The sequence below is a fragment of the Schistocerca cancellata genome, chromosome 9, assembly GCF_023864275.1.
Source record: "Schistocerca cancellata isolate TAMUIC-IGC-003103 chromosome 9, iqSchCanc2.1, whole genome shotgun sequence".
In the NCBI taxonomy this organism is placed as follows: domain Eukaryota; kingdom Metazoa; phylum Arthropoda; class Insecta; order Orthoptera; family Acrididae; genus Schistocerca; species Schistocerca cancellata.
Window position 1 is genome coordinate 139563487 of NC_064634.1, and position 72089 is coordinate 139635575.

The following is a 72089-nucleotide window of genomic DNA, read 5'->3' on the forward strand; positions in this document are numbered from 1 at the left end:
GGCCACTCGTTTCGCAAGCGTTGCCTGTCCGTTAGTGGCAGCAGCGACGGTTATCGATATGTAGTAACTGTTGCCCTATTTTTGGGGCGACGTCGTGTTTTTCTGGGTCCTGTGAATGGGCCAGTTCGGTTAGGGACTCAGGAGGAACCAGGTCCGTACAGTACGAGAACTCGCCGTGACTGCTGGTTGCACGCATGGACTGCTGGATGGAAGGGCTGTGGTCACCAGGGTGCACGACCTCGTCGTAAACCGGATCCAGCAAGCTTTAAGATGAGTGCGTTTAAATCCAAGTAGAGCAGAGTCAGTCACCCGTGTGGGCTCTGTAGTACGTATGTCATGATGTGACAGATTATCATCATGCCGTCATGTGGAGTTTAGTGGATCTGCGTATCGATTAGTAATTGAAGATCCCACTGTGTTAAAAGCACTTGGCTCAGTGATTAGACGGTGTGGTAACTCAACTGTGAATTAATAAAGCAGTGAAGAGAATTGTTTCATTCTGCCAACCGTCGTCAGAGTTGTCACAGTAAGTTCAGTATGCGTTTGTGTGCCTAATGAATTTGATGTCACTCATTTGGTACTTGGCTTTGGCTCGCTTTGTGATTGTTTCCGCAATGACGTGTGGTTGCTGATTTTTGGTTGGTTACATTTCGGTTCTGCCTCGCATGCAAATCGAGTGGGTTTTTAGTTACTGCTAGTTTGACTGGTGTTCTGTACCATGACTTATTTGTTCAGATTTTCGGGTTTGTGGAATCGGACTGAAATCTGGTAGTGGTTCCTCTCTCGCTCCAGCGCTCTAAACACAGTATTCTGGGGATTTAGTGCAGACCGCCGGTTCCGGCTTTGGGGTATTGTTCCATCTTTGCATTTGGTTTATCGGACGTCAGGTTGCTTCAGCAAGATTATCATTAGTCATTCGTTACTCTGCCACTAGTCTGAGTTACCATCTTGTGAAGTGAATGCAACTCTTGGATACCTATCTCATCGCTTGCGAAAGTGTTTGTTGCCAGATTTTCTCAGAGGTCGATTCCTGGAGTACCGTCTGTGATTGGTCCCTTGTTTCATTATTGTATTATTTATTACCATACTTTGTAATGCCTACATTAAAGGTTATGTATGTGTAGTTAATATTTCCGGCCGCCTTATGGAATAAATCTAGCACTATATGGGATGTGTTACAAGGTTACCATCATCTTTTTTCACCCGTTTGGTGGTCAGTTGCTTGTTTCTTTTAATTGACCTTTGCTTTTATTTGCTGTTTTACAGCAGGTTTCTGAATTTTTTATGTAATTGCCGTTCCTGGCGTGTAAGGCATTCAGCCGTGATTGTGGTCATTTGCTTAAAAAAATAATTCGATATTTGTATTTTAGCAGCAAGCCTTAAAACGTTATTTACTGCCATTCCTGGCGCCTGATACCTTTTCCTGCGTCTGTGGCCACTTACTTTTTAATATTTCAATACCTGTAAGTTGAAATTGCAGCGAGTTCTTAAACATTCATAATTTATTGCCATATTTGGCGTGTAAGGCCTTCAGCCGTGATCACAGTGGCTTGTTTTTTTAAGCATTATCTGTATCTGTATTTTATGGTGATTTGCTAAATTGTAACGCACTGAAAACACTATTATTAATAACGTGTGGTACTTTTATAGTTATTGTTTCTGGAATTACTGTTTTAAAAATAAATATGTGTAACTGTAAAAGGCAAGCAACAGTAACTGATTACAGCCCCGTCCACAATCGTAAACGAATGCTGACTTCCTTTGACTATCAATTTCACTATGTTTATATTATGTGATGTATGTTTTCAGACACAATTAAATAAAATAAAACTGAGGCACATACGTTGCTGGGGTAGTTATTATTTTATTTACCTATTTCACACGCATTATTACATCGTAATATTACATGCGTATCTGGAATGATCATCAGTGCCGGTGAACGGTTGAGAACTTTGTACAAATTTATCAGTTCAAGAGAAGAGTTCTTCTGGTTATCTCAAATAAATGTGAAATAATGACATTTCTTTCTTATTATCAAGACGATAGTACCCCAGTATGGCAGTGAAATAGTCAGCCTCAGGTACAAGCAAAATATTTCCAGTCAACAAGTGTCACTTCTGCCGGGACAAAGGGTGCCAAAGTGAGTGGTAATTATGTACCAGGCGGGCGCCAGCTCGGAGTGCAGGACGAGTAAGTACTTTATCCAAACAGTACCGTGACGTATCCTTTAGTGTAACTCTGTGGAGGCGCCAGTACAGCCTAGAGGTAAAGGTGTAGGTCAGATTTATGACAGACCACGGAAGTAGCCCGCAGAATTCTTCCGACAACGCATGTTTTTAACGTGATAACTGCGTTCACACACTTCTGGGTCCTACAGCGAAGGGCACGTGCCAGACGGGAGCAGCCCCTGAAAATTTAGTCTCGTTTGGAAACTTTCTTTTTGGTCATTACAGCGGGAACATGCCTAATCGTTCTCAACAGCAGTCGGAGTATCACAGAGACACTAAAGAGAAGTATAACTGTAACTAGAATAATGGCACCAACAACATCTAGTAAGAGCAGCTGGAACCACGAGAGATCAAGAGCCCCTGAACGCATATGTTGAGCTCCTTTGTGCCTTATGACGTATTCTATCCAGTAAACTGCTTTTTCCAGAGGAGTCCTTGGACTGTCATGGAACAGCCGAGATCTGTACTGCACTGCTTCTCGATAACTGGAATCAGTACAGACATATTATTACCAAATCCAGAAAATTAATTCCATATGTTCAATACTAAAACTAGGGAACACTTTATTACATTACAGATCGAACAAAGGAAATTTAAAAGGGACAAATGCTGTTCGTACCTGGAAGTTTCCAGTACTTCACTGACTGCCCAAGTAATTGACTCCAGAGATATGTTTGCAAATGTGATTTTAATTCCAAATCCAAGTTCCTCAGCTCTGTTCATATTGTGGAATTGGTCTGCGAAGACAGGGAATCCTATGACCGGTATTGCATGGTATATTGCCTCTTGAATACTCATGAGACCGCCGTGAGTCATAAATAAACGAACATTCTTATGAGCTGTAACAAAGTTGAGGAAAATTAGTCGCCGGCTCAAACTAAAGTCAATGGCATGTAATATAAAAATTTCAGACCCCCGCTAGGCTTATTTATATGATGATTTTTTAAAATAATTTATCGTTGGCATTTGACACACACACACACACACACACACACACACACACACACACACACACACACACACACAGATCAACAAAAAATCTGCAAAGATGTGAAGGAGTCGTCTTCATGATTAGGAGTAAAATACAAAAATAGACCAGTTTGCAGTAAGAGGGCAACTTAATACCTGAAATGTTCGAATATGTGTGAAACCTTATGGGACTTAAGTGCTAAACTGCTAAGGTCATCAGTCCCTAAGCTTAAACACTACTTAACCTAAATTACCCCAAGGACAAACACACACACCCACGCCCGAGGGAGGACTCGAACCTCCGCCGGGACCAGCCGCACAGTCCATGACTGCAGCGCCTGAGACCGCTCGGCTGATACCGCGCGGCACTTAATACCTGACACAGATATAATATTCTCAAGATGTTGCGAAGTTGGCAGCTCAAGAAATAAAATAGAATAACGTTCAAAAGGAGAAACACGAGTTTTCAAGTTGAAAGGCGTCTCCTATTGAAGACTTCCATCTCATGTATTTGTACAGGACTTGCTAAGCACTTGTATGACTCAAAGACCGTCTAAGCAATATTTCTTTGACCTTTATCGATTTCCGCCGTGAATCCTATGTAGTAAAGATCACACACCACGCACCAGTACTCTGGAAGAGAACGGACAAGTGTAGTGTGGATAGAGTCTTTAGTATATTAGCTGCATCTTCTAAAAGTGCTGCTAATAAAACGCAATCTTTGTTTCGCATTCCCACGAGATTTTACATATGATGCTTCCAGTTTGGTTCCCTAGGTATTTAACTTTGTTGATTTATTGTGTAATCAAAATCTGACGCAAGGTTTTTAGTATTCATGTAGTCGACCGTACACTTTTTAATGTTTAGTATCATTCGCCACTTTTCGTACAGTATAGATGTCTTGTGGAAATCATTTTGTAAATGGTACTACTCCATTAATGACTTTGGCAGACGGTAAACTACATCATCATCTGTAAACAATCGAGGAAGGCTGCTCGGATTGTCTTCTATATTGTTTTTGTGGAATATAAACAGCAGAGGGTCTATAACAATTCGCTGGGCAACGCCAGCTACCAGTTTTGTTTCACTCAATGACTTTCTGTCAGTTACTACGAACTATGACTTTTATGACAAGAAATCGTGAATCCAGTAGTATAATTGCGATGATACTCTACTTGATTACAAGTCGCTTGTGAAAACGGTCTTGATAGCCTTCTTGAAATCTATAAATATGGAATCAATCTGAGATATCTTGTCGATAGCTCTCAGTTCTTTGTGTGAACAAAAAGCCTATTGTATTTCACAAGAACGATATTTTCTGAATCCGTGATGATGTGTCAAAAGATCGCATTCTTCGAGGTATTTCATGTGTTCTAACGGACCTATAATTCAGTGGATTACTCCTATTTCCAGTGTATTGGCTTGACCTGTGCGACTTTCCATTGTTTCCTACTGAAAACTGACGTGAAAAATTTGCGTCTATAATTCAGCGGATTACTTCTATTTCATTTCCTGAGTATTGGTGTGACCTGGGCAACTCTCCCGTCCTTAGATACAGATCTAAGTCGAGTGGGTAGTTGTATAGGATTGCTAATATGAAGCTGTTGCATCAGCGTACCTTGAAAGGAACCGGGTCTGGACCGGGAGACTTGCCTCTGTTCAATGAATTATGTTGTTTTCTACACCGCGAGTATCTACTTATAATGATGAAGCACAGATTAAGTGCAACATGGCAGTAAAACCTCTAAAAGTTTTAGACCAATTAACAAAAAAAATTTTCGTTAGTCTAATAAGCATTCAGACGGCTACAGGATACGTTTTTTAAATATATACAATGTATAAATATATAAATAAATGGGAAATGTTACTAACAAATGTTATGAAAAGTTATTGACCGACACGCTTCAGATTATTACATGACATAGGCTATATGCTTTTTTAAACAAAAATGTACAGATTTCCTGTTAAAACATACTACAAGGGAAATGCTGACCTAAGGAGGGATGCGAAAATGTGCGATTTAATTTTCTTTCTCGCAGTCCGGTTAACTACTATAGTAGGACTATCTCTAGAAAATTTGTTTTTCCCATATATATTCTTTCTCCTTGAACATAATTGTTAACAAAAATTTTATGCATAACAGTATGCTGCTTTGTTTCCTTCCTCACAGTCGGTTTTAACGGAAAACGGAAAAAGAAAGTTGCATTTACGGTTTATCAGTTTGTGATTACGAGACTACGGAATCTGCATCGTCCGAAACTTTCTAATCCTACTCGTTCGCAGATTGAAACCATATGAAATACTGTCTCTGGAGCTACTAACCTCAGAAATCCAGCAGCTAGAGATGTCTCTCTCATACTCCATATGCCAATGAGCCCAGACGATTTATAAAATCATTTTAAGCGACTACAGTTCCCAATCAAAGTTTCTCTTTCAGTATCAATGAACATAGCAGAAGGTGAGAGAGGGGAGGGAGACGATGTAGAGAGACGGGGGGAGGAGGGGGAGGAAATTGAATAGAGAGAGGAAAGGAGGAAATGGTCAGGGAGGCGGACGAGACGGAGATGAAGAGACAGAAGGGGTCGAAAAGATGGAGAGAGAGGGTAGGAGGAGATGGAGAATGTAAAGGGAAAGGAGGAGATGGGTGGAAAGAGGGAGAGGAGAAGGAGGAGATGGACAGAGGGAGCGGGAGAAGAAGATTAGCACGTATATCCTATTACAATACATATTTAGCAAATGCGGAGTGTTGCTGCAATTCGTGGGTAATGTTCTGCGCACATATACACTCTAAGAAAAAAAAAGTCGCGCAAAGAAGGAATTATCCGAATGGGACCGAAATCAGTAGATGTGATAAACATGAACAGACAAACAAATGATTACAATTTCAGAAAAATTGGATGATACATTCAAGAGAAAAGGCTTCACAAACTGAGCTAGGCAACGGCGCGTTCTTCCACCTCTGGCCGTTGTGGAAGTAGTTACTCAACTTGGCACTGACTGAGCGTTGTTGGTTGTCATCTGGGGAGATATCGTGCCAAATTCTGAACAACTGTCGGGTAAGATGGCCAAAATCTTGAGCTGGTTGGACGGCCCCGTCCATAATATTCCAAATGTGCCCAATTGGGGAGAGAGTGGGTGACTTTCCTGGCTAAGGTAGTGTTTGATAAGCACGAAGAAAAGCAGTAGTAACTCTCGCCGTGTGCGGGCGGGCGTTAGATTGCAGAAATGTAGGCCCAGAATGGCCTGCTATGAGGGCAACAAAACGAGGCGTAGAATATCGTCGACGTACCAGGGCCCTCCAACCAGCAACTGGATCTTTGACGATCTAACGCGCCAGTTGGACAGAATTTCGTACAATATCCCTCACGAGGACATCAAATCAACGCTGTCAATCAATGCCAAGTCGAATAACCACTTTGATAAGGGCCAGAGGTGGACCAATGCGTTTTTGACTTTTTCCATTTGTGAAGCTCTTCCTGTTGAGTAAATCATGGATTTTTTTTCTGAAATTGTAATCATTGGTTTGCTGAAAATGTACATCATATCTACCGATTTCCGGACCATTCGGTTAGCTCCTTCGTGGTGCTTCGTTTTCTCTTTTTTATCTTTTTTTGGAATACTTCAATCCGAGCTGCGTGGAACGGAAGAAGAAGAAAACACCACCATGCATCCCTACTGCTGCAGGGTCAAATGTGTTGCGGTGTAGCCACTACACGCAAGTTATGTGAGCTTTTCATCCATAGAAAAGAAATAGCACCTGCTATGAATCAGAAATCACTGCTTCAAGCACAAACAGACAGATCACAGCAACCAAAAATCTAACACAGCACTCAAAATTGTCTATTGAAGTGCTGCTGCAGACAACGTTCTTCGTTCACCGAGGCAGTGAACCGAAAGAAAACACTTATTGTCAGTATGGCTAAATCAGAACTATTGGCCCCAGTGAGAAAAAAGTTTCCCATCTTGTGATACATGATCATCTCAGGATAAAGAAATACATTAACCAGATCGCCTTCGAACTGCGAGCTAACATCCCAACGATGTTCGGGCTCACATGCGGTTCCCTTTCGTCTAAAAGTCTTGGCTCAAACTCGTCTAGGGGTTGAACTGCACGTGTCGCACTACACGCCCTAAATTAGACACTTGTGACGATTTGGTTAAATTGTCTGGCTGATGGCAAGTTTGCGAAATACAAAGTTAACATATAATAACAGTAATAATAATATCGGGAACTAAATCAACGACCCGTAAATGATGTAAGTCACACAGTTGCGATTTGGTTAGAATAATGCTTATTCAGAAAGCAAACTAATAGCGAAAGTGGTCGTATTTAGAGTTACTGTTACACTCGAGCGCATATACATTTGACGCAGTTTGATCATTCACAATCTCATCGCGGAATACAAGTTGTCTACGTGAAAAGTTTGAGTTCACACCAGGCGCGCGGCTGCTCACCGCTCAGAGACGAAGTCCCGCGGTGCCACACAACGCGAAAATTTCAAGTCGTTTCACTTCCTAGCTGCCTAAAGACCGACTGCCCACTTTCGTCTCTCAATCTGAACTGTCCCCTTTGGTGTCTCCAGCCGAACTGTGCCCTTTGGTGTCTAGACCAGAACTCCCTCTGCCCGTCCCCGGTCGCGCTTCCCGCGCGCCGAACATACTCTCTCAACTGACTAGGGCAGTTCCCTTTCCTGAAGATGTCCATCTGAATGGCTACAAGTTATTCTAGATTATTTAACATTTTAACATTTTAAATAACCAACGCTTGACCACTTTCACGTTCTAAATAAAGTAACAATATATTCATTGTTAAATTCTTTTACATAAAACCAATGCAATTTCCTTCTTAACTTTGAATTTCACGGCCAGTAGCCTTGCACCAGTGTGCTTTTGTAAGTAGGCTGTTTATGTGTAGCGCTCTGTATGAAAATCACTGGCTGTGCTGTGTGCAATCTGTGGCTAGTTTGCATTGTTGTCTGCCATTGTAGTGTTGGGCAGCTGGATGTTAACAGCGCGTAGCGTTGCGCAGTTGGAGGTGAGCCGCCAGCAGTGGTGGATGTGGGGAGAGAGATGGCGGAGTTTTGAAATTGGTAATACTGGATATTATGAACTGCTATCTATATTATGATTTTTCAACAGTATTAAGGTAAACACATTGTTTGTTCTCTATCAAAATCTTTCATTTGCTAACTATGCCTATCAGTAGTTAGTGCCTTCCGTAGATTGAATCTTTTATTTAGCTGGCAGTAGTGGCGCTCGCTGTATTGCAGTAGTTCAAGTTACTAAGATTTTTGTGAGGTAAGCGATTTGTGAAACGCATAGGTTAATGTTAGTCAGGGCCATTCTTTTGTAGGGATTTCTGAAAGTCAGATCGCGTTGCGCTAAAAGTATTGTGTGTCAGTTTAAGCGCAGTCCTGTATAATTGTTCTAAGGGGACGTTTCACTTTCTGATAATTAAATAAAGAACAAAAGTAACTATTATGCACTAAACTTTACAACAAATATTCTATTACCTAATGATTCAATAAGGTGTCATGCTGTCATCGCTCAGTGTGTTTTGTGTGGAGGAAACGACGATCTGATGCTTAACTGGAAATAATGCTAATTTAAATTTACTATATATTTTAAACAAATAAAGTCACGGAGTTGATATTTACAATGTCTGTCTTTTTAATTATGCTCTTCTATATAAAATATCGATCGTTCAGATCGATCAAGCATTCAGACTTTAGCAGTCAGGTCTTTGTTGCAAACCTTGTTAATTTCAATTTAACAGTAAATATTATAGATATGATCAATATTGAAATTTTATTGGGATCACCATGAAAATTTATGGAGGAGGGCAGATTAAAATTACTGTGGCTTGTTTCCCTGCATTACTACAGAATTAAATAGTTTTCATAAATGTTTCCCTTTATGGCCGATCTTAGGTCCGCCATATTTAACACTGCTACATCTCCTTGGCCACAAACGGCTGCTACTGGGTTTCCCTATAACGTAGGTTCTCATCTGTCTCCCTCGCACACTACATCGCTTAGGGCTCAATAGACAACAGACGCCTGTGAGTTTCCCATCTCGTGGTGAATATGCGTCCTTTGTGGCACGCGGTCCTGGACTACAGGGTTCATTTCACAATTCCTGTAGGCTCACTCTTTTGGCCATATATTTAAATGAGAGAGCAATTCTCGTTAACTCACAGAACCCAGTAACAGATTTATTGGCTACAACCCACACCAAGACAACTAATGTACATGCAATGAGATGAATACAATCCAACAGAAATATGTTTCTTCAGCATAGATACTAAATAATGACAACGATTACCAATACATGTTCGAAAAAAAGGATATGTCACAGGTTTCGAGACAGTGGTAATTTAGAAAATGCTGCATTTTTCTTACCTAATATATCTTGCTGTGGTAACCATTTGGATGTCATAACATTACTTGGTTGTTTTGGCAGCTCGTCCTCATCGACCTTCCACAATACTCTCTGCTTCAGACGCGAGAAAGCCTCAGCGAAGGCCAATTTCGTCTCGTTTTTCATGTCTGTGCTTTTAACATTGGTGCCAAGACTGAAATATATAGCTCCATTCTCTGCGTCATCAAGAAACTTCTGTATATTCTGTGGAAATACAATTTCAGCGGGTTTTACTTTATAAGTCTTTAGACAGTCAGCACACGGTACAAGTATATAGAAAAGAAGTCAGTCGAATGAAACAACTGTTTTACTGTTGAAGATAAGATCTTCTAGGATATTAGGCCACGTCATGGCCCTCTTTAGTTCCTTCCAGGCGAAGAACGTTTCGACCCCTTTGCTGGGATCCGCTTCAGAATCTACTGACAGTGTTCACCTAACTGTGAACACTAGAATGTCCGGAAGAAACTGAAGAGGACCATGATGCGGCCTAATGTTCTAGAAGATTTGATCTTCAATAACAACAGCTGCGAAAGTCTACATACTTAGACAAGGTTACTGTTACCAGTCACTATGTGTTTGTTTCCAGGACTCGTTTCGCAAGTATAAACATCCATCACGAGGTAGATTTACGTGTATTAATATGGCGTGAATGTGTTGTTACCACTTTGGGGAACTTGTGAAGCTGTGTGGTAGAGAAAAAAAGATTAATTTGATAACGGTTCCTATAGTTTTGTGGCAGTCTTTGTCTGAAAGGATAAACGAAAATATAGATGTAAACATAAGAGAAAAAAAATAAAAATACCTCTAGTGGTCACAAGATCCGTTTCCTATTGTTTCACATCATTTACACTATTCAATTTTGTAAATACTGAAGGGAGCAGAGATGGAATGTAGCAGTTCAAAGACATATGGCAAAGCAAACCACTGTATTCTCATAGCATTGTGAAAGTCTTCGGCTGCACAGATGAACATAAATGTATGTGTAAATATCTCTAGTGGTCACAGACATTGATCTGTCAAGTTGACATAAGTTAATACTTCGTACAAATTTAAGCAATCAGGATGACATGTTAGAAACGTCAATTGTAATAATTATTTTGCGAAGAGTGGCAAAATTAGTATATAAGGAATAATTTACTTGTTATTACTATTTTACATGTTTGTGTGTGCGTGTAATGAGTTTGTATGTGTGTGTGGGAGGGTGGGATTGAGGAGAAGAAAGTGAAAGGTATGAGAAGGAGAGTGCAGGTTTAGCTATGACAGAGTTGTGGGTTGTTAAGAGTACATGTGTCGGTATATCTAAGTGATGGTTGAAGTAATAGATGGGCTATGATTTTAAAGATATTTACATAGTCCTGACCTAGGTAGAAACAGTCACGATCAACACAAAATTTTGCATACAACTGTATAATGTAGTGGATGTCTTATTTTGTTGATATGCGGAAATTTCTGACCAGTATTGTCAGTGGTAAAATATTTTTTTATGCCCTTCCATATTATATATATTGTTCTCGTGGTCTTCAGCCCAAAGACTGGTTTGATGTAGCTCTATGTGCTACACTATCGTGTGCAACCCTCTCGCTTGGTCTCCCTCTGCGATTCCCTCCCCCCCCCCTCCCATTCTTCCCCCCAGTACTAAATTGCTGATCTCCTGATGCCTCAGAATGTATCCCACCAATCGATTCCTTCTTTTAGTCAGTGTGTACCACAAACTTCTGTTCTCCCCAATTCTATTCAGTTCCCCCTCATTAAACACATGATCTACCAATTTTATCTTCAGCTTTCTGCTGTAGCACCACATTTCAAAAGCTTCTATTCTCTCCTTCTCTAAACTGTTTATCGTCCATGTTTCACATCCATACATGGCTACGCTCCATACAAATACATTCAGAAAAGATTTCGTGACACTTAAATCTATACTCGATGATAACAAATTCCTCTTCTTAAGAAACGCTTTCCTTGCCATCGCCAGTGTACATTTTATTTTCTCTCTACTTCGACCATTATCAGTTATTTTGCAGCCCAAATAGTAAAACTCATCTACTTCTTTAAGAGTCTCATTTACTAACCTAATTCCCTCATCATCACCTGATTTCATTCGACTACATTCCATTACCCTCGTTTTGCTTTTGTCGGTGTTCGTCTTATATGCTCCTTGAAAGACACTGTCCATTCCGTGAAACTGTTCTCCCAAGTCGTTTGCTGTCTCTGACAGAATTACAATGTCAGCTTGCCCCTGGATTTTAATTCCTACTCCAAATTTGTCTCTTGTTTCCTTAACTGCTTGTTCAATGTACAGATTGAATAACATCGGGGATAGCCTACAACCCTGTCTCACTTCCTTCTCAACCACTGTTTCCCTTTCATGCCCTCGAATCTTATAACTGCCATCTCATCTCTGTACAAATTGTATATCGCCATTCGCTTCCTGTATTTTATCCCTGCCATGTTTAGAATTTGAGAGTATTCCAGTTAACATTGTCAGAAGCTTTCTCTAAATCTAAAAATGCTATAAAAGTAGGTTAGCTTATCCTTAATCTAGCTTCTAAGATAAATCTTAGGGTCAGTATTGCCTCGCGCGTTTCTTCACCTATACGGAATCCAAAATGATCTTCTCCCAGTTTTTCCATTCGTCTGTATAGAAGTCGTGTTAGCATTTTGAAACCGTGTCTTGTTAAACTGATAGTTAGGTGATTTTCACACCTGTAAGCATCTCCTTGCTTTGGAATTAGAATTATTATTTTCTTCTTGAAGTCTAAGGCTATTTCGCCTGTCTCATACATTTTGACCACCAGATTGAAGAGTTTGGTCATGGCTGGCTCTCCCAAGACTATCAGTAGTTCTAACGGAATGTTTTCTACTCCCGGACCCTTATTTCTACTTAGGTCTTTCAGTGCTCTGTCAAATTTTTGACGCAGTATCATATCTCACGTCTCGTCTACATCCACGTCCTTCTCCATTTCCATAATATTGTCCTCAAGTACATCGCCCTTGTATAGACCCTCTATATATCCTTCCACCTTTTGGCTTTTCCCTGTTTGCTTAGGACCGGTTTACAATCTGAGCTCTTGATATTCATACAGATCTCTTTTCTCCGAAGGTCTCTCTATTTCTTCTGTAGGCGGCATCTATCTTACTTCTAGTGATATGTGCTTCTACATCCTTACATTTGTCCTCTAGCCATCCCTGCTTAGCCATTTTGCACTTCCTGTCTATCTCATTTTTGAGACGTTTGTATTCCTTTTTGCTGCTTCATTTACTGTATTTTTATATTGTCTCCTAACATCTATTAAATTCAATATGTCTTGTTTTAACCAAGGATTTCTACCAGCCCTCTTCTTTTTACCTACTTGATCCCCTGCTGCCTTCACTATTTCATCTCTCAAAGCTACCCATTCTTCTTCTGCTCTATTCTTTTGCCCCGAATACTCCCTCATAAACTCTCTACAACCTATAGTTCTTTCAGTTTACCAGGTCCCATCTCCTTAAAATCCTGCTTTTTTGCAGTTTCTTCAGTTTTAATCCACAGTTCAAAACCAAGAGATTGTGATCATAGTCCATATCTGTCTCTGGAAATGTTTAAAACCTGGTTCCTGAATCCCTCTGTCTTACCATTATATAATCAATCTGTAACCTTCCGGTAACTCCAGGTCTTTGTTTCCTTTTATAGTTAATATAATTATTTCTTTGTAACAAATTGGAATGTAATGCTCTGTTATTTGAACACTGTACATGTCGTCATTTTTGTATATTTATATCCGTGTAAATACTGTGTGTAAGTCGCCCCCCTTTTTATCTCCGTTTGAAATAAATACAAATTTGCAGATAATGTGATGTACGCCGAAGGTGCGATTGTCACGGAGCCAGATATCGATTGCGAGAATCGACACGTAATGTGCGGCGAAACAAGCAACTTTTCCAATACGACATGAAACGAATATCTCGTGTTATGTTAATATGAAGATATGATAGTAATTGCGTCGATTTGATGTATGTAAAAACAGCCTGGAGTTTTACAATGTTGTCGGTATTTTTATTACCTCTACTAAAGTACAGCGGCATAATAAACTCCGAAAGACGAGTTCAATTACGTTTGATAATGGGGCTATGTTGGTAGATGGATGAATGTAAGTGGATTCGTTTTTATTGTCAAAAGTGATAACACATTCGGAGAAGAAGCAAGGCTGTAAATATGATCACAGCTCGTTTCAGTCACAGCAATTAAATCTGTGCTATTAGGTTCCTGCCTAACTATGTCCTCGAAAATCGTGGCACATTGCTGCGACCTAATCAAGCAGTAATAATATTTACAGTCTTGCTCCTCCTCTAAATGTGTTATCACTTTTGATAATAAAAACTGATCCACTTACCTTACCTTGCCTATCCACCCACCCACCTGGCCCCATCATGTAATTAAAAAAAAAAAAACGCTTATCATTTTAAATGGAGACTGCTTGGATGGCTATACACAAAATCCTTGTTGTTCATGTTTTGTCGTTAGAGTTGTAATCTCTGTAAACAAAATCGATTTCTGGCTCCGTACCTTGGATATAGTAGGTGTAGAAGTATGAACAGGAATTTCCCTATAGATGGTGCTAACCACCAGCGTAGGGCCTGTGAGGCCGTGTCTACAGCGCCATCTGCTTCCTGAAACAGCTGACGACAAATGTCAACACACAGTAACCAGAGTTCCATACATCACTATCTGCTCCAAGCCCGTAAACATGTCGAGTCTTGTGCCTACAAACTACGACTGACGGACAGATCGGCTTTTATTATAATTTGAAGAAATGATAACAGAAACCACCAAAAAAGTTTAAAGACAACGAATTGCAGGCCTTATTGGGTGAAGATGATACTCAAACTCAACAGTAACTCGCAGAACATTTCGCTTGAAAGCTATGGGAACGGTGCAAAAAGTGGGAAAATGGGTTCTGCATGAACTGAACGAAAGACAGCAAGCAGATCGAAAAACCACTAGTGAAACGCTGCTCACCAGGTACAAAAGAAAGTTGTTTCTCCATCGAGTAGTTACAGGTGATGAAAACTGGACATATTCTGAGAATCCTAAGAGTCGTAAATCATGGGTGAATCCAGGCAAACCATCCACATACAGGACCAAATCGCTTGGGAAAGAAGACAATGCTCTGTGTTTGGTGGGATCAGAAGGATGTCATTTATTATGAGCTGCTGAAACCTGGTGAAGCCGTTAACACTGATCGCTACCAACAGCAAATGATCGATTTAAATCGAGCATTACGTGAAAAACGACCGGAATATGGAAAAACGCAGCACAGAGTCATATTGCTCTATAATAACCCCCCCCCATCACACACAGATAAACACGTCAGGGAAACGATCGAGGCGTTCAATTGGCGGCCTATTCTCCAGACCTGGCTCCATACGATTATCATCTATTTGCATCACTGGGACACATTCTCGCTGAACAACAATTCAGTTCGTATGAAAGTGTACGAAAATGGCTCGCTGACTGGTTCTCTTCAAAAGAAGAACTGTTATGTTGGCATGGCATTCATAGCCTGTCGGATAGGTGAAATGAAATGATCGTATGGCATTGTTGGCCGGGATATCCCAGTCGTGTCCGGCCGCCAAGTGCAAGTCTTATTTCGGTCGGCGCCACATTTGGCGACTTGCAGCTCTGGTGAGGGTGAAATGATGATGAGGGCAACACAACACCCAGTCCCCGAGCGGAGAAAATCTTCAACCCGGCCGGGAATCGAACCCGGGTGCAGTGAATGGGAGGCAAGCAGGTTGCCACCCAGCTAAGCAGGAGGACTGTCGGAGAGGTTGGAGAAAAATGTGAATGGCAATGAAGGTTATTTTGAATAAAATATTGTTTATCAGTTTCAAACAACAGACGTGAAATTATTGAAACGAAATTTTGGTTTCATACTTCTGCACCTGGTATATGTCTCGCGAGCTTTCTTCCAAATTACCGTTTTGCTGAACAATTGGAAGAGTTTCAACATTACGTTTCTGGCGAACCAGTCATTGTTGAAGTAATGCAAAGAGGGTAATTTGTACAAAGAATCGACAGCAAACAGTTTGGTAAGTTTCTGTATGAATCTTATGGGAAGACGTGTTTGATTTTCGGTTCAGCGAGCCAATCGCAGCGCTGCCCGTCAAGCGAGGAACTCTTGGTGGAGTTTCGATATAGTCTGTCGTATGCTGGTCGCTGTTTAGGTGAGACGTTGCCGAACTGAACGGAGCCGGTCGCTGATTTCCGTGTTTGATAACGTTTCTTATTTACTGGAGTTATCCACGGGTATTGCTTATCATCAAAGTGAGTTTGTTAGGCATTCGTGGACATTTCCATCTCGTGGGAAAATTTTCGCTGATTTACGGAGCAAAGTTGGAATGAACGCGCCGAATGAAATTTTGCTCCGCCTGTCGTTGCTAAGTGTTTGTCTTACGAGATCAGTAAACAAAATACAAATTCAATCATTTAGTAGTCTGAAGAGTAGTTCAATGAACTCATTCACTCTTCCATTCAGATGAGATTGTTGATGTTGTAAACCGTGTATAGAATTACGTTCATATGATGTTTACTAATCTGTCCCACTTGCAAATGTCTTTGTATGTATGAGGGTCATACGTTAGTCTGTTCAGCTGCATTTTGAATTAATTATATAATGTGAAAACAAATATTTTCTCTCGATTAAAGATCCTGGTCAGTGACTTTCAAGTGCGTTGTCATAACTTCTACCCTCCTATCATTACTTGATCGCGGTTTCTGAGACGCAACCTTATCTCTGATAACTGACGCATCTGCTAATTTTCGTGTAACATTTCATGTGAAAGATAGCATCCTGTATTCCAGACATTACGTATTCCCGTTTTACTGCCTGCATTTTACAGCAAATAAGGTAGGCTGCTACTTGGAGGGACGCCGTACGTGGTTCTTCAGAAGTGCTCATGGCCAGTGTTTCATGTTTGGCTGCTATAACCACAGAAACGAGGTTAACATCTCCACTGCACCGCAACTGACAAGTCGGGTTGCCAACGCACATTCATTATTACTGAAATATTAGAGACGATTTGCAGATTCACTTGTGTTTAATTTGTCGATGCTATGCCTACTGTTTTCAATCTATACGATTTACATAGGTGAATTCTGCTCAGTTAACTTTTATTGGTTGCGATTATAAAGTAATTAGCTGGGTCATTATTTGTTTTGTTATAAGGAATAGGTCCTTCAAATCAGGGCACTTCAAAAAGTGCAGACATTTTACGTCTTTAGCTCTCAGGACTAAATAATATTTAATCAAATTATTCATTTTTAAGAAGTAGAACCGCCACATGCTTATACAGGGTCTCCCAACAGGGATGGTCAATATTCAGAGATATGACAGGAACGATCATTCTAAGTAAAAAATAGTAAACCTGGGCTCTAAAATGCATGCCTTAAGACCTATGAGCACTTTTTCATCTTCGCTACTGTGAAACTGTGAACAAGTACTCATAGCTCTTACGGGTGCGTTCTAAAAACTATGTTACAAGACAGTTTTTTCATGTTTTTGTCCATACTACATCCTATAGTAATATGGAAATCGATGAGCTCACTTTAAAAGAGATTTGTTTCATAGCACCGAAGATAAAGTGTTCATACTCTTAAGGTATGCATTTTAGAGCCCCTGTTTACTATTCGAGGATCACTGCAAAAGAAATGAACCCTATTTTTGTAAAAATACAGTTTTCATCCTGCATGTGTGAAAGTTTTACAGTGTGTAGATACATCCTTCCCGCTTGCTTTCAAACTTAGTTCAACCTGTTCCCGTGAGTGGCGCTGTCACAACATATCTTCAAGGTGGCTGCTACACTTGACGTTCGTCAGAAGCAACGTGCTGTCATAGAATTCCTGTGCTGTGAAAACGAGACAGTGGGAAACATCCACAAGAGGTTGAAAAAGGTATATGGAGATGCTGCTGTCGATCGCAGTACAGTTAGTCGGTGGGCAAGCAGGTTACTCGATGAAAGCGGGCACGGCAATATTGAGGATTGTCCTCACAGCAGCAGGCCTCATACTGCACACACTCCAGACGATGTGCAGAGAGTTAACGAATTGGTGACAGCTGACAGACGCGTCACAGTGAACGAATTGTCACGCTACGTTGGGATAGGGGAAGGAAGTGTTTGCAGAATATTGAAAGTGTTGGCGTTAAAAAAGGTTTGTGCCAGGTGGGTTCCCAGGATGTTGACAGTGGCTCACAAAGAAACAAGAAAAACGGTATAGAGCGAACTTTTGGAACAGTATGAGAATGGTGGAGATGAATTTCTTGGAAGAATTGTGACAGGTGATGGAACATGGCTCCATCATTTTTCACCAGAGACGAAGAAGCAATCAATGGAGTGGTATCATGCAAGTTCACTCAAGAAAAAAAATTCAAACCCATACCTTCTGCTGGAAAAGTTATGGCTACGGTTTTTTTCGATTCCGAAGGACTCTTCCTTGTGGACATCATGCCAAGTGGAACCACCATAAATTCTGATGCATATGTGACGACACTGAAGAAACTTCAAGCTCGACTGAGTCGTGTTCAACCACATCGTCAAAAGCAGGATGTTTTGCTGTAGCACGACAATACATGGCCACATGTCAGTCAAAAAACCACAGAAGCGATCACAAAACTCGGATGGACAACACTGAAACACCCGCCTTACAGTCCTGACCTGTCTCCATGCGACTATCATCTCTTTGGGAAACTGAAAGACTCTCTTCGTGGAACAAGGTTTGAAGATGATGACTCCCTTGTGCACGCTGCCAAACAGTGGTCCAGAATTTTACCGTGCGGGTATACAGGCACTGGTTCCATGAAGGCGTAAGGCAGTTGAGAGGGATAGAAATTATGTGGAGAAATGAAAATATTGTTCATAAAGGATGTATCTATACGCTGTAAGACTTTCAAACATGTAGAATAAAAGATGGATTTAAAAAAAAATAGTGTGCATTTCTTTTGGAGTGGCCCTCGTACATTTCTGATTCGAGTGATGGTTCCTGTCCTATCCACGAATACTGACCGTTCCTCCTGGGACACCCCGTGTACTTCGCTTACTGCTCTACGTGCCTTCAGTGCCGCCAGTGGTAATTCATTCTCGAGGCGTCATTGCGTTTTGGTTCATCAGTGTGTGATGAACGTAGGGTACACACCATCAAAAGAAACTTTCAGTGCATTACCTGTGGGAGAGCCTTAGGAGCCTTTATGTGCATTCCTCCATAACCGACAACGTTGGGAAGCATGGGCCGCGGGCGGTTGAAGCTGAGATGCCAGTTGATCATGACCAGGGACGTGGTGCGCTCGAGATCGGCCAGCGGCGGAGCGCCGGGCACGTACTTCTTCACGACGGCGTCGACGGCGGGCAGGTAGACGTGGCGGCGGTACGCCCTCACCAGGGCGCCGTAGGCCGCGTTGAGCGCGCGGTCCAGCAGCGAGTCGAGCCGGCCGTAGTCCAGCAAGGCGTAGGGCACGGAGGCGGGCGGCTGCGGGTTGGCCACCATGTCGTCCATCCAGGGCGCGCCCTCGAAGGGGCAGGTCCCCACTATGGGCACACGGAACTTGTGGGCCAGCACCAGCAGGCAGTCGTTGAAGAACAGCTCCGCGATGAGCAGGTCGAAGCTCTCGTCCGGCGACGCCAGCAGTCGCTGCACCTCGGGCTCTTCCATCAGCCTCGGACACGAACGCTCGCCGTACCGCATCAAGCGCCTTATCATACCGATCTTGTCCGCCCCGAAGGAGAAAATATCTATGTATGTGCCTACAAGGGAAGCGCGTTAGTGAGGAGCGAGCACCTGTGGTGGAGGGTGGAGCATGTAACAGTTTGTTGCTGACTCCCAAAAGAAATACAAAATATTTTACTGTATTTTATATACACTACTGCCCATTAAAATTGCTACACCAAGAAGAAATACAGTTGATATACGGGTATTAATTGGACAAATATATTATACTAGAACTGACATGTGATTACATTTTCACGCAATTTGGGTGCCTAGATCCTCAGAAATCAGTACCCAGAACAACCACCTCTGGCTGTATAAACGGCCTTGATACGCCTGGGCAGTGAGTCAAACAGAGCTTCGATCGTGCGTACAGGTACAGCTGCCCATGCAGCTTCAACACGATAGCACAGTTCATCAAGAGTAGTGACTGGAGTATTGTGACCAGCCAGTTGCTCGGCCACCTTTGTCCAGACGTTTTCACTTGGTGAGACATCTGGAGAATGTGCTGGCCAGGGCAGCAGTCCAACATTTTCTGTATCCAGAAAGGCCCGTGCAGGACATGCAACTTGCGGTCGCGCATTATCCTGCTGAAATGTAGGGTTTAGCAGGGACCGAATGAAGGGTAGAGCCACGGGTCGTAACACATCTGAAATGTCCACTGTTCAAAGTGCCGTCAATGCGAACAAGAGGTGACCGAGACGTGTAACCAATGGCACCTCAAACCATCACGCCGGGTGATACGCCAGTATGGCGATGAGGAATACACGCTTCCAATGTGCGTTCATCGCGATGTCGCCAAACACGGGTAGGACCATCATGATGCTGTAAACAGAACCTGGATTCATGTGAAAAAATGACGTTTTGCCATTCGTGGACCCAGGTTCGTCGTTGAGTAGACCATCGCTGGCGCTCCTGTCTGTGATGCTGCGTCGAGGGTAACCACAGCCATGGTCTCCGAGCTGATAGTCCATGCTGCTGCAAACATCTAACTGTTCGTGCAGATGGTTGTTGTCTTGCAAACGTTCCCATCTGTTCCATCTGTTAACTCAGGGATCGAGACGTGGCTGCACGATCCGTTACAACCATGCGGATAAGATGCCTGTCATCTCGACTGCTAGTGATACGAGGCCGTTTGGATCCAGGACGGCGTTCCATATAACCTTCCTGAACTCACCGATTCCATATTCTGCTAACAGTTATTGGATCTCGACCAACGCCAGCAGCAACGTCGCGATACGATAACCCGCAATCGCGATAGGCTACAATCCGACCTTTATGAAAGTCGGAAAGGTGGTGGTACGCATTTCTCCTCCTTACACGAGGCATCACAACAACGTTTCACCAGGCAACGACGATCAACTGCTGTTTGTGTATGAGAAATCGGTTGGAAACTTTCCTCGTGTCAGCACGTTGTAGGTGTCACCACCGGCGCCAACCTTGTGTGAATGTTCTGAAAAGCTAATCATTTGCGTATCACAGCATCTTATTCCTGTCGGTTAAATTTCGCGTCTGTAGCACGTCATCTTCGTGGTGTAACAAACTTTAATGGTCAGTATTGTACTAATTTGTTTATGTCAGTTTTCAGTTCATCTCTTTAGGACATACACAGACAGAAAAATCGCAACACCAGCAAGGAGTTGTGACACATAAAGGAAAGTTGTTAGGCGTGTTTCTGCATGTGAAAGATGATGTCTCTTCTGATTTCGTGCTATTCGCGTAAGTGGCGTTAGTAGCATCACTATGAGGATACGAATCAGGTTTGATTTAAATACAACGCTGTAAGGGCCGTGAGTATTAGTTACCTTTGAGATTTGTCGTGATCAGTTGATGTTCGTCAAGAATGCCTTTAAGGCGACAAAGACGCCACTATCACCTCACTGAGTTTAAACGAGGTCGTGTAATAGGGTTGCGAGAAGCTGTACGTTCCTTCTGGGATACTGTGGCAAAACTTGTCAGGAATGTAGCCAAAGTACACGATTGCTTCAAATGTTCAAATGTGTTTGAAATCTTATGGACTTAATTGCTAAGGTCATCAGTCCCTGAGCTTATGCACTACTTAACCTAAATTATCCTAAGGACAAACACACACACCCCTGCCCGAGGGAGGACTCTAACCTCCGCCGGGACCAGCCGCACAGTCCATGACTGCAGCGCCTCAGACCGCTCGGCCAATCCCGCGCGGCTACACGATTGCTGGCAGCATTGGTAGCGACAATGTACGGTCGCAAAAAGACCGGGCTCCGGACGTTCACATGGTACTACTGTGCATCATACATCATCTGCCCAGCAATTTAAGTAGCAGTTGGCACCGCAGTGATACAACGAACTGTTGCAAATAGATTACTTCAAAGACAGCTCCGAGCCAGACGCTCTGTACCGTGCGTTCCAATGACCCCAAACCATCACCGTTTGCGACTTCAGTGGTGTCAAGCCACAGCTCGTTGGAGAGCAAGGTGCAGGACTGTTGCGTTTTCCGATGGCTGTGTGTTTGATAGGAGGGCAGTTCAGGGCTTGCAACCAACCTGTTTGGGTGCTAGATTCAAATGGTTCAGATAGCTCTGAGCACTATGGGACTTAACATCTGAGGACATCAGTCCCCTAGATTTACAACTACTTAAACCTAACTAACCCGCACGACCGCTACGGTCGCAGGTTCGAATCCTGCCTCGGGCATGGATGTGTGTGATGTCGTTAGGTTAGTTAGATTTAAATAGTTCTAAATTCTAGGGGACTTATGACCACAGCAGTTGAGTCCCATAGTGCTCAGCCATTTGAACCATTTGAACCTAACTAACCCAAGGACATCACACACATCCATGCCCGAGGCAGGATTCGAACCTGCGACCGTAACCCCAGCGCGGTCCCGGACTGAAGCGCCTAGAACCGCTCGGCCACAGCGGCCCGCGTTTGCGTGCTAGAAACACTGGTGCTACACCTGAAGTTTTGGACTGGAATCCGACTTCGTACGACATCAGGATCATTCTCATGGTTGTCACACGCACCTTCACTCCGAAATTGTACGTCAATCTGATGATTCGACCTCTTGTGCTACCATTCATGACTGCATTCCAGGATTTCTTTCCAACAGAATAACGCTCGCCCACATACCGGTGTTGTAACCCAACAAACTGTACATAGTATCGACGTGTTACCTTGGCCTGCTGACCCACCAGATGTGTCTCCAATCGAGAACATATGGGACATAGACATAAAAGTTTTCTGGGTATGGTACCGCGTCATAATGTAAAAACTACTGCAGCAGTAGTTTTTACATTATGACGTGGTACCATACCCAGAAAACTTTTATGTGGACTGACTCTGGCCGCGGAAGCCTACGCAATTATATGGGACATCATCGGACGCTACTCCAGCGTCACCCACATACAAAATTAACTGTCCTTGTAGCCAGCCGTTGTGGCCGAGCGGTTCTAGGCGCTTCAGTCCGAAACCGCGCTGCTGTTACCGTCGCAGGTTCGAATCCAGCCTCGGGCATGGATGTGTGTGCTGTCCTTAGGTTAGTTAGGTTTAAGTAGTTGTAAGTCTAGGGGATTGAGCGGGACTGCTACGGTCGCAGGTTCGAATCCTGCCTCGGGCATGGGTGTGTGTGATGTCCTTAGGTTAGTTAAGTTTAAGTAGTTCTAAGTTCTAGGGGACTTTTGGCCTAAGATGTTGAGTCCCATAGTGGTCAGAGCCATTTTTCTAGGGGATTGATGATCTCAGATGTTAAGTCCCATAATGCTCAGAGCTATTTGAACCATTTTTGAACTGTCCCTGTACTGTACAGCCAAGTGCTACGAGCAAGGAACTCCATCTCGCAAATTGACATCCGACGTTTGTACAAATAACGCATGCGCGTTTGCAATCAACATTCTGTCGGTTACACTGGTTATTAATATGCCAGCGTTTCATATTTCCAATGCCTTATCTCTCGCTTACGTTAACCTGTGATCTTGCAACGTTAATCACTTTAATATGTTTTCCAGACAAATGAATTCACGAAATTTCATTACTATATATGAATTAGTTTTTGGTGTTGCGATTTTTTTCAGTTATTACCAGGAATTGCAGCTCAAAGAAATACAGTACTTGGGAAGGATTCGGCCAAACTTTTAGAAGTAGATGTGTTATGCAACTGAGTGCACACAGGTCTGCATAGTACGGCTGTGCAGGTGTGTAAATGAAGCAAACTCTCTTTATCTGGAACTTTTCCACCTACGTTCTCCGACAGTCGTCTCTTTCCTTGGGGGAGAGTCGCTTCCTTTCTGCCTTCTTTTACACAACTTCCCGCGGTTTTTGCATGCTCTAACTGTGGACTCGCAAACCGTGTCGGATTTCTTGTTGACAGCAGTAACGGTCAGCCTGTAAACTTCTGCGTTTCCTGTCTGAGTGTTGTCCGTATACGGTCTCCTTGTAAGGCCGTCCACCAGCGTAGGTACTCTAGCAACGAACAGAAAAATATCCTTTGTTAATTGCAGCTTTCAATTTATAGAATTTCTTGGAATTTTCGAGACTCTAAGTTTCCATTGCACTTTGTTGTCCAAAAGTTAGCTGAGAAATCTGAAAATTTATATACGTAAAATTATAAAGTCAAACATTAATGTTTTTGGGTGGAGGGGTTCACGGGGTTAGCGGAAAGTTTCATTATAAGTCTCGTTCTTTTGCACCAGCCACACTGGAATTAATAATCTCTAAAAATATATTAATTCATTAGAAAATTGTGTTTGGTGGGTTGGGAAGCGGAGATGTAGATCAGAAACGGGAACCACAAAAAGAGTTACATCAGACAATGTACACTGGTTGATCAAGTGTCAGGATACCTACTGGTCATTAATATGGGATGTGCCAATCCTTCGGTTTTATGACATCTTGTACTCTGCATGGGACACTTTCCATGAGCTGTCTCATTGTATGTGGAGAAATGACAGACCGTTCTGCCTCAAGAGCCGAAACCAGAGAAAGCATCGTAGTAGCATTGTACACTAGCGTCTGGAGCAAAGCCGACGTTGTAACTCATTCTAAAGGTGTTCCATTGGGTTTAGTTCACGATCTGTGCAGACCAGTCCTTTTCGGGAATATTACAGTGCACAAACCATTGCTGACAGATATCGCCTCTTGAGAACGTGCATTGTTCTGCTGATACAGCCACTCATCAGCTCTTTAGTGTTCCTCTACTGTACGCAGGACACAGTTTTGTAAAATGTGTCATATCCTTCAACATCGAGTGCATTCTTAAGCTCAACAATGGGAGCACAGTTTTACCTCGAAAATATTTCTGTACCAAAACACAACCCCCTCCGTACTTCATTGTTGCCCCAACACACGATGCCAGTTAACGTTATGCAGGCATTCGTCAAACTCAAGCCCTTTCATCGGACTGCCAGAGGGTACAACGTGATTCATCACTCGTTTATAGTCATCTACTGCCCAGTGGCACCTCTCTTTACACCACCTTAAGCGTGGCTTAGCATTGGCTACAAAAATGTGTGGATTATCCATATCACCATATGGGCCGAATTAGGACGACTGGAATGTCCCTGATAGATTTGTTGCTCATGTGGCATCCAGTGGCTAGGTACGTTAGAAGTCAACTCTTCGGTGGTCATCGGAACTCAATTCGATCACTGAAGACAACTCTACTCCAGTCAATTAGATTACAGGCCGAAGACGTGTCTGGAGAGGCCCAGAACAGAGGTGGGATACCAGACTGATTGTCGCTCACAATATCTCCTGACAAGCGAGAGCGATGGTCTGGGCTGCCATTTCTTTTCATAGCACCAATCCTTCGGCTGCCATCAGCACAGCGGTATGTCGACGACATTCTACGCCCCGTATTGTTGCCCTTGATGGCAAGCCACCCTGGACTTACATTTGGGCAAGATAATGGTAGGCCGCATACGGCAAGAGATTTTACTGCCAGTCTGCGTACTTTGGCCAGCAAGATCATCGGATTTCCCACCATTAGAGAACGTTTGGGGCATTACGATCAGACATTTCCAACCATCTCCGGATTTTGACGATCTAGTGAATCCGTTGGACAGAATTTGGCACGATACTCCAAAGAACGACATCAGTCAATGTCAAGTCAAATAACTGCTTTCACAGGATGCAGAGGTAAAGCAACGCGTTATTGACTTAAGAAATGATAATTAATCGAAACCCTCTGCTGCCAACTGGTGTTGTTCATATTCCTTTATGGGGACAGCTGAAAATATGTGCCCTGACCGGGACTCGAACCCGGGATCTCCATCTTACATGGCAGACGCTCTATCCATCTAAGCCATCGAGGGCACAGAGGATAGTGCGACTGCAGGGACTTAACCCTTGCGCACTTCCCGTGAGACCCACATTCCCAACTGTCCACAACCTACATTCGTAATGTTCCTAAAGGATATTTGCCCATTCACTCATTACTCGCGCCACCTAAGGTGACGATTCCCGTAAGAGTTCGGGCAAAATGTGCGCATTCGCACAGAAGAAGGTCAACGGCCAGGTAGCCTTTAACTATAGAGAAGATGCATGGTCATCATTGGTATCTATTCTTTCGGGAACAGATACCATCTTCACATAGTTAAAGGCTACCCGGCCATTGACCTTCTTCTGTGCAAATGCGCACATTTTGCCCGAACTCTTACGGGAATCGTCACCTTAGTTGGCGCCAGTAATGAATGAATGGGCAAATATCATTTAGGAACATTACGAATGTAGGTTGTGGACAGTTGGGAATGTGGGTCTCACGGGAAGCGCGCAAGGGATAAGTCCCTGCAGTCGCGCTGTCCTCTGTGCCCTCGGTGTCTTAGATGGACAGCCGGCACGGCAGCTCAGCGTGTTCGGTCAGAGGGTTAGCTGCCCTCTGTAATAAAAAAACTGAGTTAATCGAGCAACAACGAACTTAAAACGGATGTCTTACAACGTCCGCCCCCAGCAGATCCAACGAATAAAAGCGAACAAAATGAAGAAAAAAAAATATGGATAGCAGGAGATCACGGGTTCGAGTCCCAGTAGGGGAACACGTTTTTAGCTTTCCCCATTGAGGTATATCAGCAACACCTGTTAGCAGCTGAGGGTCTCGATTAATTATCATTTCTTTCTAGAGAAGCTGCATGGGCAACATTGGTATGTGTTCTTTCGGAACAGTTACTATCTTCATATCGTTATTGACTTGCTTAGTTTCTGAATCTCTTTCTCTTGAATTAATCATCTAATTTTTCTGGAAGTATAATCATTTGTTTGTGTGCATATTTACGTCACATCAGCCTATTTCCGTCAGTCGGAAAGTTCCTTTGGAGTTAATCTTTTTTCTCTTAGAATGCATATTATTAAGCGTTAACTGTTCTCTAAGCACGTCCTACGTTACCTGAATGACATCATTCCAGGTCGATGGACTGGAAGAGGAGGAGCAGATGATGAACTTCATCGCCGGTGTCCCCCCAGGTCTCCAGACCTCACACCTGGCGTCTTTTATCTGTGCGGTTACGTAAAAGACAGCTTTTTTATCCCCCCTATACCTGTCAGTGTTGAAAGTCTGCGACATCGCATTGTTGAAGCTGTGAATTCGATAACGAGGGACCATCTACTTCGTATGTGGCAGGAAATGAGCCACCATTCTGATACATGTCGTGTAACTCATGGTGCTCACGTTACATGCATAAAAAATTGATCTTTTCTCTTTCCATGAAAGTTGCAATTGTGTCTCTATCTTCCGTAGTTTGGAAGCAATGAATGTTTGAAATATGTACATTATTGACAAGGTTTTCTCTATTGCAACGCTGTTAAATTTCGGTAAGTGTTTGTTACTAGCTACAAGCCCACATTGTGCCTGATGACATTTTTTTCTCATGCGAAATAACCTTCTTTACCCCGAGTATTTTTCGTAATTTCATAGAAAGACTGCAGGATAAACAAAGTGAATGCCACCATTTGAAAATGGGGTAAGAACATATATTAAATTTCTATTGCAGAACTGGCAACAGGCTTAAATCAGAAAGCCTTCCAAGATACAACACTCTTGTCTACTGACAGGCAGGGATCGTTGAGTATTGCAGAGGGTGGCTGTAAAAAATCGCTTGACGTCAGCGAAGGAATCACTCGTGAGTTCCAAAAGTGCTACCAGCTGTCCAGCTAGCATGATTACTGTGCGTAGGGAGTTAAAAGGAATGGGATTCAATGATGAGCAGGTACTCATAAGTCACCCACTTCTGTGCTAAACGATGCTTGAGGTGATGCAGAGATCGGTGCCACGGGACAGTAGATGACTGGAAATGAGTGATTTGGAGTGAAGGATCACGCTGTATCCTGCGGGAATCCGATGGAAGTACTTGGTTGTAGCGGATGCCTGGAGAACTTTAGCTGTCATTATGTGTAATACTGCCAGTGAACACGAAGGAGGTGGTGGTACGGCACGGGGTTGTTTTTCATGGGTACAGTGTAGTTCACTTATTGCGCTGAAGAAAAAGCTAAATGCAGAATAGCATGAATGCATCTTACAACATTGTATGTTGCATATGGTTGAGCAAAAGCTCGCAGACGAAGACTGTCTCTATCAGCGTGACGAATCACCCTATCATAAAGCACTATCTGTGACGCAACAGTTTGTGGACAATAACTTTTGTGCAATGACTTGACCTCCCCAGAATTCCGACCTGAACCCAATGGAACATTTTCTGGATGAGATAGTTCGAGGGGCGTTTGAAAAGTCCGTGCAAAGTGCGAGAGATGGCACCACCGGCGTGTCGAGGTCATGTTTAGTTAGTAGCATCTTTGGAAAGAACGCACATCAAGTTTCAGCCATATTGGTCTATTTATTTGTGTTTGGTATTCGTGTGAATCAAGAAAGTTAAGGTTTTTTAAAAAAATGGACGAAAAAGAATTTCGTGTGGTGATTAAACATTACTTTATAAAAGGCAAAACGTCTCAGGAGACTAAAGAGAAGCTTAATAAACATTACGATGACTCTGCACCTTCGATTAGAACAGTTTATAAGTGGTTTCAAAGTTTTCGGAGTGGCCATTTGGGCAAAAGTGATGCTGAACGTTCTGGACGCCCTGTGGAGGTTACGACTCCATAAATCATTGATAAAATCCGCTGGCCGCTGTGGCCGAGCGGTTCTAGGGGCTTCAGTCTGGAACCGCGCGACCACCACGGTCGCAGATTCGAATCCTGCCTCGGCACGGATGTCTGTGATGTCCTTATGTTAGTTAGGTTTAAGTAGTTTTAAGTTCTAGGGGACTGATGACCTCAGATGTTAAGTCCCATAGTGCTCAGAGCCATTTGAACCATTTGATAAAATCATGATGGATGGCAGAAGGGTTAAGGTGCGTGAGATTGCTAGTGCTGTGGGCATCTCGAATGAATGGGTGCATAATACTTTGCATAAAAATTTGGACATGAGAAAGCTATCCGCAAGGTGGGTTCCGCCATTGCTCACGCTTGACCAAAAACGGAATCGTGTGAAGTGTTGCAAAGATGGTTTGCAGCTGTTCAGGAAGAATCCTCAGGACTTTAAGTGTCGTTTCGTCACTGTGGATAAAACATGGATACATTACTAAACTCCTGAGACCAAACAACAATCTAAACAATGGGTTACCAAGCGAGAATCTGCACCAAAAAAAGGCGAAGACCATTCCTTCGGCCGGAAAGGTTATGGCGACTGCCGGGATTCGCCAGGGATAATCCTCATCGACTATCTGGAAAAGGGTAAAACTATTATAAGGGAATATTATTCATTGTTATTGGACCGGTTGAAAACAGAACTGCAATAAAAACGCCGGCGATTGGACCGCAAATAACTCCTTTTCCATCACGACAATGCATCAGCACACACCTCAGCAGTTGTGGTCGCAAAATTCTATTCTCCAGATTTGGCCCCCTCGGGCGACTATTTGTTCCCCAATTTGGAGAAATGGCTGGCAGGACGAAGATTTAATTCAAACGAGGCGATTGCACCAACTAATAGCTATTTTGTAGACTTGGACAATTCCTATTATTCGGAAGGCATCAACAAAATAAAAAAGGTTTACCCCAAACACGTAAGTAGTTTTTATTTTTGCGTGGACTTTTCAAACACCCGTCGTATGTGGACTTCCCTCTGGACTCCAGCGTCCAACTTCACTAACTCTTCTGATTTCATCACTTGAGGAAGAGTGGGCTTCCCTCTCTGCACAGACATTGAGACATCTCATTGAAAGCGTCCCCAGTACAGATCAAGCCGTCATACAAGCGAAGGGTGGACATACCTCATTTTAGTGCCCACTAACAAGTGTCTGGATACTGTTGACCAGCTATTGTATATGTTTTTGGAGCAACACTGCTCCAGAAAAAATATAATATCCTAGTAAAAGTGACTGCAGCTGTTCGCGTATGCGGAGAATGAAGTCGATGCTCTTTTCCACATGTTTCATATCTAGCTGCAAGTTACCTCACTTAAGAAGACTAGAAGTAGGTTTATGTGATAGTCACAGCACAGATATGTGTACGACTGATGACGGTGTCGGCAAGTGGTTGTGTTGTGACTCACCCGGCATCAGATCGAGGTGCTCGCCAATTGGCGCAACGGTCCAGTTAGGGTGCGGCTGGTTCTCGCGGTGGGAGGTGAGGATGGTGACGTGGTGCCCCCTCTCAGCCAGCTCCCATAGCAGTGGCCGGAACACGTTCCAGTGGCTCCAGGCCGGCACGCTGTACACGGCCAGTATGCGGGCCGCCGTCGACGCCGACAGGCAAGCGGCCGCCACCAGCAGCTGTCTCCACGGGGCACCCATCTGTGGCTCCAAAACATGATGTGCCTCTTCAGTCTCACTGTCCTGCACTTCCGGCTAGCCTGCTAATGATAGCTGAAGGGCTCTGCAGAAGAAAGTGAACCACGAATTTACACTACTGGCCATTAAAATTGCTACACCAAGAAGAAATGCAGATGATAAAAGGGTATTCATTGGACAAATATATTATACTAGAACTGACATGTGATTACATTTTCACGCAATTTGGGTGCATAGATCCTGAGAAATAAGTACCCAGAACAACCACCTCTGACCGTAATAACGGCCTTGATACGCCTGGACATTGAGTCAAACAGAGCTTGGATGGCGTGTACAGGTACAGCTGCCCATGCGGCTTCAACACGCCCTACCACGGTTCATCGAGAGTAGTGACTGGCGTATTGTGACGAGCCAGTTGTTGGGACACCATTGACCAGACATTTCCAATTGGTGAGAGATCTGGAGAATGTGCTGGCCAGGGCAGCAGTCGATCATTCTCTGTATCCAGAAAGGCCCGTACAGGACCTGCAAATGAGGTCGTGCATTATCCTGCTGAAATGTAGGGTTTCGCATGGAGATCAAATGAAGGGTAGAGCCACGGGTCGTAACACATCTGAAATGTAACGTCCACTGTTCAAAGTGCCGTCAATGCGAACAAGAGGTGACCGAGACGTGTAACCAATGGCACCCCATACCATCACGCCGGGTGATACGCCAGTATGGCGATGACGAATACACGCTTCCAATGGACGTTCACCGCGATGTCGCCAAACACGGATGCAGCCATCATGATGCTGTAAACAGAACCTGGATTCACCCGAAAAAATGACGTTTTTCCATTCGTGCACCCAGGATCGTCATTAAGTGCATCGTCACAGGCGCTCCTGTCTGTGATGCAGCATCAAGGGTAACCACAGCCATGGTCTCCAAGCTGATAGTCCTTGCTGCTGAAAACGTCATCGAACTGTTCGTGCAGATGGTTGTTGTCTTGCAAACGTCCCCATCTGTTGACTCAGGGATCGAGACGTGGCTGCACGATCCGTTACAGCCATGCGGATAAGATGCCTGTCATCTCGACTGTTAGTGATACGAGGCCGTTGGGATCCAGCACGGCATTCCGTATTATCCGCCTGAACCCACCAATTCCATTGGAAATCGGCCAACGCGAGCAGCAATGTCGCGATACGATAAACCTCAATCGCGATAGGCTACAATCCGACCTTTATCAAAGTCGGAAACGTGATGGTATGTATTTCTCGTTCTTACACGAGGCGTCACAACAACGTTTCACCAGGCAACGCCGGTCAACTGCTTTTTATGTATGAGAAATCGGTTGAAAACTTTCCTCATGTCAGCACGTTGTAGGTGTCGCCACCGGCGCCGACATTGTGTGAATGCTCTGAAAAGTTAATCATTTGCATATTACAGCATCTTCCTCCTGTCGATTAAATTTCGCATCTGTAGCACGTCATCTTCGTGGTGTAGCAATTTTAATGCCCAGTAGTGTATTTACCTGACCAGAACTCCTGTTCCTTCTGCCACCGAACTTCACTAATTGCCGGTATATGTAACTTTAACCTATCCAGTAACTTTAACCTATCCAGCACGGCGTTCCGTATTACCCTCCTGAACCCACCGATTCCATATTCTGCTATCAGTCATCGGATCTCAACCAACGCGAGCAGCAATGTCGCGATACGATAAACCGCAATCGCGATAGGCTACAATCCGTCCTTTATCAAAGTCGCCACCGGTGCCAACTTTGTGTGAATGCTCTGAGAAGCTGATCATTTGCAGATCACAGCATCTTCTTCCTGTCGGTTAAATTTCGCATCTGTAGCACGGCATCTTCGTTGTGTAGCAATTTTCATGGCCAGTAGTGTAGTTAGCATTAGGTTGACTACACTACCGATTTTTCCATATGAGTCACTAGGAAAAGTATATAATTCGATTTGTCTTACTTTATTTACACTCTTGTCTTTGAATTTCACCAAAGAAATAATATGCATAACTCAAAATACATTTTAAGGACTTAACAGCTACTTCCACCGTTTCCTTCAATTCTAGACTGACCAGGTTCAAACATTCATCGAAATTGGAGTATCAAAAGTACCACTGACAAGTACCATGGACATTCGTCGAGAATGGGAGGACGTTATTACGAAATCAGCTGAAGTTGTCGATTTCGCAACCCTATTTGGTACAAGATGTCGAGACTAAATACTATAGATATCGATTGTACGTCAACTGAATATCAAAATAAATTGGTTGATGCAGCTGTATGGTGAATTTGCATTGCTAGTGCAGTGAAATAACACCTGAAGGTTACAAATGAGTCCATCGTCCATGAATCGCGGACCTTTCGGCGGAGGAGTGGCTTGCGGGCCTCTACGGTACATACGCCCACGCCGTAGGTGCAACCACAGCGGAAGGGCATCTGTTGAGAGGCCAGACAAACGTGTGATTCCTGCACAGTGGCAGCATTCTTGTCAGTATTTGCGGGGGCAACAGTCTGGGTGACTGACTGGGCTGGCCTTGTAACATCAACCAAGAAAGCCTTGCTGAGAGTAGGGGGAAACTACAGCCGTAATTTTTACCGAGAGCATGCAGCTCTATTGTATGATTAAATGATGACGGCATCCTCTTACGTAAGTTATTCCAGAGGTAAAATAGTCCCCCATTCGGATATCCTGCCGGGCACTACTCTGGAGGATGTCATCATCAGGGGAAACAAACTGTGAAACGTCCCCTTAGAACAATTGTACATGACTGAGCTTAAACTGACACACAATACTTTTAGCGCAACGCAATCTGACTTTCAATAATCCCTACAAAAGAATGGCCCTGACTAACATTAAACTATACCTTTCACAAATCACTTACCTCACAAAAATCTTCGTTACTCAAGCTACTGCAATACAGCGAGCGCCACTACTGCCAGCTAAATAAAAGATTCAAACTACTGAAGGCACTAACTACTGATAGGCATAGTTAGCAAATGAAAGACTTTAATAGAGAACAAACAATGTATTTACCTCAATAGTGTTCAAAAGTCATAATGTATATAGCAGTTAATGATATCCAGTATTGCAAATTTCAAAACTCCGCCATCTCTCTCCTCACATCCACCACTGCTGGCGGCTCACCTCCAACTGCGCAACGCTACGCGCTGTTCACGTCCAGCTGCCCAACACTACAATGGCAGACAACAATGCAAACTAGCCACAGCACAGCCAGTGATTTTCATACAGAGCGCTTTGTGGCGTTACCAATAAGAAAACCTAAACAGCCTACTTACAACTGGTGTTCTAAGGATAGGAGGGTGGAATGATAGATCCCTTAATCGGGTTGGTAGGTTAGAAAATTTAAAAAGGGTAATGAATAGAATGAAGTTAGATACAGTAGGAATTAGTGCAGTGTGGTGGCAGGAGGAACAGAACTTCTGGTCAGTTGAATACATGGTTATAAATACAAAATAAAGCAGGGGAACCGCAGGTGTAGATTTAGTAGTGAATAAGAAGGTAAGGATGCGGGTAAAGGACTGAACAGCATAGTAAACAGATTATCATAACCAAGATAGATACAAAGCCAACACGCAACACAATAGTACAAGTTTATATGCCAACTAACTCTGCAGATGGTGAAGAGATTGAAGAAATGTATTGTGAGGTAAAACAAAATTGTCAGCTAGTTAAAGCAGACGAAAATTTGACTGTGATGGGGCCCTGGTATTCGATACTAGGAAAAAAAAAACAGAAGGAAAAATTGTATGTTTATATTGTCTTGGGGAAAGGAATGAGAGAGAAAGTCACCTGGCAGAGATTTGCACAGAGCATAATGTAATCATAACTAACACTTGGTTTAAGAATCATGAAAGAAGGTTGTACACGTGGAAGAGACCGGGAGACACCGGAAGATTTCAGATTGATTATATAAATGTAAGATAGTGATTTCGGAACCACATTTTGAATTGTAATACATTTCCAGGGGGAGATGTGGATTCTGACCACAATTTATTGGTTATGAACTGTAAATTAGAACTAAAGAAACTACGAAAGGTAGTATACTAGGAAGATGGAACCTGGATAGCTTGAAAGAACCTCAGGTTGTTGAGAGACTTTCAGAGAGACTACTAGGCAACGATTGACTAGAACAGGGGGATAAAAACAGTAGAAGACGAATGGGTAGCTTTGAGAGATGAAATAGTTAAAGTAGCAGGGGATCAAATGGGTAAAAATCCAAGGCCTGGTAGGAATCCTAGGATAACACTGAAGATGTTGAATTTAACTGATGAAAGGGAATAATACATAAATGAAGTCAATAGAGCAGGTGAAAGGGAATACGAATGTCTAAATAGTGAGACTGACAGTAAGAGCAAAATGGCTAAGAAGGAATGAAGAAAGGAAGGAAGATTGGCTTTAACATCCCGTCGACATCGAGGTCAATAGAGACGGAGCACATGCTCTGGTTGCGTCAAGGATAGGGAAGAAAATCCGCCGTGCCCCTTCGAAGCAACCACGCCGTCATTTGACCAGAAAGATTTAGAGAAATCACAGAAAACCCAAATCTGGATGGCCGGACGCCGGTTTGAATCGTATTCCTCCGGAAAGTGAGTCCAATGTGCTAACCAGTACGCCAACTCGCTCGGTCTAAGCAGGAATGGCTAAAGGGCAAATGTAAGGATTTAGAAGCATAGTTCCGTAGGAGAAAGCTAGGTATTTCTGGTAGGAAAATTAATGACGTCTTTGGAGAAAAGAGAAACAAGTGTGTGAATATAGAGAGCTCAAATGCAAAACCAGTCGTATGCAAAGAATGGAAAGATGAAAGGTGAAAGAAGAACGTAAATCGTCTGTGCAAGGGAGATGAACTTGAAGGGAATGTTATGGAAATGGAAGAGGACGTAGATGAAGATGAGATCCACTAACGCCGTAAAAAATGTCGTTCAGGTTGATGTCGTGTTCCTTGACTTCAGGAAGGCATCGGACACTGTCCCGCACTGAAAAAGTATGAGCTTATCGAGTATCGGAGCAGATTTGCGACTGGATTCAAGACTTGCTTGCAGACAGAATCCAGCACGTCGCTCTTAATAGAACAACATCGACAGATGTAAAGGTAATTTCCAGGCTACTCCAAGGAAGTGTTATAGGACCGTTACTGTTTACAATGTATATAAATGATCTAGTAGAAAGAGTCGGATGCTGTCTAAGGGTGTTCGCATATGATGCGGTTATCTATAACAAAGTAGTAACGACAGAAATAGTAACGATTTGTAGAATGACTTCGAGAGAATTGATGAATGGTGCAGGCTCTGACAGTTGATCCTGAACGTAAATTAACATATTGCGTATACACAGGAAGTAACTATCCAGAGCGACCTTAAATGGAATGACCACATATAACAAATAAAGGGAAAAGCAGATGCCAGGCTCAGATTCATAGGAAGAATATCAAGGAAATATAACTCATCCACGAAGGGAGTGGCCTATAAGGCACTTGTTCGACCTATTCGTGAGTATTGTTCATCTATCTGGGATCCCTAGCAGATAGGACTGATAGGAGAGAGAGAGAGAGAGAGAGAGAGAGAGAGAGAGAGAGAGAGAGAAGATGCAATGAAGAGCGTCACATTTCGTCTCAGGATTGCTTAGTCGACACGAGAGTGTTACGGAGATGCTCAACAAACTCCTTTGGCAGATCTTACAAGAGAGGCGTTGTGCATAACTGAGGGAATTTCTGTCGAAATTTCTAGAGAACACTTTCTGGGGAGAGTTGGACAATTTATTACTGCCCTCATCCCCCACGTAAGTCTGACGTAATGAATATGAGGAGAAAATTCGAGAAATTACAGTTAATGCATTCTTCCCACGCGCTATTCGCCATTAGAATAGGGTTGGAGGGCTTAGTTAGAGGTACAAAAAATATCCTCTGCCACAAAGCCTTAGGTGGCTTAAAAAGTATGATGTAGATGAGATACTGCGAGTAGAATATGACAGAGCATTGAAACATCTGAGTCGAAACAAGGCCCCGGGAGTAGACAGCATTGCGTCAGATCTACTGAGATCCTTGGCAGAGCCAGCCATGACAAAACCCTTCCATCTGATGTGCAATGTGTATAAGACAGCCGACATACTCTCATATTTCGAGAATAATGTAGTATTTCCAATTCCAAAGAAAGTAGGTGTCAATAATATCCAACTATCTGTTTAATAAACCTTGGTTACAAAATACTGATACGAATTCTTAATGGAAGAATGGAAAGATTTAGAAGTCGGATCATGTAGGAACATGCATGGCAGTACTGACCCTACGACTTTACTTAGAAGATAGGTTAAGGAAAGGCAAACCTACTTTTATAGCATGTGTAGACTTTGAGAAAACTTTTGACAATGTTAACTGGAACACTGTCTTTGAAATTCTGAACGTATTAGGGGTTTTAAAACGCAGGGAGAGAAGGCTATTTACAACTATCACAGTAACCAGAAGGCCGTTACAAAAGTCGAGGGGCATGAAAGAGGCTGAGAAGGGAGTGAGGCAGCATTGTAGCCTATCACCAATGTTATTCAATCTGTACATTCAGCAAGCACTAAAGAAAACAAAAGAAGAATTTCGAGTGGGAACCATGCATAGATCACGGAGAAGAAATGAAAACTTTGACGTCTGCCAATGAAATTGTAATTCTTTCAGAGATAGCAAAAGGACTTGGAAGAGCGGCTGAACAGAATGGACAGTGTCTTGAAAGGTGTATTTACGTGCTGTCCTGTGACATATTCAAACATTATTTTATTCATAGCTGTTATGTTCTCAGCAGCTGCAATATAGTGCATATTTCAGTTGCAGAGCTATTTTTATTTTGCTTTATCAGTTTCAGAAGCTTAACGTTGGTTTAGCAGATGTCATAATGGCCGGCCGTTGTGGCCGTGCGGTTCTAGGCGCTGCAGTCCGGAACCGCGGGACTGCTACGGTCGCAGGTTCGAATCCTGTCTCGGGCATGGATGTGTGTGATGTCCTTAGGTTAGTTAGGTTTAAGTAGTTCTAAGTTCTAGGGGACTGATGACCTAAGATGTTAAGTCCCATAGAGCTCAGAGCCATTTGAACCATTTGAGCCAATCATAATGTCATGACAGGTCCAAAAATGTACATATTGTATGCTGTAATTATAATCACAGACTGATAAATTACGGTAAATGTATCACATTTGTGCACACAGTCAAAATTATTAGAGTGGACGCATTAAAAAACCCAGTTAATAACTTATTCAGTGCCACGATGTCATAACTAAAATGATCTATTGACAAAAATTAAAATTATGTCGGCAGAAGAAATAAAAGGCCTTATGAAGTATGGAATATCGTAAGTTTTTCGTTGTTACACTATACAGTACTGGAACTAGTGAGAAGGTTACTGATACAGAAGTTTTCTAAGATTTCCTTATTCATTTTCGATCTGGTTGGTTGTAGCACTGCCACAGAATAGTTAAGCTGGCTTCCAGCGAGATTTGAAGCAAGAGCCAATGCAGCCTTCACATTATAGCGTGACTCCATTACTCAGAGCTATCAGAGGGCTACAGCACTCATTTCTCGCCTTATTTCCATCATCATGGCTAGGAAAGATAAACCACAAAGTAAAAGACAACATTAGCTGCAGTTTCTGTGTGGAACTATTTTTATGAACTCAACACAATAAATTATAACTATTACTTTAAAGTTCTGGCACTTGACTTATTGTCGTTCTCCTTCATGATTCCCAATACAATGTTATTCAGTCTGCATTACAATCACTTAATTTTTTACACTCTTTTAAATGTTCTTTGATCGTGATCGAACCTTTTCTGTGACACAGAACACCTTCCGCAAACGGCAGGATGGATATCTTATGCAGACGGGCGGGGCGGCCGAACATTCATGTTCAGCATCCAAGCGGAACGTGACTGTTGCTGTTCTCCTTAATCCATCGGGTACTGCCGGGACACCCACGAGGTTTCTCCAGATCTTGCTCTCTCATGAAAACAGACAGAGAGAATGCGAGGAAGAAAGTGGATTCAATGAGAGAACAAAGGTATGTGGTAGAATGGCGAAAGATAACAGCAAATTTAAAAACACCATAAGTGAATGAAGAAGAAGTACTTTCAACAAATTCATTGAAAACTTAGACGAAAGAAGAGATAGTGACAATGTTTATAAACTCATTGTAAAACTGTAAAACTGATGTACAGGGTGGTCCATTGATAGTGACCGGGCCAAATATCTCCCGAAATAAGCATAAAACGAAAAAACTACAAAGAACGAAACTCGTCTAGCTTGAAGGAGGAAACCAGATGGCGCTATGGTTGGCCCGCTAGATGGCGCTGCCATAGGTCAAACGGATATCAACTGCGTTTTTTTTTAAATGGGAACCTCTTTTTTTATTACATATTCATGTAGTACGTAAAGAAATATGAATGTTTTAGTTGGACCACTTTTTTCGCTTTGTGACAGATGGCGCTGCAATAGTCACAAACATATGGCTCACAATTTTAGACGAACAGTTGCTGACAGGTAGGATTTTAAAATTAAAATACAGAACGTAGATACGTTTGAATATTTTATTTCAGTTGTTCCTATGTGACACATGTACCTTTGTGAACTTATCATTTCTGAGCACGCATGCTGTTACGGCGTGATTACCTGTAAATACCACATTAATGCAGTAAATGCTCAAAATGATGTCTGTCAATCTCAATGCATTTGACTACGTTAATTTAAATTACTACTGTTACTGAGTTGCTGCTTTGCCTGACTGTGACCGGCGCTAGCAGCGCGTATCGATACATCCTCTTTCGTAGTATCTTTCCTTGACTGCTATTACTTCCCGGGCGTTGTCTGTCGTAAGCCAGTTCAGGTCGCGAGCTCGGACTGCCAGTCAGTTGGAACGTGTCTGGAGCGCAGTCAGGACCTGCCAGTCGGGGAGATGCAATGCGGTACAAGTGGAGTCGCATTGAAGCAGCAGTGAGGTCTGCGTCGACATGGCTCGCATTGCCGCCACACATCACTTGCACTGAGCCACAATCTTGGTGGATCGTCGGTCGTTCGTTCTACCGGACGACTTCTACCGGACGACGCGTTTTGGCTCGCCGATCGTTCATGAGTCGGTTGTGTGTGTGCATCGACTCCCGATTTGTCTTCGTGCGTGCTTAGTTACTGTTGGGTATCGTTCAGGTCTTCGTGCAAGTGTTTGTCTGGTTGTGTGTGTCGTTTGTGTGATTTCCACTGAGGACTATTTTAGACGTTGTCGGCACTCTGAGAGGAGTCGGTCGGTTGCTGCGGACCAGGGAAGTTATCTCCGCGCGGTGCAGTCGGCTGGGTCCGCTGGCGGTCCCTGCGCAGTGTCGGAGCGTGTGTGGAGCTGTCCGATCGCTACGAGCTTCGTGGTTCACCGACCCAGGACGTCAAACTTGAGTGGTTTTTTAAGTACCCAAGCCACGTCCATTCATGTTGCGTGGTTCGTTTCGGTGGTTCGATGTTGGGGAGGTTTTCCTGGGCGCAACATCGAGTGTTTGTATTGCTGAAATTTAGTCGCCATGCGGTGGAATTAGCTATACTGGTTGACTACAATTTAAGTGCACCAGCGGAATTTTCTGCCTTGTGGCCGTTAGTGTTCCGATTCCCTGCCCTGGCCACTAACGTAATTTCAGGCAGCGTCCTTTCCTCACCTGTTGTCTCTGTCCAACACGTTGTGTAGTTTTGACAGCTTAATTCATATACATATTACATTGTGGATAATCACGCCCGTAACATTTTGTGTTTGAATTCTTATGTACCGATTGGTGGCAAGCAAGTCGTTTGTCGGTCGGTCCATGGCTGTCGCTTGGTTGGGTTCCGACAGATCAAGTGTAGTTGGGCTCACTACCTGTCTCACCAAAGTGAACGAGCACAGACCGACCCCCTGGAGGCTTCTGAGTGCTGTTGTCTTTACCGTCTTACTCATCGGTGTTTAACTGTCTGGTTATAATCTATGATAGCCAATGATTAAAAACAACATTCTTGGTTTTACTGTGTTTTATGTAAGTAAGTTTGAATTCCGGCAAGTGGATATTTATTGAAAGGTTGTTGCCGTTGTGTTGTCTTTTCTTTTAGTCCAGTTTCAGCTACTTAAAACTTAAGACTTATAGCTATATTTTCTTAAAATTCTGGATAATTCTGGGCCTTCAGCTTTGTAACCTTATTCTTAAAATTACCTTCCAATCTTAAACATTGCGGCCTTCTACCTTTGAAAGTTTGTCGTAATTTCCTTTAAAATCTTGAAAATTTTATTCTGGGCCTTCAATTGTTTGTATTGCACTTCGTTTATGTTTGTCTATCCACCCTTGCCTTGAGGCTTTCAGCCTAGCTGCGATATATACACTCCTGGAAATGGAAAAAAGAACACATTGACACCGGTGTGTCAGACCCATCATACTTGCTCCGGACACTGCGAGAGGGCTGTACAAGCAATGATCACACGCACGGCACAGCGGACACACCAGGATCCGCGGTGTTGGCCGTCGAATGGCGCTAGCTGCGCAGCATTTGTGCACCGCCGCCGTCAGTGTCAGCCAGTTTGCCGTGGCATACGGAGCTCCATCGCAGTCTTTAACACTGGTAGCATGCCGCGACAGCGTGGACGTGAACCGTATGTGCAGTTGACGGACTTTGAGCGAGGGCGTATAGTGGGCATGCGGGAGGCCGGGTGGACGTACCGCCGAATTGCTCAACACGTGGGGCGTGAGGTCTCCGCCAGTGGTCGGCGGAAGGTGCACGTGCCCGTCGACCTGGGACCGGACCGCAGCGACGCACGGATGCACGCCAAGACCGTAGGATCCTACGCAGTGCCATAGGGGACCGCACCGCCACTTCCCAGCAAATTAAGGACACTGTTGCTCCTGGGGTATTGGCGAGGACCATTCGCAACCGTCTCCATGTAGCTGGGCTACGGTCCCGCACACCGTTAGGCCGTCTTCCGCTCACGCCCCAACATCGTGCAGCCCGCCTCCAGTGGTGTCGCGACAGGCGTGAATGGAGGGACGAATGGAGACGTGTCGTCTTCAGCGATGAGAGTCGCTTCTGCCTTGGTGCCAATGATGGTCGTATGCGCGTTTGGCGCCGTGCAGGTGAGCGCCACAATCAGGACTGCATACGACCGAGGCACACAGGGCCAACACCCGGCATCATGGTGTGGGGAGCGATCTCCTACACTGGCCGTACACCACTGGTGATCGTCGAGGGGACACTGAATAGTGCACGGTACATCCAAACCGTCATCGAACCCATCGTTCTACCACTCCTAGACCGGCAAGGGAACTTGCTGTTCCAACAGGACAATGCACGTCCGCATGTATCCCGTGCCATCCAACGTGCTCTAGAAGGTGTAAGTCAACTACCCTGGCCAGCAAGATCTCCGGATCTGTCCCCCATTGAGCATGTTTGGGACTGGATGAAGCGTCGTCTCACGCGGTCTGCACGTCCAGCACGAACGCTGGTCCAACTGAGGCGCCAGGTGGAAATGGCATGGCAAGCCGTTCCACAGGACTACATCCAGCATCTCTACGATCGTCTCCATGGGAGAATAGCAGCCTGCATTGCTGCGAAAGGTGGATATACACTGTACTAGTGCCGACATTGTGCATGCTCTGTTGCCTGTGTCTATGTGCCTGTGGTTCTGTCAGTGTGATCATGTGATGTATCTGACTCCAGGAATGTGTCAATAAAGTTTCCCCTTCCTGGGACAATGAATTCACGGTGTTCTTATTTCAATTTCCAGGAGTGTAGATTTTTTAGTTATTTTTGTATGTAACTGTAACTGCGTGTTTTCACTCACTTGAAATTTACCTTGTTGATTTTTAAGATTTCTTGTTTGGAGGCCTTCAGCCGTGAAAGATTTGAAGTTTGAAACTCGTAGTTGTAAAAGTTCGGCTATGTGCCGCTTTGGTTGTAAATGTGTTATTCAATTAAAATTTAAGGTTAAACTGACCCCAACCTTATTTGGCCCTTTCCACAATCCTAATCACCTGTTCTGCCCAGCTGGTTTAGCGGGCGTATCAAGCGGATTCTCCACTGTGGTAGTAAAGCTTCACTAACAGTGCTTTTTCTGTTAGAGCCAAAATGCCGCCACTGCTGGCGCATTTTACTCCTCTCACTACAGCTCATACACAATTCTCATGCAGCGTCACTGACGTGTTGCTTTCCAGCACCATATTTTGAACGGTTTCTGCATTCTTTTTTGGTTTCAATAAAACTCCGTGGCATTTCAGGCATGTGAGTCAAGTTTTACCTCTCTATGTACATTATTCCGTGATTTGATCTTTTCGAATGTTAACGGACTCTGGGGTGTCCCTGTACAACGTTCAAACTATGTTCGTAAGATTTAAAATGAGCAAAATATTCGCAACTGGAAGACGAGTACTACTACTTCAAATAAGAAAATGACAATTGTTAATCACACTTTGTGACGTACGCGTCTTGTGTAACTGCACGGTGTTCATTCGGTTTATCGAAGTTATTTTGCGCGAAAGGCCAAACTCGAACAAGAAACAATTTCAGGCTTACCAATTTGAGAACAGAAACGCGCCGCGCTCACCTGGTCAGGCGGCGGTCGTCGTCAAGTGGCTGGTGGTCGGTGGCCACTGCTGGACCAGCAAACTCTCGAGCATAAACTGTGTTGACGTTGACGCAACCACGAGCTCTCTCGCCAAATCGAGGTTCCATCAGACTGACGCCCTTAGCAGACAGCCGAGAAGGGGTAAAAAAAAAAAAAACAAAAAAAACACACGGAAAGAGTGGATTCGAACTCGGTGCTCTGTATCTACACTGCGTGATGTATACTACTAGAAGACGAGCATTTTAACACCTCGAGCGAAATACAGCACTGCCTGCAGACACTTCCACATCCTACAGTGTTGCCAGATCGTCCAGATGGCCAGACTTCGAATTCTAAGGGCCGGTCAGTAGTTATGCCGGTACTGTCAAGCGTACACAACTTCAGCCAGCTGTATCTTGGAAATTTATGGTAAGGTATTGTGGGACCAAAATGCTGAGGTCATCGGTACCTAAGCTGACGCACTATTTGATCTAACTTACGCTAAGGACAACACACACACCCATGCCCGAGGGAGGACTCGAACCTCCGACGGGGGAAGCCTCCCGGACCGTGACAAGGCGGCCGAGACCGCGCGGCTACCCCGTGCGGCGCAGCTGTATCTCTTCGACCAATGAAAACTGGAAGCTGTTTTATATGAACTTCTGAATTATAAGTTGTGCATCCCCCCTCCCCTGAGACCCTGCACCCCATACTTGCCTCTCTCCTTTTCACATCCCTCCCTACCTGGCCCTCTTCCGCGCGCCCCCCGCTCACCTCCTCCATCTCTTCCCCTCCCTCCCTTCTTCAGGTCTCCCTCATCTCCTAGCGCCTGGCAGATCCTCTGTGTTGATCATCATCAGTGTGCCACATCAGTGTTGTGTTTAGTGCTGTTTCTCGTGTGCGTCAAGAGGTGTGATTTTAATTGTGTCCTGCCTTGAGGTTCGCCGTCAGTGTTACGTTATGTGCTATGCCATCTGTCACTACCTTTATGCTCCAGTCATACTGTGCCTTGTGTTCTTTTAACCGTCGCAGTGAGTGGCTTTTGTGTGTGCTACTTTTAAACAGTTTTTTATCTCCATTTTACAGTCACCCCGTTTTTTGTCTATTGCCTTCCATGCTGTTCCCCCTTTTTTATATCTATGTTCACCTTATTCTCTCCTTTGCTGTTTTTAAATGTCTTCTATTGTTTTGTTCTATGTATTTCGGCTGAAGAGCAGCGCCTATGCTGCTACCAGCCCGCCCTGATGGGGAATTTAAATGCAATAAAGGAAAAAAAATTGTGCAATGTCCATGCAAGAGCTTCATCAAATAGGAGGAAATGTTTTGAAGTGCCATGTTAAAATAAAATAAAAGCATTATTACAACAACTTAATTTTTGGATGAAAGCTGGACTTCAATCTTCTTTTCAACATAATTTTTACTCTTGTTAAGGTACTTATCATATGCTATGACCAGCTTCCGAAGTCCATCCTCATAGAACTCTGCCGCCTGCAGTTTTAACCGGTCCTGTACTGACCTTGTAACAACATCTTTCTTCTAGCGCTATCCACAAAGGCGCTTCTTTAAGTGCTAGACCAAGTTACAGCCACTGAGCGCTAGGTCAGGGCTATGCGGATGGTGCTCACATTGTTCCCACACATGGCGATGTTATCTCAAGTACAGGAAAACTATCACTCTACGGAGGATGCCATGCTGTTTGTTTTGCATTCGACGGCGCAATTTCTTTAAGATCTCAAAATAACTGTGTCCACTGCATGCGCCACGTTGCGGCAAAAAAATCGGCAACCAAAATACCTTGCATATCTCAAAACACAGTGCACATAATTTTACGGGCTGAAACCATTTACTGGAACTTCAGTTTATAGGGGATACTGAACGATTCGCTTTCAAGGACCGTTGTTTTGATTCCGGTGTAACAGAAGCAATTTTTGTTTGTCACGAGTGTATGAACGCTGGAAATTTTGGCCGGCCGTTGTGGCCGTGCGGTTCTAGGCGCTACAGTCTGCACCCGCGTGACCGCTACGGTCGCAGGTTCGAATCCAGCCTCGGGCATGGATGTGTGTGATGTCCTTAGGTGAGTTAGATTTACTTATTTCTAAGTTCTAGGTGTCTGATGACCTCAGAAGTTAAGTCACATAGTGCTCAGAGCCATTTGAACCATTTTTTGCAAATTTGTGGTTAAGTTCCTATGGGATCAAACTGCTAAGGTCATTGATCCCTAGGTTTACACTCTACTTAATCTAACTTAAAGTAATTTAGGCTATGGACAAAACACACACACACACACACACACACACACACACACACACACACACACCCGTGCCCGAAGGAGGACTCGAACCTACGATGGGGGTAGCCGTGCGAACCGTGGCAAGGCGCCTGAGACGGCGCGGCTACTCCGCGGGGCTACAAAAGCTGCGCCCATTGAAATTCGCCCCTGAACAATAATCTGTGAAATTTGCGCCCAATATTCCTGGCAATTAGTTGCTCACACTATTTACACCCCGAGTCCTCGTCCAACGAAGACGATCCCTGCTCTCGTAGTGGTCTGTTCAGATGCGGTCAAGGTAGGTAGAAATTTAGCAGCCGCCCTGTCCGAGCCCCGTTGACACCGTCATCCAAATGCCCAGGAACGTAAACAAGCTTCTGATGAAAGAAAAGCAGTCCCAATGGCCGACGTGCATACTGTTTCCTAATATAGAAAATCATTGTGCATTGTCATCATAGAAAATGTTTGTTATTACGTAATTTTATGATCCACACTGTTTTTTTAAAAGGTTACCTTAGCTAATTTCAGTGATATAGTACATATATATCTTCCACTTGGCAATACTGACGATTTATAAAAAAATTATGAAGATAGTAACTATTCTCGAAAGAACAGATAACATTGATGACCATGCAGGTGACGATTCCCGTAAGAGAACAGTTACTATCTTCATATAAAGATATATAGTTAAAGGCTACCCGGCCATTGACCTTGGTGTGTGAGAATGCGTACGGGTTGCCCGAACTCTTACGGGAATCGTCACCTTAGTTGGCGTGAGTAGTGAGTGGTTGGGCAAGTATCTATTAGGAACATAACGTATGTAGATTGTGGACAGTTGGGAATGTGGGTCTCACGGGAAGCGTGCGAGGGTTAAGTCCCTGCAGTCGCGCTATTCATGTGTGTCCTCGGTGGCTCAGACGGATGGAGTGTCTGTCATGTAAGTGGGAGATCACAGATTCGAGTCCCGGTCGGGGCACACATTTTCAGCTGTCCGCATCAAGGCATGTCAACAACACCTGTCGGCAGCTGAGGGTTTTTAATTAATTATCAAAAAAATTGTTTTTATGTTTTTAAGTCACTTGTAGAGATAGTCAAATTAGCGTTAGGAGTGAGAAATGAAACTATGTTCAGCTTATTTCACCTCTACACGTACGTACTACTGGTCTTTTATGTATTTTTGAAACGAATTTCAAATTTATTATATATACCATATGCTGCTCTAAGAGTACGGACAATACATTCTTTTATATTTATTTGAAAGGGTGCTTTGTCAAATAGAAGATATTCTATTTTTAAATTCCATGTTCGTATTTTGATTTTGATGGTTTCTGTTGTAATTTCTGAAGGTCTAGTCATAATCAGAAACTTTGTGATTGAGTTCGACAGAAGATGAAGTAAACTATGATCAATTCCAAATGCAAAAAATTGGCATTATACAATTAGTTCTTGTTCGACCATCTCCACTCAATTTCATTAGTAGTTGCTGTAAAGGAAAACAGCACATCAGAGTACTCAGCTCTTCTACACATCCCTATCGGTACCTTCCAGGGCCTCATTGATTCTCTTCTGCACGTATCGTAGCCGCCCGCACTGCAAGAAGTAATTATTCGGGCTTTTGACCGATAGTCACATTAATGTGGAGGGGTAGCGTACCTGCCAGGAAAGTTTCGGAGTTTGGACAGGAGGATTAGTGGAGCTTTCCTCAACCTTTTCTACGCACAAGTGGGCGGAGTGTACAGAACGCCGTTTATACCAGTGACAATGTACCTTACAACATTTTCTCCCTTGGATACAGCTAATTTTTTTTCGCTTTTTTGTCATTTCCATTCTCCGTCAGGGGCGGGCTGGCAGCAGCACAAGCGCTGCTCTTCAGTCGAGCGACAGAAATAGATAGGAAGACATTTAAAAACAATATAAAGAACATAACATGGCGGAATTTAAAAACAAAAAAAGGCAGAACAGAGGAATAGAAGGCATACAAAGCAGTGGCTCTAGATCGGAGATAAAAATCTAAAAGAGTACGGTACACAGAAAACCACACACTACATTAAAAGGCGCCAGGCAAAGTATGGCTGGAGCATAACAATTTGTAGAACGAGTAAAACTGCCACGTGAGGGACAGCGTAGCAAGGATAAGTCATGGACGAAAGACAGATCGAGCACACAATTGAAACCACATCACTAGATGACACTGTATAATGACACCAAAACACAGCACTAACACAGCAAACTGATAACGATTAAAAACTGGTAGGATCTGCAAGGGGGGAGACAAGGGAAATGGGAGGAAGGGGAAAGGAAGCGAGGAGGAGGGGCGAGAAAGGGTGATGAGGTGGAGGGGGGGGCGGGCGCCGAATGAGGGCTGAGGAGGGAAGGGACAGGGGAAAAAGACAGCTGAGGAGGGAGTGCAGAGAATCAGGGAGTGAAGGAGAAAAATCCGCTCTGGGTGATGGAGGGGACGGGAAGAGTGGGGCTCTGGGTGGGGGGGGGGGGGGAGCAAGGCAAGGTTACAGTTGGAAGGAAGGGTATACGTCACAGCGAAGTTCAACATCCGGGAGGGAGAGGCGCTGGAAATAGCCCTGATGGAGGAGATGGAAGGTGTGGAGGTGGAGAGAGGGAGGGATACAGCAATAGAGGTGCGGCAATGGGTGGGGGTGGAGGATACGGCTACATTCAATGCGTTTGTTTTGTACAACTCAGTAGGACTTTCCTAAGCGAGAGTGCACACAACTTCCGATATTGTAAGCGTCTTGTTACAGCTTCGTAGAGAACACTTCCCGAACGTGAAGAAAAGCATGAAATAATGACGACATCATGATATCCATTTTTTATTGACTTTCCGCACCAGGTCATGAGTAAGGTTTGAAAAGTTCTCGGAATCACCACGAGAGGTCAGCGTTAGCGCAACGAGTTGTTCACGTGATATTCATTGGACTTTTGCCCGTAAACACGTGTCACGCCAGTGCTCTTGGAAGAGAGCTGTGGCGGTGACGTGATTCTGTTGTTGTTCCCGCATAGTGATTTGCCAAGATGGAAAAAAAAGAGATTCGAGCAGTGATTAAGTACTTCGTAAAGAAATGTATGAAAGCAAAGGGCATTCATGGCGATTTCCAGACTACACTGGGGGACTCTGCTCCTTCATATTCAACTTTTGCCAAGTGGACAAATGAATTTAAATTTGGTCGGCAGAGCTTAGATGATGATCCCCTCAGTGGTCGGCCAAGATGTGCCACTACTCCAGAAATCATTGCACAAAATTGTCAAGTAGGATCGCCGATTGAAAGTGCATGAAATTGTTCACGCTTGGCAGATGTCATCTGAAAGGGTACATCACATTTTAACTGAAGAATCTGCAAGATGGGTGCCGTGAATCTTGACGCTGGATCAAAATCGCGCCTGCACACATGTGCCGTCGCCATGGCAAAATTACACGAAATAAGGAATGAATTGTTGCCACATCCGCCTTATTCACCTGATATGGCTCCGTCAGACTGACGTATCTTCCCAAAACTGAAAATTTTTCTTGGTGGACGAAGAGTCACTTCAGACGAAGAATTGATAGCCGGAGTTGACAACTATTTTTCAGACATGGAGGAAACTCATTTTAGAGATGGGATCAGGGCACTGGAACATCGTTGGACCAAGTGCGTTAATCTACAAGGAGACTGCATTGAAAAATAAAAAAGTTTAAGTGGTGTAAGTACTTTTTTTCTATTCCGTTTCGAGAACTTTTCAAACCAGCCTCGTACTTGGTTTCATATCGTGTACATTTCTGCAACCATCTTAAAATGCTCTTCGCCATATTCTAACTCTTCAAGCGCTCATAGCGTGTTCACCACACATTTCACTAATCTGCTGATTAATTTCTAGCTTTCATGTCTCTTCCATTTAAAAAACAAAGAAGAGCGCGTATTTCACAATCGGTGGAATTATAAATCGGCTGAGTCATATTAAAAAAGTGTGAATGAACGTTAATTAAATCGAAAGCTATCGCTTATGTGTTTGTGGATAAGTAACAATTGGAGATACTTTACGAGCATGCGCAGTACGACAGCTGCAGAGCTCCAGTGGCAATATTTCAGAACGGTACTTATTTTAAAAATGCGCCTCGTATTTACTATTTCCCCTGAAGCCCACTGTGTGGATAAACGGTCAGAAGTTGATGACGTGGTTGGCAGATATCGGGGAAGCGACTACGATGTGTTTACGGTCATATGAAAAAACTAGGGCAACTGTTACTTATAACATGACCTCACCTGGTCCCAAATGGCTCGTGTGGTTGCTCTTGCACAGACTGGTGATCGGCGACTGCGCCACGACGGCCACAGATAGGTCCACAAGAGCGTCCTTGTCTCGCGTTTATCGCGCCTGATAACTGGATCACGGCCACTGTGAGGCTGGAATGGCATCGAGTGATCTCTGCTGCTTGTCGCCCGTCAAGAAAATCCTCGTGCCGAGGACGATAACCATGCAAGATTGATTTATGCCTTTTGAAGTAATACTGCAACCTTTTTTTTCGGGAAATATTTTCCGTATAACAGAAAACAAGTTCATGCAGTAGGCTAATACGGGAACCGCATGACAATCCAATTTTTGTACACATATTAGGTCAACAACTTCGCTTCCGCAGTTTTGCAATAGACGGCAGTAGCGGCAAAGGGGCTCAGGTGATTAGTCACAGGTGTAATAGAATAAGCTTAGCCATCTGTAAACATGATGCCATAAAAATATTAGTCGATTTGTGATTGCATAATAAGGTTATTCTCGATTTAGTACGTCAACTTACGTACCCATTTCTCGCCATTTGCGGGAGGTTTTAATTTTCTGCTTTAACATGAAGGAATCTTCGGCTGTGGTTCTTAAACGTGCAGAGAATGTTTTCAACGCCTTAACAACGGTGATTTTGATGTTGAAGACCGGCATGGCAGTGGAAGACAGAACGTTTTCGTAGCTACTGAAGCAGACGAAGACAGTCACAGGACATCATTAACGAAAGCAACAGATGCGTTCGAGTCCAGCACTGAAACACAAACGACCACAATACAGCGATGGACACGTAAAGGTAATTTTGCAGCAGGTCAGTGTTCGACCCCATGTCGCAAAACCCGTCAAACTATACATGGAAACGTTGAAATGAGAAGTCCTATCCCTCCCGCCGTATTGTCCATACGTTGCTCTCTCTGACTACCACCTTTTTCGATCAGTGGCATACAGTCTGGCTGACCAGTCCTTCCGATCGTATGAACAAGTGCAAAATTGAATCGATTCAAGGATCCCCAAAAGACGCCCAGTTCTTCCGCCACGGAATTCGTATGCTATCCGAAAGATGGGAGAATGTAGTGGCCAGCGATTGGCAATATTATGAACCATAATTTTCTTGTAAGTTTTTTAGGAATAAAGCCCCGAATTTCGAGAAAAAACGGCGGAAGAAAAGTTGTAGACCTAGTATATATATTTTTATATTTGCTGTACATCAAGATCGGAACTCAAACATCAATCAGCGAAAGCAGTTCATTGCGACTTTCAAAAATTCTCGAGAAAATTGACTCTGAAGTTTCTCGACCGTCTTTAGTATGATAAAGCAACGCCGATTTTTCTCGATGCCCCCCAGCAAACCAGATGAAACACAAAGACTTAAATTGGAAGACGGTCTGATCATATTTTGCAGGCAAATCCTTAAGCTATATGTTGCGCTCAGCAGCTTACATGTTCACAAATGATTTGACGCCGACAGCTGCGCGACATCACAGGGAGGTTGCTCCACAATCGCAGGTCTGTGGGAACGAATAAAATTTAAATCAGCAGGATTGCTATCAGCGACTGTTGGCAAAATAAACAGCAAGAAAATAGTGTACATGAACGTCAAGTCGTTTCCAACATCCAAGACAAGATCACTCACGTGGTTCATATATTGTTTTATAAACTGCATCGGCAACAAGGGAGGAGTGTCTACTTACGAATGACTTGAAACAACACATGAAGAACGATAAACACGAAATCCTCAACAGTAATGGAAAAGAGAAAAGTTTTAACCATTTATACATTTCATTTAAATGCTGTATTTAAAGTTAATGTAAATGTTTGGTGTTTGCTGTTGCTCAATAAATTCATACAGAAAAAGTGTAGTGTGGCTGTGAGTTTGGTTTCCAACCGTGGAAACATTTTAAGCAGCGGTGCATCTTCCATGAACATTTTTCTGAGGCGTAAAATACTTAAGTATGAAAAAGAATTTAACTAGCAGTTTTTTAAAAATTTAAACAATCTTTTACAAAAGATCAGTGATGTAGGATTTATATATGAAATGAAAACCGTATTCTTGTGTGGGATATGTAATTGGAAATAAGACATGCAATTTTCATAATAACAGCAATTAGATATGTGTTAGTTAGCATATATTTGATGCATTTTGTATTGAAATGACATAGTTATTCGAACTGAACGGAAGGAAAACCAAAAAATAGTCGCAACAATACTCGAACCATCGATTACGTGTCTCTAACACTACTGATTTTTTTCCCGTCTTCACGGAATTGCTAGTAGAAAATGCACCTCTGTTTAAAAATTTAAATCAGCCAGGAATCGAAACTAAAACTCCTGCTCGCAGGCGAACATTCTACCACGTAGGCACACTGCCAATAGGTGAACAGCAACCTTGCTTTAGCATATTAAGGACGGTCGGAAAATTTCAAATCCGATTTTCTCGAGAATTTTTGAGAATTGCGCCGAACTGTTTTGTGGGATGAATCTATGAGTTCTGAATTCCGTTTACCATAGGTATAAAAAAATAGAAACCAGATTCTCGCGTTGTCCTCTTACGGAAACCTTCTCATTTCACTTGTCACGTCAAATCTGGATAAAATCTTGAGCATTCGACGAAATCCTCGAATGGGTTTCATCAGGAGCAACTGACTGCCGTGGTTGCTATTATAATGAACATTTGTAGCCCATAGGCGGACTGTGCCAGGTCGTCGTACGTCATCACTACGTCACTCTGTCAGAGACTGTCTCCGCGTAGGCCCTAATCCGGCGGTCTCATACGGGGAAACTGCATATACTTTTCGTCAGCTTGAGAAGCTGCGCGAAATATTCGGAGTTACGGAGCAAATTAGCGCTACTGCAACGTTGTCGAGGTGAAGAGACTGTACCAAAGTTTGCCGTGGTTAAACATCACATAAAATGGGTCAACATCTCAGCGCACACAATTTTCACCATCCAGTCCAGAAGAGTGGCGTTTTAAACACATTAAGCGAAGTGTCGACGCTGGAGAAGACAGGGAAATTCTCTGAATAGTTTATGTTCCTCCGAGAGCGCTCGCACCAGCAATACAGTCGTTGAAGCGGAAGTGGGGGCAGTTTCTTTGAGGTGCCTCATCAGCCTCCAAGACGAGTTTGTGCATCCCTCACTTTTTAAACAGTGTATGCTGTTTTACGGACTACTGTCATATTAGAGGGCTGTATTTTGCTCCTGGTGGTCACACAACCACTGAATGTCCGAGTACGTCAGCTACAACAAAAAAATTATATCTATTCCTACTTTGATGCTTCTGAACAGTTACGCGGACAAATCACTTCGAAAGAGATGTACAACATACAGAATGTAGATAATATAATATAGAACTTTGGGTCTTAATTATGAACAAAAAAAATGAAAATATGTTGTTATTCTTCCATACTTCTCATCACTCATCACTACCCCACTCACACTACTTCACGCACTTAACTACGCCCAAACATTGTTGCAGTTCAACATATTTCTGGGTATCTGACTGCGTGCAACAATCAAAATAGAGAAGGAAGACAACATAGTTATCCATGTCACACATCTCCCTGGTCAAAGCAGCAGAGCCGTGTCACTGCAAGTAACTTATACACCCCTCAGCGCCTTAGAAACTGACTCCACCATCTTCTCGTCAGCTAATTAATTGTATCAACTATTTATGTATTACGTGTTTCTACAAAGTTGTGTGTGTGTGTGTGTGTGTGTGTGTGTGTGTGTGTGTGTGACCTAATATGAGATCGAACATCTGTGGATTAACAGTCAGAACTGCTACGCCTAGACTAAGGTTGAGTCCTGTATTCATCTATCGAACGTGTAATAAAAGCAGTATTAGGACATGGATGTGAAAAGAGGGAAACCCAGAGTGTTTAGAAATAACACGATGCGGTTGGAATAACTAAAGAACCTCGAGACTGCGCTTTTAGTGTTAACTGCGATCCGGCTTTCAAACGGTTACCGGATGCGGTCGTAAAGAATGCCAGACGTAATGACGCTGTTTACAACATTCCACGCCCCTCATATTGTCTACCAGGCAACCACAATGTTGGTTGCTAGTTGCAACAGGGGAGTTCTTGTGGTCTTCAGACCTAACACTGCTTTGATGCAGTTCTCCACGCTAATCTAAACTGAGCAAGCCTCTTCCTCTAAACTATCTTTGTTTCGTAGTTAGGTACATAAAAGATCTCTGCCTGTGACATTAAAACTGTTCTGACTTGGCAAGACAGCCAAGCCACTATGACCGGTAGCCGAAAGGCACGCGTTTAAGCTCTCGCAGGCCGGCGTGAGGTCTGGAACAGGACAATGTAATTAATATAGCCAATAAGGTACGTTGCTGCTGGAATACTTAACTTTAATCCATAATTGGTGAACATCGGTCTAACGGTACATGCATCACAAGATAAATAGCAAATGATAATGGCGCCTTGCTAGGTCGTAGAAAATGACGTAGCTTAAGGCTATGCTAACTATCGTCTCGGCAAATGAGAGCGTAATTTGTCAGTGAACCATCTCTAGCCAAGTCGGCTGTACAACTGGGGCGAGTGCTAGGAAGTGTCTAGACCTGCCGTGTGGCGGCGCTCGGTCTGCAATGACTGACAGTGGCGACACGCGGGTCCCTCGTATACTAGCGGACCGCGGCCGATTTAAAGGCTACCACCTAGCAAGTGTGGTGTCTGGCGGTGACACCACAAAAACCACTCCCGGCTCTGACGTAAACGGATTTCCTTAGTTTTGTGTTTTCGAGTACAATAAAATTTGTGTTGTTAATTCTTGGCGTATTTTCCTGTCGATTGAGGGATTCGATTGAGCATTATATCACTTCTTCATCTGTCATCAAAAGAGGAAATCGATGAAAACAAAATTTGAAACGCCCCTGGCCCATCGTCAATCCCGGCTAGAAGTTGGACGACATTGTAAGAATTTGTGTAGCGCTTATAAGATAATTCTGAAGAGGCTAATGAAAGATGGGTTTACATTAGCTTTTTCGATTCCCCTACGTCATTTCACGGCAATATCTAATATTCTCACCCCAGTTGTATCACGTCCAGATTCGCAGTGTAGTAACTGCCTATCGAATATGAAAATGCTATTTTGTTATTAAGAGGAAGTAATTCTAACAAAAAGAATATTACAGAGATTTTTTTCAATGAGAAAGGCTGAAACGCATTTTTTTGTACGAGAAGACTAACCATATCAAATAAACCAATTTTGGTTAATATCGGACATTGGTGTCTCAGATATCTCTGAAATTTTTTATTTGGCAGTAGCTGTGTAGTTCAAAACTACTGAAAATTCTAACAGGTATTGGACATGCATGTTGTTTGCTTTATGGTTTCAAAATGTTATAAATTTTCCAAAACTATTGAAGCTGTAAGCTTGACTCTTGTATAATTATAAAGCTCTCAAATTGGATACGCCGTGAGATTTATTTAATCCTGCAAAAATACCAGAAATATTGGTTTTCCAAAATATCAAAAACACTACTTCATTTTTTTGTCAAAAAATATGTTTGTTTCTTCCGGATATGTCTGTTTGCATCAAATACAAACACAGAAAAAAGGATGGGTGGAAAGGGATATCAGTTTTTGAATAGAGTACTGCACCGCAGTGATTTCTCTTTGCAGTTCATATTACAAGGAATGGTCAACAACTAACAAGTAGGGAATCCTTGTGTTAGCTTTTCCTTTCTATTAGATGATAGTTACACCACTGTATATTTTACAGACGTCTTTGCATTTACGTGACGGATACTCTTTACCTCTGAAGTGTGAAATATTCGTTTAGTTACTTGGGGCCTTGGTGTCAAAAAGTAGACGTAAGGGAAAGTGCGTTTGAAAGTAGTTAACCACAGCTTCCGTTGCTAGAATATGTTTAAAAATTGAGGTAAACCAGTTATCTTGCTACACAAAGTAACACATAAGAGGTAAAAGTTCCCATGCTCTATGATTTTGCTGAATACAGTTCGTATTTTCATCATTGTGCATTAATAATGGAACTTTCAGCCTCAGTTGAAAACAGACTTGATTTAAAGGGCTAAACTTGTCGTCGACTTACATGAAGCACATATCAGCAACTAGAGCGGCCTTTCATTGTTACCTTGTTTGTGCCTCAATACAAAATCTAGCACTGCATCTTCAACCAAATCATGTTGCATCTTTCAGTTGTGTCGTACAATGACGGAAGTAATTAACTGAAACATCTCAATTATCTCTCAGGATCAAAGGAAAAAATGTCTAACATTAAAATATATTCTATTTTTCTGGTGGTAGTGCAGTACAATACATAAAACGAATCCTGACGTATGCCTTAAAATGATTGAGAATATGTGGAGTGTGACACAATTTTCGCACAACACATTGTAAAAATGATTGCATTGGATTTGGTGGCGCTGTCAAAAGACTTTCTACTAAACCAAGTCTACAAAGACTACTCGAAAGAAAATCGTGGCCCCAGGCAGCTGTATGACTTTGCTCGGAAAACCATTTCTAACATTCATTTTGAATTATGTACAATAGAGGAATACAAACATTAATAAACATAAAATTCAATTAAAATCTGTCAAATACTTCAACTTGACGTTCAATGAAAATTACTGGCGTTTGTTACTAAAATCTCGTAATTCCTTTATGTAATATAATATTCTTAACTTAACATCTCACAAGGACCAACTTGAGTGCGAGGTCGCAAATTCAGTCTTGAAAGTGTTGTGTTAACAATTTTGGCAGGAAAATATTAGGTTCTAATGACTCATCATACTTATGAGGAGGGCGACAGAAAATGAGTGTTCGTGAGGTTCAGACATCAACTTTCTATGGGATGTTTGCATTACACTTCAGAGAATGGACATCGTCGACATTCAAGAAATGTTCAAACAAACCATTAACTCGCACCGTGAACATCGAATGAAAAAAGGCGCGCAGCAGTGATCACAATGGTTCGCACCATCGAAATCTAAGGCGAACTCCTGGACACGGGAAAAAGAAACACCCAGAGTCTGAATTTGTCCAGTAGTTCCAGGTGGCATGAATTGCGATATCACACAATTTTCAGGAACGAAAAACTGAAATGATTGTGTGGCGCTGAAGGCCCCAACCAGGGAAGTTCAGCCGCCGGGTTGCAAGACTTATTTCAGATGATGCCACATTGGATGATTTGCATGTCAATGATGATGAGAGGATGATGACAACAGAATAAAAATATCTAACCGAGCTGACAATCGAATCCGGACCTGCTACATGGTAGGCAAACATGCCATCACTGAGCTAAGCAAGTGGACTTTCAGAAACGGTAGTTTCCTCTAAAGGAATATGACTTTTGTACGCAGACCAGGAATCAAGCAAAAGTAAATTTATCTCATATACAAATTTTCGGACCGATTCCACAGTTTGCTGTGCATCGTCTGGTTGACGCTTTGTTCGTTTTCCAATTCTGTAGCACTGTCTGAAGTTATGCAATCATCTACTGGTTCCCTTGAAATCATTGTAATCCATGTCTTCCGAACGTAGTAGGTCACTATCATGCACATCTTGTTAATAGTATCGAGCATCGTGGAAAAGCACAAACACTAGTTTTTGTAGTAAGTGCGTCTTGTCCTCTTTTGAGGACTTATGCACTAACCGGTCATGTTGCTGATGACCTATTCGAAATCTGTTAATAACTGTTTTTTTTACTATGTTGCGTATGATCTTCCATGTACGTAATTATGTTTAGTACCCATTCCTTGGACAACGATTGTCCTTTACTACATTTCCCTGGAGACGTGATTTGTGGCTCCCTGTCCGATAAGGATGAGAACTACATGGCTTCACACCTGTTTTAATATCACTTTGATTTGTGAAGTATGTACCGTCATCACCGTACTTCTCATGTGTATTGTCCGCACAATCGACCGTGTACATCACACTAATTCATATTGCACAAAAGGTAATATTTCATCTGCCACTTCTTTCTTACCCTATGAAATTCCTTGGATTCCTATATGACGAAATGTCAACTTCGGTAACTGTTGTAGATATTCTGCGGATGTTTGTTTTGTTTATCGTTGCCATTGTTCTGCTTTGTATTAACACCACTAGCACTGTAGCAACGTTGTCAGTTACTCGTCGACTAATCTCTTCAACTACGCTCCGTATAGCCTCATGCTGTGCTCACCAACGCATACCTCCAGCCTCTTGGGCCATTAGCAGCCACTATTGTGGTTGCAAGATAGACAATATGCGGAGCGTAGAATGCTGTAAACATCATTGGCCTTTTGCGACCTCACACTCAAGGGATTCCCTGTCAGTAACCAGTCCTTTCTCCATTATCAAATTTAAACCACTGTTTATGAGCACATATATGAAAACCAGAATTTTTAAAAAATACGAAAGAGGGATTTTCTAAAAATATATTTTTCGGATTTTAGTAAAAATCAAATAAATGTTGTGTTCCATATGAAATCGATGCTTAAACTGAAACGTTTATAGTAAAGTAAGCTTCACCTGTTTAGGATTAAATTTTGAAGTTGTAGACAGAGTCGTCTATGGTTATCTAAAAAGAAAAGAGCAATTTTTATTTCTCAAAATTTGAAAAACAAATGATCGGTGCCTCGAAAGAGTACGAAATTTTAAACTTTTTGTTTACACTGTGATGGATAGCACTGTCTGTACATACAAGAAGATGACAAATGTCTGCCTCTAAAAAGCGCAAACCTTTGGTTGAATTGTTACAGACAGCCCCCGAAATGAGAATACGTGACATCATAAAGCATATGAATATAACTTAGAAGGCTAAAAATAATTATATGTGAAGTCAGCAGATTATTTTCAATAAGTATAGATCATTAAAAAACAAGTAACAAACTTCAAAAATTCCACTATCACTTTTTTGAGTATTTATTCAGATAACCGGTTTTGCTGCCATCTTTTGATCTTATGTGTTACACTTCAAGGAATCTTATCCATCGGTACAATCATTTGCGTCACATAAGAAAACGACATATCAAGAACATGCGTGGCATAGCACATCGCCATCTCAAATGTAAAACAGTCATTACATAATATATCATTGACAGTGCATCGAATATGCTGTATGTGATCCATTGTGTATGGTATTTTATATAATGACTGTTTTACGTTTGACATTCTGATATACTATGCCATACATGTCCTTGCAATGTATTTTTATTATGTGACACAAATGATCGTACGCATGGATGAAATCATTCAGTACTACTTGGAGGCACCTTTAATCTGCCTACATAGGTTGGGATCTCTATGGATTCATTATGGTGGGTACAGACAGAAAGTCATGCGACATACTTTTGAACGTTTTCTTAAAACTGTCTTGAGCAGCTAGCTCGGCTGTCCATACATCACGGAAATACATTAGACCTTCTAGCTACAAATACACTGGACCTTATCGGCAATGTTAGTATACTAACTAGGATTAGCGATCATGACGTCATTATAGCAACAATTGTTGCGACGTAACGACGAGCGCCTGCATGAAGATCGACAACGATACACCAGAGAGGGCTGTGAGACGACGACAGCCAATAGCACGCTGACTAGGATAATTATTTTTAGTCTTCTACCTTATAGTCATATGTGAATCGTGGATTTACTTTCAAAATCTTTTCTTAAATAATTTACTTTATTTACTAGCGATTCATCAAGAACATTGACACATTTAATCACACTATGTGAGCGTGGAAATAGTTGCCAGTGGGTAACTGAGGAAGCAAATTTCTTTCAACAAATGGAAATTTTGTTCCTAAAAACCCTTTTTTTTAAAAAAAAAAAAGACAGATTTAAAATTATAATCAGAAAGCACTGTCTAAACATCAAGTTACAATTTATTCAGTGGCAGAAATAACTTTTTTTTTGACAGTTAGAAAAATTTATGAATTACTGTGCTGATAAACCTCTTACATTATTTGCTTTTCAAACAACTGAGCAAAACTGAACGTACTCAAACATTCACTAAAGTGACACACAATATTTTTAGCGCAACGCAATCTGACTTTCAGTAATGGCTACAAAGAATGGCCCTGAATAACATTAACCTATACCTTTCACAAATCACTTACCTCACAAAAATCTTCGTTACTCGAACTACTGCAATACAGCGAGCGCCACTACTGCCAGTTAAATAAAAGATTCACACTACAGAAGGCACTAACTACTAGTAGGCATAGTTAGCAAATGAAAGATTTTAATAGAGAACAAACATACCTCAATAGTGTTCAAAAGTCATAATGTACATAGCAGTTCATGATATCCAGTATTACAAATTTCAAAACTCCGCCATCTCTCTCCTCACATCCACCACTGCTGGCGGCTCACCTCCAACTGCCCAACGCTACGCTCTGTTAACATCCAGCTGCCCAACACTATAATGGCAGACAACAATGCAAACTAGCCACAGACTGCACACAGCACAGCCAGTGATTTTCATACAGAGCGCTACGTGGCGTTACCAATAAGAAAACCTAAACAGCCTACTTACATATCTTTCGGGCTGAGAAGCCTGCCGCTCCCTTTTAACACGGCCGTAGTCACGACCGTTCACAACAACCTCTGAAAGACTACACTGGTGCAAATCTGAAACACACCAGATTACTTTAAACTAAAAATTTTAACAACTCACACAAACACCAACTATGCACCCCGTAGGAGGGATGGAAATGGTACAAAACACTAACATTATAAAAATTACTTGCCACCGAAAGTGCAACTTGTTTTTAAAGAAAACTCTTACGGTAAAATGACCATTTAAATAAAAACCAAGAAATGCAGTCTTACATAAAATGTACAAACATGCTCTACATTACACATATACTGCCTCTCAAGATGATAGGCAAGATAAAAACATATTTCAGGAATTCGCTCTTAACACCTTAAGCAAAAAATTTGTTAACACTGAATCCGACAAACATGACAGAGGCACCTATTGACGTAAGGCAGACCGACCGACAGACAGACAGACAGACAGACAGACAGAAACTGCCTAACAAATAGGGACGAGAGGCAGACGAGCAAGCTGGGGACGAGAGACTGGCCAAGAAACAAGTAGAATTCAACAAGTAAATGAAACAACATATCACGAATCACTTCTAATAAACTACAATGTCTGTCGAAGACCTGGCGCAGCACCCCCAAAACGCTCTCCCGAACCGTCTGCTACCAGCCGCTTCAACGGACGCAGGAAGGCGCGCCGATCTGCCGTCTCACCGCGTCGCAGCTCGCGCCGGCCAGACCGATGTCGTGGGTTGTTGACTCCTGTTGCTCTGGTGTCAGCCGCAAAGCCACTAACTACCCCTCGCTATACGGCGCGGCCCACTGGACTGACGTGGCGACCTCACATGCGCCGACGCTCAAGACGGACCAGTCATCTTGTGTCCCGGTGCGCGACCGACCAACCGATCGATCCAACCACCAATGACCATCGCCTGAACAAACTCGAGCATACTAGCGGCCTAACACATACTAGCACTCCGGACGACAGACAGACACTGACTGCCCCACACTGACCTGGATGACCAACTGACCAGACTCGCCCCGACTGACCAACCGCCCTTGGCGAGCTCATAGCGCCCCTTAAATGCACGTGAACAGCCAACCTTTCCCCTTTTCCGCCACAGGGAGACACCAAAGCTGCGATTGCCACAGCGGCGCCACCGCCAGAAACGGAGGGTGACTGCTTCACACAACGCGCTGCGGCGCGCTCTTCAAAACAACAAATTTACCACTGCTCAATGTGCTTTATCATGTCACATATTCTCATTTTGGTGACTGTCTGTAACAATTCAACCAAATGCTTGCGCTTCGTAGAGGCGACATACAAATAATCAGTGTTCTTCGAAATATACATTTTACATGCAAGCTATTGATACAGATCACAAACCACGACTCTTCTAGTGCGGCCGAGTGTAGGCGGCGCGTCGCTTTTAGTTTCTTCGTGTGGAGGCCGGTGAAAACTGAGTTCAGGCAAAAATGCATACTCTGCATGAAGCTCCACCAGACTGTGCACGAAAACAGCCAAAGTCATCGTTTGTTGCCATTCAAACAGAGGCAGGAACTTTGAGCTGAGTGCAGAAGCATCCGAAGTCCAGGACTTCGGTTATTTTTCTTTTCAACTGATGGCATTAAAGTAAAGTGCGGTACAACTGTACTGAAGAAATTGGCATGGTTGATTTTTAGTATTCTTGCTAAAATGGATGAAGTGGCGTGTATCAGCTGTTATGAGAAGGAAAGGGTGAAACATTCTTCGGAATATCAAAGAAATATTATGGAGAAAGCTAAAATTCGTGAAGCGGAACATATGAATTATAGAGGCGAAGCAATTCCGAAAAAGGTGACATGAGAAGACTGCAATTCTCGAAGAAGCTGTTTTAGTGTTATTGCAGAAGACAACAGAACTCACTCTTTAGCAAGTTTTCTGAACATGGACTCCAAGAATGATCGGGACCTTTATCTGCAGGACTGGTTACAGTTAGCGATGTTAAAAGACACCGCCCAAGGAATGAGAAGGGGTGCAGGAATGAAAAATCTTTTAGCTACTGTGTCCTCGTTGGAGACAAACGATTTGTGGTATGTAGAAAAGCTTTTGTACGTATTTGTGCAGTAACTGATGCGAGAGTTAAAAGAATTGGCGAAATGCTGTGTAGTGGGCAGACGCCGAAAGACGGAAGAGGGAAATGTAGGAGTGTTAAGGCCATACCGACAACATGTAAAATTTTCAACTTCCTCGTGTCCCGGTGCAAGAGCTGTTCTACTGTTGCAGTATTTTGTATACATAATCTACTTACAAGGTCATCTGTTTTTTGTCTCTGTCATGAAGGGAATGCGAAGAAAGGACCCAAGAAAGTTTGTAGTTTTCTATTAAGCTACATCAATGAATATATAGCCCAGATGTGAAAAACTTACTTCTGTTTTCCGATAACTGCCGGGGACAGAACAAACACATCACAATGATCCGCCTGAATTTAACTCTTGTGGGATTAGACCGATTTGAAAAGATTGAATATTTTTACCCTATCCACCGTCATTCATTCCTGCCATGTGACAGGGCATTTGGGGTAATAAAGAGAGCTCTCAAGAAAGTAGAGACGATGTACTAAATTCATGAATTAATGGAGCTTATAATAACTGCAAACTGTAATTTCATCGTGTATTTGATGGATGGAGATGAGATAGTAGACGTCAAGAAGTGGTGGCCATCACTTTCTTTTCTATTGAAACATAGAAACGTGACTGACAATGTACCACTAAATATTTCAAAGTTTCATCATTTCCATTATAAATCATCAATGCCAGGAATTATGGAAGCATTAATGGGCTTCGGACCAATAACTTCTGCTTGAAATTTGACCAAAGGAAGAAGCCACAATTGCCAGATGAAAAGTGTTGCTAGGATGCGAAAGTACCTATTGGGGTGAAGAAAATAGAAGACATTACATAATGAGCACGATTTGTTCCTGACAGTGAAAGTGTGTCAACCTTCTGGAATGAAATTCTAACGTGGCCTACAGCAATTATGCAAGAAGCGTTGGGTGGACTTACCCACTGTATACGTTAAATACTATTTTCTTTTGTTACTTGTTTTTCCTTTTGTAAACAGCGTTAATTAGCGAAAGCATTCAAAATGTCGTACTACAGCTCTGCAATAAATATAAGAACAGTGTACTGTATTCTAAATAAAAATAATTAATTTGTTACTGTATTTTTTGAATTTTTTTTATCATCAAATGCATTGATTTCAAAAACAACAGAAATCCACAGCATAAAAAATTTTTGCAATGCAAATGGATTAGCATGTACGTGTGAGATGTTGAAAATAAACCTGTTGAGCGCTACTCAATTTTTAGCTTAAGTTTCACCTTATTCCAATAATTGGTATAGTACCTATATTGCTTTTCTCACTTTCCTTAAAAATAGGTGAATGTGACTTAGCTTGATTTTGGAATCAGCGATTCATTTACAAATAGACGTGAAATTATCGGTGCAATTAAGGCCTAGGCGTTGACTGATAATGTGGTTAACATGATAGCTTTAATCACAAGTAATCCCACTTTTCCGAACAAGACCCTGTACAAAAATATCCGAGTCTCATTTCAAATGACAACATACGTTCATATTATTGAACTATGGGGAAGTTGGGGGTTTCAAGCGAGGACACACAATTTCGTAATTAGGCAAAAAATATGACAAACACGATGTCATACAATCAAAATTAACCTACGTGATAATAAGTACAGAGCCATATTAGCAAGCAAATCCACTTTCTTAACATATAATACGTAGAACCAGGATAGCAGATGATACAATTAAGATTAATCTAATTTGAACTATTTCCTCTCAATCTAGCCACAACTGCAAAACACATTATATATCCAAAAAAAAAGAGATATCAGATAAAGATGGCAGATATTTCACAAACGAAACTGGAAGGAAACAATATACAGCAAATTATAGCTACAAAGTTTAATTGTAGAATGCAATATAATCTGATTAATGTTGGTTAATAAATCATATCCCGAGAGTAATATGACCTTTATTTGTGAAGGGGGTTTGGCTCAGTGGTTCAGTGATAGATAACCGAATTTGATTAACTATCAGTACTAAATTTTCATGTGTCAGTTGTCGCTTATGTAGCTTCTGGCAGTGTTTGTTATTATGAAAAATGCCGAGCTGCACAGTGTATTGGAGCTCACACATTAAAGTATAGATGCTGAGTAAGTCAGTTTAAAGGTAAGAGGAGGGCAGTAGTTGAGTTGGTGTGAGCTGATCTCTGTCAGTTGAAGAGGTCTGGGCGCAATAGCTTCGTACACCTGCCTCAACCAATAACGTGACTTGATTTTGTAAACGTGCCTTTGGCAACGTCACAGTATTGTCACAGCTCCGTGGACAGTTACTGTTTTCGCTTCCAGCAATTAGCGCTTCGCAGTTGAAAACTGGCAACAGTGCTGCGAGCTGTCAGGGATCTACTTACGCCGTCTCGTCTACAGGATTGATTGGTTGATTTGGGGAAGAGGACCAAACATCGGTCCCATTGGATTAGGGAAGGATGAGGAAGGAAATCGGCTGCGCCATTGCAATGGAAGCATTATGGCATTTTCCTGAAGCGATTTTGGGAAATCATGAAAAACGTAAATAAAGATGGCCAGCCGCGGGTTTGAACCGCCGTCCTCCCGAATTCGAATCCAGAGTGCTAACCACTGCGTTACCTCGTTAGGTCGTCTATAGGATCATACCTGCTTGGCGATGATCGGACTGTGGATGTGTGAGAGCTTTACTTTTTTAAGTGTTGGGTGTATAAGAAATGAAATTGGTGGCAGCTATCCCACAATAATTTTATTATTTTAATAATAGTTTGTATTGCGTTTCTTGAATGTATGTTCAATGTAAGTACGATATAATTAGCTAATGACTGAATGAAAAATTCACATAAATAATTCTTCACTCACTATTTTCTTTGTTTTGCCTACAACCCTCACGTATTAAGTTCGAGTGTACCTTTATTACACACTACCTGCCACAATCACAGACGTGCGCCATACATCACTGCACCTTTGTGCGCTGTGTAGGAAAATACGACGTTGTGATCACCATGTTCGTCTTGTAAACAGCCAACGTCGACAACGTTCGGTGTCAAATATTATGCAATTTTCAAAATTCCATTATGGTAACGGACAAAGAAACCTACAAAAAAAGAAAAACACTGATCCTTACGAAACAGAGTGTTATCAGAGTACTGGGAGACCTCTAAAGAGAACTAACGTTACATACACTATGTGATCAAAAGTAGTATATGGACACCCCAGAAACATACGTCTTTCATGTTAGGTGCCACCTACTGCCAGGTACTCCATATCGGCGACCTCAATAGTCATCAGACATCGTGAGAGAGCAGAATGGGGCGCTCCGCGGAACTCATGGACTTCGAACGTCGTCAGGTGATTCTACATCTACATCTACATCCATACTCCGCAAGCCACCTGACGGTGTGTGGCGGAGGGTACCTTCAGTACCTCTATCGGTTCTCCCTTCTATTCCAGTCTCGTATTGTTCGTGGAAAGAAGGATTGTCGGTATGCCTCTGTGTGGGCTCTAATCTCTCTGATTTTATCCTCATGGTCTCTTCGCGAGATATACGTAGGAGGGAGCAATATACTGCTTGACTCTTCGGTGAAGGTATGTTCTCGAAACTTTGACAAAAGCCCGTACCGAGCTACTGAGCGTCTCTCCTGCAGAGTCTTCCACTGGAGTTTATCTATCATCTCCGTAACGCTTTCGCGATTACTAAATGATCCTGTAACGAAGCGCGCTGCTCTCCGTTGGATCTTCTCTATGTCTTGTATCAAACCTATCTGGTACGGATCCCACACTGCTGAGCAGTATTCAAGCAGTGGGCGAACAAGCGTACTGTAACCTACTTCCTTTGTTTTCGGATTGCATTTCCTTAAGATTCTTCCAATGAATCTCAGTCTGGCAACTGCTTTACCGACAATCAACATTATATGATCATTCCATTTTAAATCAGTCCTAATGCGTACTCCCAGATAATTTATGGAATTAACTGCTTCCAGTTTCTGACCTGCTATTTTGTAGCTAAATGATAAAGGATCTATCTTTCTGTGTATTCGCAGCACATTACACTTGTCTACATTGAGATTCAGTTGCCATTCCCTGCACCATGCGTCAATTCGCTGCACTTGTGTCACTTGTGTCATACCTCTGTACGTGAGATTTTCACACTCCTAAAGATCCCTAGGTCCACATTTTCCGATGTGATAGTGAAATGGAAACGTGAAGGGACACGTAAGCACAAAAGCGTACAGAACGACCTCAAATGTTGACTGACAGAGAATGCTGATAGTTGAAAAGGGTCGTAATGTGTAATAGGCAGGCATCTATCCAGGATATCGCACAGGATTTCCATACAACATCAGGATCCACTGCAAATACTATAACAGTTAGGCGGGTGGTGAGAAAACTTGGATTTCATGGTCGAGCGGCTGCTCATAAGCCTCACACCACGCTGGTAAATACCAAATGACGCCTTGCTTGGTGTAAGGAGCGTAGACATTGGACGATTGAACAGTGGAAAACCGTTGTGTGGAGTGACCAATAACGGTACACAATGGGGCGATCCCATGGCACGGTGTGGGTATGGCGAATGCTCGGTAAACGTCATCTACCGGCGTGTGTAGTGCCTACAGTAAAATTTTGAGGCGGCGGTGTTATGGTGTGATCATGTTTTCCATGGAGGGGGCTAGCACCCCTTGTTGTTTTGCGTGGCACTATCATAGCACAGGCCTACATTGATGTTTTAAGCATCTTCTTACTTCCCACTGTTGAAGGGCAATTCGGGGATGGCAACCGCATCTTTCAACACGTTCGAGCACCTGTTCGTAATGCACGACCTGTGGCGGAGTGGTTGCACGACAATCACTTCCCTGTGGTGGACTGGCCTGCACAGAGTTCTGACCTGAATCCTACAGAACATCTCTGTGATGTTTTGGAACGCCGACTTCGTGCCCGGCCTCACCGACCGACATCGATACCTCTCCTCAGTGTAGTATTCTGTGAAGAATGGGCTGCCATTCCCCCCTGAAACCTTCCAGCACCTGATTGAATGTATACCTGCGAGAGTGGAAGCTGTCATCAAGGGTGGACCAACGTCGCACTGAATTCCAGCATTACTGATGAAGAGCACCATGAACTTGTAAGTCATTTTCAGCCAGGTGTCCGGATACTTTTCATCACATAGTGTAGCATCAGTTAGATGGAGATATAATAAGGCGTGGTGGCACTACAGACAATCGCTGTGCGTTGCTTTGAACCCGACGTCTCCACGTTAGTAGCCAGTAAAAATTAGCGGACTACTGTACAGAACCGCATCATCTTCTTAATTTCTCTCAGGTCCACAACTATTGTTTTAAATAGTAAATATTACAGCGCTTTCGTGAATGACACTGTCAGATAGGCGTTTTCAGACGTTTTTCTGGTCTTAAAGCCACATGTAATACAGTAATACGACGCATGTGGCCTCATCAGTGTAATATTTTTTTTTTACACTCTTCGAATAATCAAGAAGAGAAATATGTGTGAGCCATGGCTGGCTCATGCTATGCACTGAATTAAACCTTCCTTGCGATTCTGTTAAAAACAGAACACGGTTATCGCGTTAATGCTTTTATCCTCTCCTTCCGCGGCGTGTATCGATATTCGCACCTTGGACTATCCTTGACCTGGCGCTTATAGTTCCTTGCTGGGCGGTGTGTGACCAGTCGGTCGGTTGGCGTGGATCAGCGAGGAATTCTCGGTGGGCGTAGTTTGACCGGGGCCCGCTGGCGGTCTCTACATTGTGTCGGAGTGTGTGGCGCTGTTCCCATTGCTACGAGCTCCGTGCCTCATCGACCCTGGACACGAAAGTTGAGTTTTGATTTAACCTACCAGCAAGTCAAGACTGTTGCGATATTCCGGCGAGCAACAACATGGTTTTCAAGTTAGAAAATTCTAGCCACACTCCGGTGGAGTTTCACTGTATTTGGTTATTTTAATTGAAGTACACCAGCGGAATCTTCTGCCTTATGGCCGTTAACATTCTGGTTACCTGCCCTGACCATTGACGTAAATTTCAGGCAGTGTAGTTTCCTCATCGTGTTGTTGCTGTCCAGAACGGTGCCGATCTGCTGTAGCTATCAAAAATGAGGCAAAAGTATCCATGGCTCTTGTTACGCAATCTGCCCTGAAAATTCTCTTCTTAGCGTCAGAATGTCGTAGTACAGAGCCAGGTAAAGTATGCCACGAATAATAAGCCAAATTACTTCCACATCCGAGGCTTTGTTATATAATCTTGCAGTTTTTTTTTACCTCGTCGAGTTCGCAAGATGCGGACACGTTGCCTGATAAACACCAGCTAATTCATAGCACAGAGAAAATCTGCTGTTCGACCGCCAGATTCACGTCTTCTACTACCGCGAAGCCAGTTACATCGCAGAGGGTATCCCTCCATGTTTTACATGACTACAATATGTCCTACGCATAAACAAATGCTCCAAGTAAAATATTAACATTTCCATTCTTTCACAGTATATTACTTTTGAAATTACATCCATAGATTAACTACAATTACATAAATAGTTATAATAATGAATAAGACATTTACACTACTGGCCATTAAAATTGCTACACCAAGAAGAAATGCAGATGATAAACGGGTATTCATTGGACAAATATATTATACTAGAACGGACATGTGATTACATTTTCATGCAATTTGGGTGCATAGATCCTGAGAAATCAGTACCCAGAACAACCACCTCTGGCCGTAATAACGGCCTTGATACGCCTGAGCATTGACTCAAACAAAGCTTGGATGGCGTGTACAGGTACAGCTGCCCATGCATGTGTGATGGCTCTGTCCGCCGTGGTCGTCACAACTATACGTCTGCTCGATTTACTCTTGATTAACCCGATCGCTGGTTCCCAAGCCTTGCTAAGATTATAGCCCTACCACAGTTCATCGAGAGTAGTGACTGGCATATTGTGATGAGCCAGTTGTTCGGCCACCACTGACCAGACATTTCCAATTGGTGAGAGATCTGGAGAATGTGCTCGCCAGGGCAGCAGTAGAACATTTTCTGTATCCAGAAAGGCCAGCACAGGACCTGCAACATGCGGGCGTGCATTATCCTGCTGAAATGTAGCGTTTCGCAGGGATCGAATGAAGGGTAGAGCCACGGGTCGTAACACATCTGAAATGTAACGTCCACTGTTCAAAGTGCCATCAATGCGAACAAGAGGCGTCCGAGACGTGTAACCAACGGCACCATCACGCCGGGTGATACGCCAGTATGGCGGACGAATACACGCTTCCAATGTGCGTTCACCGCGATGTCGCCAAACACGGATGCGACAATCATGATGCTGTAAACAGTACCTGGATTCATCCGAAAAAATGACATTTTGCCTTTCGTGCACCCAGGTGCCAAACACGGATGCGACATCCTGATGCTGTAAACAGTACCTGGATTCATGTGAAAAAATGACGTTTTGCCATTCGTGGATCCAGGTTCGTCGTTGAGTACACCATCACAGGCGCTCCTGTCTGTGATGCAGCGTCAAGGGTAACCGCAGCCATGGTCTCCGAGCTGCTAGTCCATTCTGCTGCAAACGTCGTCGAACTGTTCGTGCAGATGGTTGTTGTCTTGCAAACGTCGCCATCTGTTGACTCAGGGATCGAGACGTGGCTGCACAATCCGTTACAGCCATGCGGATAAGATGCCTGTCATCTCGACTGCGAGTGATACGAGGCCATTGGGATCCAGCACGGCGTTCCATATTACCCTCCTGAACCCACCGATTCCATATTCTGCTAACAGTCATTGGATCTCGACCAACGCGAATAGCAATGTCGCGATACGATAAACCGCAATCGCGATAGGCTACAATCCGACCTTTATCAAAGTCGGAAACGTGATGGTACGCATTTCTCCTCCTTACACGAGGCATCACAACAACGTTTCACCATGTAACGCCGGTCAACTGCTGTTTGTGTATGAGATATCGCTTGGAAACGTTCCTCTTGTGAGCACGTTGTAGATGTCGCCACCGGCGCCAACCTTGTGTGAATGCTCTGAAAAGCTAATCATTTGCATATCACAGCAAAAAAATGGTTCAAATGGCTCTGAGCACTATGGGACTTAACATCTGTGGTCATCAGTCCCCTAGAACTTAGAACTACTTAAACCTAACTAACCTAAGGACATCACACACATCCATGCCCGAGGCAGGATTGGAACCTGCGACCGTAGCGGTCACGCGGTTCCAGACTGAAGCGCCTAGAACCGCACGGCCACACCGGCCGACATATCACAGCATCTTCTTCCTGTCGGTTAAATTTGGCGTCTGGAGCACGTCATCTTCGTTGTGTAGCAATTGTAATTGCCAGTGTGTTAAATGAAACAGCTTGGTGATTAAGAAGTAACAACGAGTAAAAACCGGCCAAATAAGATACGACAGATACAGGTATCACTGATAATAGTGTTAGAGGCTACTTTCATAATCCCGCATTTTCTTTCAGAAGGATTAATGAAATTGTTGTTCCGTCTGTGCCCTCTTCCCGAAAATACTGAGAACGTATTTTGCTATGTCTGAGCGGTTTGCTGTATCCTTGTCCTAGCGTTTAACCAGAGCGCTCTTGGAGTTGCATTCACAGGAAAACTGCAGTCAAATTATAGCAATGTAACCACCACAATACGAGTAAGCAGTACAACTAAAATCCATGTACATAATAGGGAATATCGGTTGAACGAGTATACTTACGAACAAAACGTGTTTCCTTTACAACTGAGACTATAATGAGAATAACTAGTACCCCTGTAAATGACGCAGGTTGGTATTTTTTATCAAACACTTCGATTAGAAGCCAATGTTCGCGGCTACTAACATGCCGTCAAATTTGTGACGTCATGGAAACTCTGCTTATTATACCTTTATGATCGTTTAGATACGATGTGGTAAGAGTGATTATTAAATACTAGAGGCCTGTCGTATTCAATTTTTCATGATCACCATTTCTTTCTATTATTTCACTAAAAACACCGGTGGGCTTACTAACATATGTGTTCCCTCATTCCAAGGAATATTGTTTGAACCTTAATCTTCACGAGGTGCTTTAAAAGTACTGAGCATATTACTGCGAGGAATGTAAACCGTCCTTCCAAAGAATGTGGAAATTCATTTTATTCCTGACGTATAAGCGACGTCAGCGCAGTAACTACGCTGTCAGTTTGAACTAACCACTGTAAACAATCAGCTGTGAAGAGGGGACGTGCGATCGTAGTGTATCAGCACTGTTGCGTCACAGCCGGCGGGAGTCGCCGAGCGGTTCTAAGCGCCACAGTTTGGAACCGCGCGACCGCTACGGTCCCAAGTTCGAATCCTGCCTCTGGCATGGATGTGTGTGATGTCCTTAGGTTAGTTAGGTTTAACTATTTCTAAGTTCTAGGGGACTGATGACCTCAGATGTTGACTCCCATAGTGCTCAAAGCCATTTGAACCATTTGTTGCGACACAAATTAGAATGGATCAACATCTCTACAGCAAGAGGTTCCGCAGAAGGTTTTGAAGAATAGAAAGTTGTGTGCGAAGTTTGTATTGCAGACCTTGACTTCCGAACATAAACAAAGACGTGTAGACGCCTGCCACGAGGTGATTGAAATATAAAACGCAGGCAATTCTTTTCCTCAAAAAATCATCACAGGTGATGGGACTCGGTGATATCAACACGAACCTACCACAAAAGTGAGAAGTGCAGGAATTCACATGAATGGTCAACGCTCTGACGATGTAACTGACATTCAAGCCAGTGCAACGTATGAATTGAGCAAAATGCCGTATTACTCAAGTGGAACAGGTGGGGAGGGTGAGGGGGGGGGGGGGGTACTGTGGAGAACATCATAAGCATTGAAACCACCATTTTAACTTTTCTCCATTTTTTATTAATCTAGTTTTGAAACCTTTTAGACTGATGGGGGAAGACTACACTGTTGATGACAATTTCGTTCGTAAAAATGTTTATTTTATTGTGCTGTATATTACTGATGTCTTCCACAAAACGAAAGGAAATAAAAGATTGCACTATCTGCACTAACTAATGTGGAGAGAGTAGGAATACCTGAAGGATTTGCATGCCGTAGATGTGAAAATGGGACTGTCACGTGGCTTCATGATACTACTTTTTCTTTACATTTTGCGCTAAGGCAGTAAGTATAATACGAGTATTAAACTTAATTGCCCTACTTTTACAAATCTGTTTTTTAGTAACAGCAATTGTGGTAAGATAACGAGATTGCTGAAT

General features: G+C 43.0%; 1 protein-coding gene across 1 annotated transcript; it reads right to left on the bottom strand.

Annotated features, from left to right (window-relative positions):
- Positions 1 to 1840: 1840 nt before the first annotated feature.
- LOC126100699 (UDP-glycosyltransferase UGT5-like) lies at positions 1841 to 49272 on the bottom strand. Its single transcript, XM_049911316.1, has 6 exons — positions 49221 to 49272; positions 29870 to 30116; positions 18814 to 19391; positions 9599 to 9821; positions 2848 to 3067; positions 1841 to 2713 (listed from the first exon to the last, which is right to left on the bottom strand). Exons 2-6 carry the CDS (start codon positions 30108 to 30110, stop codon positions 2416 to 2418), a joined length of 1560 nt encoding a protein of 519 aa, XP_049767273.1. The 5' UTR covers positions 30111 to 30116; positions 49221 to 49272; the 3' UTR covers positions 1841 to 2415.
- Between the last annotated feature and the right edge of the window lie 22817 nt (positions 49273 to 72089).

Excerpts from the sequence above, each read along its gene's own strand:
- LOC126100699 (XM_049911316.1), bottom strand. The coding sequence starts at position 30,110 with ATGGGTGCCCCGTGGAGACAGCTGCTGGTGGCGGCCGCTTGCCTGTCG. Across the intron at positions 9,822-18,813 it reads CTCCTAAGGCTCTCCCACAG|AATATACAGAAGTTTCTTGA; the intron begins GTAATGCACTGA and ends GTATTTCCACAG. Across the intron at positions 2,714-2,847 it reads GAAGTACTGGAAACTTCCAG|TTATCGAGAAGCAGTGCAGT; the intron begins GTACGAACAGCA and ends TACTGATTCCAG.